Source organism: Pongo pygmaeus, chromosome 9, assembly GCF_028885625.2.
Source record: "Pongo pygmaeus isolate AG05252 chromosome 9, NHGRI_mPonPyg2-v2.0_pri, whole genome shotgun sequence".
In the NCBI taxonomy this organism is placed as follows: domain Eukaryota; kingdom Metazoa; phylum Chordata; class Mammalia; order Primates; family Hominidae; genus Pongo; species Pongo pygmaeus.
This window is the reverse complement of record NC_072382.2, coordinates 106,932,763-107,004,851: the sequence shown is the minus strand read 5'-3', so window position 1 is coordinate 107,004,851 and position 72,089 is coordinate 106,932,763. Positions and strand designations below refer to the sequence as shown.

General features: G+C 35.4%; 1 long non-coding RNA gene across 1 annotated transcript; it reads left to right on the top strand.

Moving 5' to 3' along the window:
• The first annotated feature begins 18,815 nt into the window (after nt 1-18,815).
• Nucleotides 18,816-32,666, top strand: LOC134740338 (uncharacterized). The gene is made up of 3 exons (XR_010127736.1): nt 18,816-19,072; nt 22,944-23,107; nt 32,577-32,666. It is a non-coding gene; the product is annotated as an uncharacterized LOC134740338 (long non-coding RNA).
• Nucleotides 32,667-72,089: the final 39,423 nt, after the last annotated feature.

Genomic DNA, 72,089 nt, shown 5'->3' with positions numbered 1-72,089 from the left:
GGCAGATAGTGAGGGCCACTCTCGAGGTTTCACTTTTAACAAAAAGCAGCCCCAAATCGCTTATTTTCTAACAAGAGTAGCCTGAAAAATAGAGCTGCAAACATAGATAAGCAAGATGGAAGCTAGCAAAGGTAAATGTCTGCAGCTGTGCTAATAGGAAAGGATAGGCTACCTGGGAGCCAGGGCTATCCATCATGGAAGATCCATCTTCCCTTTTCTTTTTCACCACATGTGCAGTAAGGGAATAGGCAACTTGTCACCAACAGGCCAGGTAGAGAATCCATCTGCATAATAAAAGATTAGGGTGGGGCGGCCAGCTTCTTTGCACACTATGTAAATGCACACCTCGTCCAACCAATCTTTTGGGGCCTATGTAAATCAGACACCACCACCTCAAGCTAGTCTGTAAAACCCCGAGCATATCACCACAGAACCAGAAGAGCTGCTCCAGGGCCCCTCTCTCCCTGCAAGAGAGAGAACTTTTCTTTTTCTTTCACCTATTAAACCTCCACTCTTAACCTCAATCCTGTGTGTTCCCGTCCTTGATTTCCTTGGCATGTGGCAATTAACCTCAGGTATCACCCTAGAAGCATGACTCCGCTTCAAAAGGTTTCCATTTGTATTGGATTAATGTCTAGGAGTGAGATTTCTTGGTCACATGGAAAGTATATATTTAACTTTGTAAGAAACTGCCAAACTGTCTACCAAGAGGAGGTAACATTTTATATTCTAATTAGCAATATATGAAAGTTTCTCTCACTTTTGATATTGGCCAAATTTTAAATTTTAGCCATTTTAGATGTGTAGTGGTTTCTTATTGTGGCATTAATTTTATTTTCTTAATTATCAATAATGCTGAACATATTTTTGCATTCTTACTTGCCATTCATAGAATATTTAATTAGCACATGTTTAGATCTAATTTACGTGCCATAAAAGCTACCTCTTGAAAGTATGCAATTCCCTGGGTTTGATGATATTTACAAAGTTGTACAATTGTTACCATAATCTAATTTTAGAACATTTTTATTATCCCCAAAAGGCCAGGCCACCACTAATCCACTTTTTGTCTCTATAGATTCACCTATTCTGAACTTTTCATATAAATAGAATCATATAATATGTGATCTTTTCTGACTAGAGTCTTCTACTTAGCATAATGTTTTTACATTCATCTTATTGTAATTATCATTACTTTACTCCTGAAGCATCTGTGCAAATCTTTTCCTCACTTGTTAAAACAGTTTTTTTAGTATTGAGTTATAAGTGCTTTTAAAATGTACTCTCAATCCAAGTCCTTTATCAGTTACACATTTTACAAATATTTTCTTCCAGTGTATGCTATGCTTCTTCATTATTTAGTGGTGTCTTTTGAAGAAGAAATGTTTTTAATTTTGGTGCGATACAACTTATCCATTTTTTATTTGTGGTTTGTGATTTTTATGTTGAATATAAGAAAGCTAGCTTAACCCAAGGACTCAATATTTTCTCTTTTGTTTTCTACAAGAGGTTTAAAAGTTTTATTAATATATTAAATCTATTGTCTCCTATAAATTGATTTTTATACGATATAAGACATGGGTCAAGGTTTATTTTCTTTTGTATATGGATATCTAATTGTAATAGAATCATTTATTTAAAAAAAAATCCTTTTCCCATTCAATTAGTTTGGTTCCTTAGTTGAAAATCAATTGACCAAATATGCTTGTTTCTATATCTGAACTCTGTATTATCTCCATTAATATGTACATCTACCCTTACACTGATACCATATTCTCTTGATTACCAAACATTTATAGTATCTCTTGCCGTCAGATATGTATGCCGTTCAAATTTGTTCTGCTTTTTCAAAGTTATTTTTACTATTCTAATTCCTCTCATTTGCATATACATTTAAACAAGAGATTTTCAAGTTCTTCAAAAATTAAACCTGTCAAGACTTTGATAGGGATTACGTTGAACCTATAGTTCTGTTTGGGAAGAGTTTCTGTCTTAACAATACTGTGTCTTCTGATTAATGAACATGTTATATATCTCTGTTTTAAAATTTTGTCTTTATTAGTTTTCAATGTTTTATTGTTTTCATTTATAGATCTTACATATATTGTTGAATTCATTCCTAAATATTTCATATTTTTACTTACTATTGTAAGTAATATTTGTTTTCAATTTCAATTTTCATTTAATCATAATTCAGATACAGAAACACAATCACATTTTGTATATTGACTTCATATGTTGTGACGCTGCTAAATTTGTTTATTCATTCTAGTTACTTTTCTGTACTTTAGGATTTTCCTCATAAACAATCATGTCATCTGTGATTAAAACAGTTTACTTCCTCCTCTTTGATTTGTATGCTTTACTTGTCTTATTGCATTGACTAGGTCCTTTATTTCAACATAGAATAAAAGTGGTATGAATAGACATCTTATAATGTTTTTATTGTAAAGGGATAGTATTCTATTTTTCACTATTAATTATGAAGTCAGCTGTAGGTTTTTATACATGCCTTTGATTAGGTTGAGATTTCCCTTCAATTTCTAATTTGATGATAGTCCCTTTGCCGTTTAATTATGAAAAGGTGTGAGTCTTGCCAAATTTATTTTTGCATCTTTTGGGATGATTACATATATATATATACACACACATATATATGATTACACTCGGTAAGATCCTTATTCTTTGTATGTATTTTCGGATTCTATTTTCAAAAATTTGTTAAAGACATTGCATCTAAATTAATGAGGCATTTTGATCTCTAATTTTTTTTTTCCTTGTAAAGCCTGGATTTTGTATCAGGGTATGTGTGACCTTATTACAATAAGATTGAAAGACCATTTGCTGAAGAATTTGTGTGAAAGTACTGTGATTTCTTCCATAAGTGTTTGGTTGCATTCATCTCAGCCTGGAGTTTTCGCTGGAGGGGAGATTTTAAACACTTAGATTCAATTTATCTAACACATAAAAAACTGTTTAGGTTGTTTTTTTCTTATGTAAGCTTTAACAGTTTTTATCTTGCAGATGATGTGCATATTTCATCTTCATTGTCAATTTATTGGCATAAATTGTTTATAATATTATTTATTAGTCTTTAGATGCTTGTAGGATTTGTGGTGATGCTTGTAGGATCTGTGATTCATGTCTCTTGCTTGTTCTGGTTACTATGACTACACTTTATATATTTCAATTATCTTTGCAAAGAACCAGCTTATGGTTACATTGTTTTTCTCTATTATTTCTGTTTTTATTTTATTCTTTTGGATTTTATTATTAGAATTTCTTTTTGTCTGCTTACTTTGTGTTCAATTTCTTTTTCTGGTTTCTTAAGATAGAAGATAAAACCATTAATATGAGAACTTTCTTATTTTCTAATATGACTGTTTACAGTTATAATTTTTCCTCTAAGCATTGCTCAGCTTCTTTCAACAAATAGTGATATATTTCATTTTGATTTTCATTTAATTCAGAATTTCTTAGTTTTGCTTGTAATTTCTTCTTTAATTTATGGATTGTACTTATGGATTTTGGAATGTGTTGATTTGTTTTCAAATATCAGGGGACTTTCCAGATTTCACCTTATTTATGTCTGGTATACTTTCATTTGGTCAGAGAACATTATTTTGCATAAGTTCACTCCATTCCAGTTAATATTTGCTTTGCAGGTCAGAATGTGGCCTTAGTAAATGTTCCATGTTAACCTAAAAAGAAGGCATGTTTAATGTGGTTTTTGAGTGCACTGTTCTCTAAATGTAAGTATGTGCAAGTTGGTTAACAGTATTGTTCAAGCCTTCGATATTCTTGGTGGTTTTCTGGCTGCTTGTTTAATTACTGAAAGAGAAGTGCTAAAATCTCCAGTGATAATCATAGATATGTCTATTTCTCCTCTCATAAAATTTTACTCCATATATTTTGAAGTTCTGTTACTGGGTCCCTACACATTTAGGATTGTTATGCCCTCTTGATGAAACTTTCTATGAAATCTTTATGAAATTTCCTTCTTTGTCACTGGTAACATGTACTTTGTTCTATGATGTACTTTGTCTAATGTTAATAAAGCAACTCCAGCTTTCTTTCAATTTTTGTTTTTCATCGAATTTCTTTTTAAATCTTCTTACTTTTAACTTCTTTGTGTCTTCATATTTAAAATGAATTTCTTACAGTCACCATATAATTAGTCCTTGCTTTTTAATCCAATCCAACAATTCATGCCTTTTTTAGTGTCAGTGCCTAGATATAATTTTTGATAATGCGGGTTTTTAATCTACCTTAAGATTTGTTTCTGTTTGTCCCACCTGTTCTTTGTTTCTTTTTCCTCTTATTTTCTTCATCTCCTACTTTGACTTAAGAGCTATACCTCGGTTTTATTGGGCTGGTAGTTGTTTCCACTCTTTCAATAAGTATCTTTAACTTTTCACAGCCTGCTTTCAAATAATATTATAATACTTCATATATAATACAAGTACCTTACCAGAGTGTACTTAAATTTTCCTCACCATTCTGTAGATAGTGTGGTCATAACACTGGTTCTGCAAAAGTCAGAAACTCCAAAATATATGGCTATTATATTTGTTAAACAATTGATTACCAATTAAAGATGTTTTAAATAACAATGTCTTTTATATCTGCCTATATATTTACCATTCTTAGCACTCCTCATTTCTTGTGCAAAGGCAATTCTTCTGGCATCATTTTCCTTCTGCCTGAAGAATTTTTTTTTTTTAGTTCAGGATTGTTGATTTTTTTTTTAACTTTTGTTTACAAGAAACTCTATTTTGTTTCCTTTTTGAAGGACAGTGACATTACCTTAAATTGTAAACAAATTTAGGGAAAGAGACATCTTTAAAGCACAGTCATATGCCACATTCAGAACGTATTGGTCAATGACAGACCGCATATACTATAGTGACCCTGTAAGATTGTTGTGGAGCTGAAAAATTCCTATCGCTTAGTGACTGTTGCAGCTATCATAATAATGCAACATGTTGCACATATGTTTGTGGTGATGCTGGTGTTAACAGTCCTACTTTGCTGCCAGTCTTATAAAAGTATACCGTGTACAATTATGTAAAGTACATAATACTTGACAATGGTAACAAACTACTATGTTACTGGTTTGTATATTTGTTATCCTATACTTTTTATCATTATTTTAGAGTGTGGTCCTCCTTATAAAAAACAGCCTCATGCAGGTTCTTCCGGAGGCATTCTAGAAGAAGGCATTATTGTCATACAAGATGACAGTTCCATGTTTGTTATTGCCCCTGAAGACCTTCTAGGGGAACAAAATACGGAGGTAGAAGACAGTAATATTGATGATCTTCACCCAGTGTAGGTCTAGGCTAATTTTATTTGTTTGTGTCTAAGTTTTTAACCAAAAGTTTAAAAAGTTAAAAAAAAAAAGTAGAAAAAAAATTTTTACAATAAGAATATAAAAAATGAAATTCTTTAATATTTTTAATTGAAGAAAGAAATTAAAAATAAATTTAATGTAGCCAAAGTATACAGTGTTTATAAAGCCTACAATAGTGTATAGTAATGTCCTAGGCCTTCACATTCTCTCACCACTCATTCACTGACAACCAGAACAACTTCCAGTTCTGCAAGCTCCATTTATGTTAAGTGCCCTATGCAGATATACCACTTTTTAACCTTTTATACCATATTTTTACCTACCTTTTGTGTGTTTAGATATATAAATACCATTGCATTACAATTGTCTATAGTATTTAATATAGTAGCAGGCTGTAGAGATTACAGCCTAGGAGCAATAGGCTATACCATGTAGCCTATGTGTGTAGTAGGTTACACCATCTAGACTCATGTAAGTACACTTTATAATGTATGCACATAGACAAAATTTCTTAGAACGTATTCCTGTCATTAAGCGACACATAATGGTACTCCATTTTCTGATCTAGAAACTCTGTATATGTATTTATCTAACATTATATTTTTTGTAAACTTTAAAGACTATGTACCCCTAATTTTTGCTGTTAAGCTTATTCCTTTCTCTTTTTTATGCTTATGTCATTGCTGCATATGCAATTCTTATTTAAATTATCTTTTAAAGGGTTATTATTGGCTTTAAGAAAGCTAAATTTTTAATATTTACTTTTAATTTGGCTTTTTATCAGAAATGTGAATGAGAGTTTTACAAGTCTGATGTGGGTTGATAAGAGCAGTGGAATTGACTCTCTCCATTAAACAAACCTATCTATTGGTGGGACAGAAACTCCCATTTCCGATTGGTACAAACCTTAGAACTCTGAGCCATGGCAAGCAATACCATGAACTGGAAAGTCTCCCTACTTATTGGTGGGACTGCACTCCTTTTTAAGTTAAAATATGCATGTATTTCCCCCAATATTTCTGTATTCAATTCTGTGGACTTTTTTTTAAAATCAAATATATCAGAATTTGCTAATTTCTTACCTGGAAGACTTGCCTTACCAAGTTGTAATCTTTGCTTCTTTTTCTCAGTCTTTATGAATATTTCACTGAAAATTCAATAAGGATAATTCGTGGATTCTTAATTAAATACCCTTTTGAAGAGAAAGTCTGAATGTACCATTGTTAGAGCATCATTGAACCAAAGAACAAATTTTCAAAGAAAAAGAATCAGAACACTATTTTGAGGAAATCCATTCAAGAACAATAGTGTGTTGTAGTTCAAGTCAAGCATTTTTTAAGGTGTTATGCCTTTCCTTGTGCAAAACACACATACATTATGATCTTGAGAAGCTCTTAGCTTTACATTAGAATAATGTATTATTTGAGCCCTTCATACAGCATTTCTCTGAACACTCGGTCTAAGGAACTTTCCACTTTTTATTGTACTTCCTTTGTTTGCATTATTGCATTTATTCTTGTCTACATGTATCTTCCACAATAATTTGCTTGTATTTATTATGTCTCCCTTCACGAGAATGTAAGCTCAAGAGAGCAGGACCTTGCATGTCTTACTGACATGTCTAAAATAGTATGTGGCATGTAGTAGGTATGTAATAAATAATATGGGATAAATACATAATAAAAGTGCTTAATATAAGTGTCATATGTTCCATTAAGAAACAGAGGGAAGGCCGGGCACGGTGGCTCCTGCCTGTAATCCCAGCGCTTTGGGAGGCCGAGGCGGGCGGATCACGAGGTCAGGAGATCGAGACCATCCTAGTTAACACGGTGAAACCCCGTCTCTACTGAAAATACAAAAAATTAGCCAGGCGTGGTGGCAGGCGCCTGTAGTCCCAGTTACTCGGGAGGTTGAGGCAGGAGAATGGCGTGAACCTGGGAGGTGGAGGTTGCAGTGAGCCGAGATTGCGCCACTGCACTCCAGCCTGGGCAACAGAGAGACTCCATCTCAAAAAAAAAAAAAAAAAAAAAAAAAAACCAGAGGGAAAACATTAGTTTTGCTAGGGATATTAGGGTGGAGGAAATATACAGAAAAAACTTTAAAGAAAATACAAGTGAGCTGGACTTTGCAGAGTAATAGCAAATTATACAGTGGAAAAGGATGGGAATGGTAATTGTCTTAGTATACAGTGGAAAAGGATGGGAATGGTAACTGTCTTAGATCAGGTTCTCTGGAAGCACAGCTTAAGGCAAAGATTCAAGTACATATGATTTATTAATGAAGAGCTCCCCAGGAAACCCTGTAAGACAGGCGAGCAGAATACAGAAGGGAAAGGAGCTCCTGAAACATGGGGTCTCCAGTAAAGTCTAGCCTTGGCACATACACTGAGGACTTTTGAGAATAAACTCTCCTGGCATCTTGGAATAGCCAAGACAATTCTTTGGAGAAAACCTCAGGTGTAAGGCATTAGTTTCAGGCCTAGCAGCAGCTGGGGATGACTGCACCCCAGCCAGGTAAAGGGGATTTGGGTTAGTTCCAGATGTGTCTGCTATTGTAATCCTTGTTGGAGGAACATGCGCAGAGGCATAGAGATACACAACTTTATGATGTGTTAGGAAGGAATAATCAAATATTGATAACATTTGATTTTAAGTGACAATCTGGGGTAAACAAAAATTGAAAATGTGCACTTTGCCTTAATCACAGTTTATTCTTTGTTCTCTAAAATATTACTATAATACACAGCCACTCAAATTCAGCAGCACATGCACTAAGTAGTTAACAAACTAATTAATAAATAATAAATAAAAAGTATTAAGAAATAATACATAGTGTTTTAATAAAGCTGGTTTTTTATTCATACTATAGTCTTTTCTGGAGAAATCAATCATTTATTCAGAATACTAGGTGTTCTGTATAACCCAAGCGTTTCACTTCCCCAGCTCCCATTTTAATTGGATAATTTTCAATAGCTACTGCTCCAGAAGGCAGACCAGACATGTTTTGCGAATCATCAGACACGTCTCAAATCATAAATGCTAGTATCTTCTGAGTTCAAATGGACCTCTTTAAAATTATAATTAAAATAATTCTATAAGTTGATTTTTTTAAATCTAAAATACCTCTCTTATCCACAGATCGAAGAAGACTTGATTTGGGGATTCAACAATTACTTTGCACCAATAAAATCTAAAATACACACAAGGCTTGGGAAATTGCTTTAGGTTACTTGTTAGGATAAGTTGAGGTAAAAAGTTAAGTCTTGTTACAAATTGAGAAGATATAAACAAACTTTTATTCTTTTACCTCTTTTTTTTTTTAATCAAGAGGAAATGAACATTTCTGAGCCAGGGCTTCTGCAAAAAAAAAAAAATAATAAAATGCCTAACTTTATTCCTGCAGATTTCGGAGAAAAGATAAACTGTTATTGTGTCATCACTAAAAAAGATGCTATCTAGCTAGACTGAATGAAAGATGATGGTTTCAGTCAAGAAACAGCAATTTCCTAAGACTTTCTTTCATTTAAATTCTCTTTGCAAGATTGTTCTTATCTTTTGTAGGCCTAATGTCGAAACTGTTTTCATTTCAAAGGAATTTAATATTGAAGCACTGGGGTTGAAAAGATGTCAAGTCTTGACTAAACTTTCAAATCTAAACCTGTCTGGGCTTTTGGTTCTACATGAGTAGAACAGTGTATAATACCTAGTCAGGTGGGCCAGCCACAAGCAGAAATTACCATATAAAAGGGATTTAAGTACCTGGATTTCTCTGTTTATCTCGGTCCCTCTCTTGTTTACTCATCTATTCTTCTTATTAAAAATTGTATTATTAACCTCTTCCAATTAGGTAAAACTTCTTACATATAGCTGACCTTAATGCATGAATATCAGTCAAGTGCAGCATAATAATTAAGCGCTGAGACAGTAAAGACAGACTGCTCAAATTACAGCTCCATCACTTACTAGTTGTGTGACACTGGGCGAGATATTTATGGATTCTACACTCTCATTTATTGTTCTACAAAGTGGAATAAATAATAGAACCAGTCTCTTTCTTGTGTTCATATACACGCATGTGTGTAGGTGCATGTGTGTAAAAATTAAATGAATTAGTATTTGTAACATGCAGCAAGAAAATCTCTGGCACTAGCATTGTGATTGATCTATCCCTAACTCTTTGAATCTCATAATTTCCATTTCATTCATAATTTCATGTATATCAGAAAGTAGGATATCTTTAGGTCAGGCATGGTGGCTTACACCTGTAATCCCAGCACTATGGGAGGCCAAAGAAGGCAGATTGAGTGGAAGAGTTCGAGACCAGCCTAGGCAACATGGCAAAGCTCCATCTCTGAAAAAAAAACTAAAAAAAATAGCCAGGCTTTGTGGTTCATGCCTGTAGTCCTAGCCATTTGGGAGGGCGAGGTAGGAGGGTCATTCAAACCTGGGAAGCAAGGTTGCAGTGAGCTGAGATTCTGCTACTGCACTCCAGCTTGGGTGATAGAGCAAGACCCTGTCTCAAAAAAAAAAAAAAGGTGAAGAAATAAAAAAGAAATCTTCAAATGTGTCAGACCCCAAGTAGGTGCTCAATACATATTTAAATTAGTAATGTACAAACAATAAAAATCCTAAGCTTACCTAATCTTTATCTGAGGAAGCTATGAGAATTGAGAAAAGTCACTTCTTCTGACTATAGAATTATCCATTCACAAATGGTTTCACATAAGATTCACTGATTTCACAATTGTGATTATCACAATGTGAGAGTTATTGATTGGAAAGGCAATAAGTAGTAGCAGGCCTGCAATTCATTCTTTCCCTTTCTATGGGAGAGGGTATGGTAATACTACAAGAGAAGGAAGGGAGGAAGGAAAGTAGGGAGGGAGGGAGGAAAGGAGAGATATGGTGGAAGGCAGAAAAAACTTTCACACTGACCGTCACATCCAAGTGACATAGCCCTACACCTTGTTATTTTTACCCTTTTATAGATCTTCAATTGGCCAGAGAAGCCCAGTTCACTGAATTTTGCTTTACCAATAGATCTGGCCCAGGGTCTCAGAAAACACTTGATATTTCCGTCCACTCTGCTTACACAGATAACACTAAAAAGCAAATTCCACATTTGTCTATTGAAATACGTCTTACTCTTTTGTGCTGCTGTAACAAAATACCTGAGACTGTGTAATATCTATAGAAAAAAATTTTATTTCTCACAGTTCCGAAGGCTGGGAAGTCCAAGATTAAGGCACTGGCAGGTTTAGTGTCGGGTGAGAGCTACACTCTCAACCGTGTTGCTGCATGCTTCAGAGGAGATAAATGCTGTGTTCTCACATGGTGGAGGTGGAAGAGCAAAAGGGAAAGAACTCATTTCCTTAAGCCTTTTATAAAGGCCCCAATCCCTTCCATGAGGGCTTTGCTCTACATCAATAAGTTAATCACCTCCTAAAGGCCCAACTTCTTAATACTGTCACACTGGTGATTAAGTTTCAACATATGGATTTTGGGAGACATTCAGACCATATCAGGTTATAAATTTTCATAGAACCAAAACCATTTTACAGAGGAGGACTTAAAGCTCTGTTTAAAGCTAGATGCAAAGCAAAATCTCTCCTGCTGCAACAATTATAGTTAAGTACAGGTAAGAGTGTTCCAAAAGATTAAGGAGACAGACATGTATCTCTCTGTTTTGATTTTCCTTTTTTGTCTCATATAGTATCTAAGCCCAGGCCTATCATTCTAGCCTGAGAAGACTGAGTAAGTTGAGTAGATCTCCAACAGATATTAAGAAAAGATTTTCTTTCTTTCTTAAGCATGCATGTGAATAACACTGCCTGCATTCTTGGACATGTGCCCATATATGTTGACTGTTTTGTTGTGCTTTGAATTGACTCCTTTAACTATTGGAATGGCACAATCCAAAATTTTAGTCTGGACATTAAAGGAAGTATTTGCTGTCTTTTGTTTGAACATTTATAGAGAAAATAAAAACACCACTGTATAGAAGTTCTATATTGGGCCTTGTGACCAAATCACCAATTAATGTAAAGGTTTACTTGACTCTGTTTTCAATTATTTTCTATGCATATATATGTATGTGTGTGTATATATATATATATATAAATAAAATATATGTATGTGTACACATATAAACTATATATGTATGAATATATGTATGTGTACACATATAAACTATATATGTATGTATATATGTATGTGTGTATGAGCTTGAATGTAGGAATATGTGTGTGTAAATATGTATGTGTGTGTATATATGTTAATATAGGTATATATTCTATGTGTATATATAGAATATATATAAAGAAATGTGTGTATGTATGTGTATATACATATATATACACACACAATCACAAACAAACACAGATTTCTTTTTTGCCCGGCAGGTAGGATAGGAGGACTGGTTGGGTCAGAATTTAAATATTCTTGGATCTTTGCATAAAATCCCACTGTCATATAATGCTTTCTTCATGACATTTCAGCCTAACCCTTACATCCAGCAAAAGTAACTTCATAAAATTCCTTAAATACGGGCTTAAGTATGTTTTCTTGCGTCTTCTTGCACTGAAGTTAGTCCCGTAGTTGAATTCATAATATGTGTTCCCTTAAGCTCTCAATCTTGTGCAAATAAATCTTTACAGATAGCTATAGCAACAAATTCAAGGACAACAGGAAAACACTGACAAATAAAACAAACAGACTAGAGAGAACAGTAGAGAAAGGTTCACAAGATATGACATAACTACCAGTGACTTGTTTTTCCCATGCTAAGAAAAAGAATGCAGCAAGAGAGCTGGGGGTTTACCTCATCTCAAACCTTGCAAGTGTTTAACATTTTAATTCCCCTAACACCAAGAAGCTTGAGAAACAGGGATGTCAAGTCTGACTTTCTACTGAATTATGATCAAACAGGGACATATGTTTGTTACATTTGTAGAAAAGAAATCCAGGTATGGATTTGGAATGATTAAAACCAGATCAAGAAGACAGCCCCCAAAGCATTTCACTCATATTAATGTAACAGTTTTCCTCATAAATCTCTTATGCCTCTATTTGGTTTCTGTAGACAGGCTAAGTCTCCTGGGTTTCATCTCAGTGAAGGTTTAATTTGTCTCATTTCCACCTCTGTGGGAGAATTTTTGATGGTTGTCTAGATTCTCTCTAAAACATCTATTTTAGAATAATAGGTCATATTTTCATTTGACACTTAAAATGCCTATTTCTAAAGCAAAAAGTGGGAAATTTTTAGTTCACTGTAAAGTAAATTTGAGCTTAGAGAGCCCTGAGGGCTTATGTTAATTAGCGAAGAAGAAAACATCAATAAATAACTAAGATTTCAACGCAAAGGAAATCCTCAAAATTTGATGAGCAGTTATATACCAGAGATGAAGAATTTGAACATAAAATCAGAAAACAAAATGTTAATATAGTCAATCTAAGAATGTTTCCACTGTGCAGAAGAAGCAAAAGGATAATTTTCATTGCCCTGCAGCTTGTATGTTTTTGTACTTAATAGGAAATGTGAGTAACAAAAGAATACCACTTTATAAAGTGGAACAGAATTGATTTTCATTTATCAGTGCTCTCCTAGAAAGCACTGGGATTTGAAGGTGAATTCCACTGGGTTAATGTGAAAACAATTTGCATTGGCATTAAAATACTCTTCAAGGAGCAAATACAACAAAATAAACATACTTCAGGCAAACATATGAAAAATAACTGTATAACAGTGCCTATATTTCAATGATCTAAACAGAATTTAGATACTTTTAGGTTGAATTCAAACAAATTAAAAACATTTTCTAAAATAATTTAAAAGTTCCATGTTTGCCTTCATTAGCCTATTTATTTCACTTTCATTACTGTAATTTATTGCTGTCTTTAAGCATCAAATGTTTACAAGGGTACCCTTAATGCATAGTGTTTTAGGTGCCCAAGTCCACATCTTCGTAAATAAAAGTAGCTAGGCTATCTACTCTCTGTTTCACAGCTGTGAGTCACAACAGTAACATAAAAACAAAAGAAAACAAAAAAAAAATACAAAAATCAACAGTAATCTAATTTTTGCCAAAATATCTGGATAGTTGGCTTAGTTTGTCAGCTTGAAGTTCACTTTTATCCTGGTATCAGAGTAAAGGACCAACTGTCTACATGCATGGTAGCCAGAATCTTTCTGAGATGGTCTAAATGTGGGCGTACTTTAATTAATGATATGGTTTGGCTGTGTCCCCACCCAAATCCCATCTTGCATTGTAGCTCCCATAATTCCCACATGTTGTGGGAGGGACCCAGTGAGAGACAATTGAATCATGGGGGTGGTTTCTCCCATACTGTTCTCACAGTAGTGAATAAGTCTCATGAGATCTGATGGTTTTAGAAGGGGTTTCCTCTTTCACTTGGTTCTCATGCTTTCCTGACTGCTGCCATGTAAAATGTGACCTTGCTCCTTATTCACCTTCTGCCATAATTGCAAGGCCTCCCTAGTTGTGTGGAACTGTGGGTCAATTAAACCTCTTTCCTTTATAAATTACCCAGTCTCAGGTATGTCTTTATCAGCAGTGTAAAAACAGACTAATACAGTGTATTAGCAGTGTAAAACAGACTAAGCAGTGGGAGTGGGGCACTGCTCTAAAGATATCCAAAAATATGGAAGTGACTTTGGAACTGTGTAACAGGCAGAGGTTGGAACAGTTTGGAGGGCTCAGAGAAACACAGGAAAATGTGGGAAACTTTGGAACTCCTAGAAACTTGTTAAATGTCTTTGACCAAACTGCTGATAGTGATATGGACAATGAAGTCCAGGCTGAGATGGTCTCAGATGGAGATGAGTAACTTGTTGGGATCTGGAGCAAAGGTGACTCTTGCTATGTTTTATCAAAGAGACTAGTGTCACTTTGCCTCTGCCCTAGAGATTTGTGGAACTTTTAACTTGAGAGAAATGATTTAGGGCATCTGGCAGAAGAAATTTCTGAGCAGCAAAGCATTCAAGAAGTGACCTAAGTACTGTTAAAAGCATTCAGTTTTATGTATTCACAAAGATATGGTTTGAAATAGGAACTTATGTTTAAAAGGGAAGCAGAGCATAAAAGATCAGAAAATTTGCAGCCTGATGAGGCAATAGAAAAGAAAAACCCATTTTCTGGGAAGAAATTCAAGCTGGCTGCAGAAATTTGCAAAAGTAATGAGGAGCCAAATGTTAGTCGCCAAGACAACAGGAAAAATATCTCCAGGACATGTCAGAGGTCTTCATGGCAGCCCCTCCAATCACAAGCCAGGAGGCCTAGGAGGAAAAAATGGTTTTATGGGCTGGGCCCAGGGCCTTGCTGCTTTGTGCAGTCTTGGGACTTGGTGCCCTGCATCCCACCTGTGCCTAAAAGAGGCCAACATGGAGCTCAGGCCATTGCTTCAGAGGACGCAAGACCCAAGCCTTGGTGGCTTACACGTGGAGTTGGGCCTTCACTTGCACAGAAGTCAAGAATTGAGGTTTGGGAACCTCCACCTAGATTTAGAGGATTTATGGAAATGCCTGGAAGTCCAAGCAGAGATGTGCTGGAGGGACAGGACCTTCATGGAGAACCTCTGCTAGTGCGGTGTGAAAGGGAAATGTGGGGTGCAAGACTCCACACAGAGTCCCCAGTGAGGCACTACCTAGTGGAGTTGTAAGAAAAGGGCCACCATCCTCCACACACCAGAATGGTAAATCTACCAACACCTTGCACTGTGTGCCTGCAAGAGCCACAGACACAACACCAACCCATGAAAGCAGCCAGGAGGAGGGCTGCACCCTGCAAAGCCATAGGGGCGGAGCTTCCCAAGACTATGGGAACCCACCTCTTGCATCAGAGTGACCTGGATGTGAGACATGGAATCAAAGGAGATCATTTCAAAGCTTTAAGGTTTGACTGCCCTGTTGTATTTAGGACTTGCATGGGGCCTTTAGCTCCTTTATTTTGGCCAATTTCTCCCATTTAAAATGGGTGTGTTTATCCAATGCCTATACTTCCATTGTATCTAGGAAGTAACTAATGTGCTTTTGACTTTACAGACTCATAGGCAGAAGGGACTTGACTTATCTCAGATGAGCCTTTGGACTGTGGATTTTTGAATTAATGCTGAAATGAGTTAAGACTTCGGGGGAGTGTTGGAAAGACATGATTGGTTTTGAAATGTGAGGACATGAGATTTGGGTGGGGCCGGGGGGTGATGATATGGTTTGGCTGTGTCCTTGTCTAAATCTCTTCTTGAACTGTAGCTCTCATAATTACCCTATGTTGTGGGAGGCACCTGGTGGAAGATAATTGAATCATGGGGGCAGTTTCCCCCATACTGTTCTCATGGTAATGAATAAGTCTCACGGGATCTGATGGTTTTATAAGGGGTTTCCCCTTTCACTTGGCTCTCATGCTGTCTTGCATGCCGCCATGTGAGACATGACTTTGCTCCTCATTCACCTTCCACCATAATTGTGAGGCCTCTACAGCCACGTGGAACTGTGAGGCAATTAAACCTCTTTCCTTGTAAATTACCCAGTTTTGGCTGTGTCTTTATCAGCAGTGTGAAAACAAACTAATACAATTAATGATTGATTTTATAACACATGAAAATGCGCTGTTCTATAAAGTCTTAATGTCTCTTGTTATTCTAATTGACTGAAGAGAAGAAAAACACCTGGGGCTTAGTCAAAGTCACATTGTCTGAATGATTTCTAAGACATCATTGCCTCCTTCCTCATTTTTCTGTTGATTAATTTCAAATATACAGGGAAAGTGATCTGGACTGGAAATTCAGGAAGCTAGACCACCATTCTAGGAGTTGCTCTAGCTTCCTGAATTTTCAGACCAGATCACTTTCCTATATATTCCTTTGGCTTTTTTTTTCAAGTCTAAAATCTAGATGGAGAATTGAAAATAGATGACATTGGCTGGGTGCAGTGGCTCATGCTTGTAATCCCAGCACTTTGGGAGGCCAAGGCATGTGGATCACCTGAGGTCAGGAGTTCGAGAACAGCCAGACCAACATGGAGAAATCCTGTCTTTACTAAAAATACAAAATTAGCTTGGCATGGTGGTGCATGCCTGTAATCCCAGCTACTCAGGAGGTTGAGGCAGGAGAATCGCTTGAAACTGGGATGCAGAGGTGATGGTGAGCTGAGATTGTGCCCTTGCACTCCAGCCTGGACAACATCTCAAAAAAAAAAAGAAACTCCATCTCAAAAAAAAAAAAAAAGAAAGAAAATAGATGACATTAAGTATTGGCATTTAATTTCAGGTATTTCTCTGCATGAAAATTCTTAAACTATTAACTTAGTTAATGCTATTTTGAGCACACCGAAGGCAATCATAATGGTACACACTGGTACAGTCAGACTAGGAAAAAATTAGGAAAGAGATGATGATAGGTTAGAAATTTAACACTTATTTTAACATTTAATATATTTGCCTGTATGTAACTATGTAATTGACCTTATCATAGTGGTAGATAGATTTGATTTTAAAATTATTTTATGCTTGGTATTTAGTGGACAGTAACTTGATTTTTTGCTTTGTTAATTTAACGATAAAATTATTTTTTCTCCTTGTCTTGCACATTTGAAAATTTTAGATAATCTGGCCGGGTATGGGGGCTCACACCTGTAATCAAAGCACTTTGGGAGGCCGAGGCGGGCATATCACCTGAGGTCGGGATTTTTGAGACCAGCCTGGCCAACATGGTGAAACCCCGTCTCTACTAAAAATACAAAAATTAGCCAGGTGTGGTGGCACACACCTGTAATCCCAGCTACTCGGGAGGCTGAGGCAGGAGAATCGCTTGAACCCAGGAGGCAGAGGTTGCAGTGAGCCAAGATTGCGCCAGTGCACTCCAGCCTGGGCAACAAGAGCAAAACTCCATCTCAAAAAAAAAATTAGATAATCTATCCAGACTTTTGTGATATAGTTTGTAACACTGGCCCTGATGTGAAATTACTGGAGGCTCACTTCAACAACCTGTCTTTCTCAGTCCTCTCCTCATCCACCTCTCAATTCCAAATAACTAACACTATGAAGTGATGCATATGTTTTTAATTTTTTTGTTAGGAAAATCTTATATTTTACATATTAATATACAACCATTTTCAAATACTCCTTTTCAAGAAGACAATGGTTGAAAAAAATAAGGTTACATAAAACAAGATTATTATGTTAAGATGTAAAAGGGGATTATTTTTTCCCAAAAAATTTGATAAACTCAATCTTTAGGAAAATCACCAACAAGATCATATGGATGATAACAATGACAGTAAACCTAGTTTCTTATTAGTGGGCATTAGCTTGCAGAAAACAAAATTAGCTTTGTAAATGGATATTATTTGTATTACTATCTACAAACCATTATTTTTAGGAAAAGATGAAGTAGTTACACTATTTCACCCAAGATAAACGAATTCAGAAAAAAAAATACATTTTTATAGTTACTATTTACAGAGAATTTTATAAATGTTAAGATTCTAAAGAAGCCTTAAGCTTATTGAGCTAGTGTTCTCATTTTAACATGTGTGTGATTACAGTAAGCTGTATTAAAAGTCATCCTCTGAGTAAGGTTACTGAGGGAAAAGTGAGAGCCAAAACATTATAAATAACTCTAAACTGACTTTCGTAGGCAGTTTTGTTTTCAAAAAGCATACACAAGGCATACTGCTGATTTATTCTTCAATTTTGTTGAGCCTTAAATCTGCATGGAGAGCATGATCAGTGTTCTGAATGTCTGTTGACAGATACTCATAAAGAAAGGAAAGTCACTCAGCATGTTGTCTGAACTCTCAGACTGTATTAACAGTGTTGTGTCATATTTCCTTCCTGGCATATCATAGTGATATTTAAATCTCTCCTTTTATGCTTCCATATATTCACACGACTTATTTCAAAGTTTCCCTGCGTGTCAGAATTTGTAATTGCACACAAAAATATGAGGGAGCTGTAACTACATTTGAAATACAGTGTTAAGAATTATGTCTGATCCTGGTAAATTATCTGATATATGTATGTAAGGCTATTTAGAAATAAAAAATAATTGTTTCATGTAATGTATTAAGCAAATTATGGAAATTTTTTAAAATAAAGTGTTCCAAAATGAAATCAAATGTGCTGGATAATGGCCATGCTTGGGCTTGCCCGTTTTCCTGAAAGAAGCACATTCTAAAATAATATCATCTGATATAAAACCACTTTTCATTTTTGGAAGTTTTGAATGCACTTGACCTCTTTGAAACTATCAGATATATAGCATATTGGAAATATGGAAAATATAGATAAAAACGCTCAATAATTTTTAAATAACAGGTTATTTCCTCCTCTTCTGAAATTTTTAATTTAAAAAATTAAATGACATGGTATTTAAATGATGTTTTATCATTTAAGCTTGAGGAGATTTTGATGTAATTATTTATATTATAATTCTTCAGGTTGTTCTGCAGTAAGCAAGTCTATGCAAACCTCTTCCCAAAGTCCAAGGAAACTGAGAGACCAAAGAAAGAGGCTGACAAATCCAATTTTTCAGAAAGTAACATCTAATGGAAACTTATGAACAGAAACCATGTCTGTGTTTCGGGCAGCTGTGAGACAAGATGATGGATCCCAGTGCCATTATCCCCCAGACCCAGGTTTTATAAACCACAGGGAAGGAATGTGTAGGATAACCGAAGTTGACACCTGAAGGAAAAGCAAAAATGGTACGTGAATCTGCCCAAGGGCAGGATTTATTGTCAAGGTTGTTTTGACCTAAGGGTAGGATTTATGTTAAGTACACAAGAAACAGTGATAAAATAGAAATCTTAGAGGCATTTCTGGAACTGGAGTTAGTCAGAAGCCAACATGGCAGATTTGCATCAAAGATGATTTGCCTTTAGCCTCCATGTAAGTACATACTACTGAACTCTAAATGCTTAAAGGAAAAGACTGTTTCCATTTTAGTATAGATTTAATATACTTACTAAATCTATATGGCATCAAAACTTCATGAATATTGTTAGCAAATGATTTTGGTAGCTCAGATAAGCATTATTACATTGTTGTTTATCTGTACATTTTTCACAGAAGTGCTTTTCAAATTCTTTTGAAAATTTAGTTTTACAGGGGGTTTGTAGTTTCAATAATTATACACACACACACACACAAAGGAGTCAGACAATAAAGAATTTTTCATCTTGCTATGAAGATTTTAACTGCCATAGATTCCTGTTCTTGATTTGTATTAATTCTATGTTTTTACTATTTTTAATAAATGTCTAGAATCATGTAATCATCACCCCAATGAAGAAATGGGACATTTTTATCTCAGGAGAAAGTTCCCTTTGCAGTCAATCCTACTTCCTCCCTCCACATCACAAAAGTGATTTGATTTCTATCATTATAGATTAGTTTTATTTGTTCTGAAGTTTAAATAAATTGATCATACAGTGTATAGTCATTTGCATCTAGCTTCTTTTGCTCAACATAATGTCTCTGAAATTCAATCATATTGTTTTCTGTATCTGTAATTAGTTCATTTTCATTGCTGACGACTATTCCATTGTTTAAATTTACCATGAATTGTTATCCACCCACCTGTCAATGGACAGTTTGTTTCCAACTCTTTACCAGGAATAAAGTTGCTATGAGCATTCTTGTATAAGTCTTTTTTTGGAAAGATGTTTTTATTTCTCTTGGGTGAATGCCCAGGAGTGAAATTGATGAGGTATATGGAAAGTGGATATTTAACTCTAAAGTGGCTGTACACTATTGCATTTCCACTCATAATGTATTAGAGTTTCAGTTACTCTGTATCCTCTCCAGCCATTGTAATGCTGATGCTTCTTAAATTTAGAGATTCTACTGGGGATGCAGCAGTATTTAATCTGGATTAGATTAGTTATTAATCTAAATCAATTTATTTGAATTTCTCTGATAACTAATGATATTGAGTATCTTTTCCTGTGCTTATTGGCAATTTACTAATTCTCTTTTGTAAAGTTTCCTCAAGTTTTTTTATAGTAGGTTTTTTCATACTATTGGGTTATGAGTTACTTTGATATTCACCTGTCAAGTCCTTTCCAGGGATATGTATTGAAATTTTTTCTACCATTATGTGGCATGCCTTTACATGTCCTTTAATGATATTTTTGAAAAGCAAACATTTAAATTTGCTGACATTATGTTTGATCTTTTACATTTTTTATTTCCTTTTTCATAAATGGATTTACCTTACAACAATTTAATTCCATTTACCTAACCTCCTCCTTTGCTCTTTTATTATGAAAACACAGTTAATAGTTAATAGTTAATATATATTAAACACCTGACACTATTATATTTTTTAGACAATAATTTTTTATAAAGAAGTCACAAGAAGAAACTACTATGTTTGATTAATTCTGAAGCTCTTTATCCTTTCTTTCGGATTCAAGGTTTTATTTGGTATCATTTTACTTCAGCCTGAAGAATATCTTTCAACACTTCTTGTAGTGCAGGTTTACTAGTGACAATTACCTTCAATTTTCATTTATCTAACTATGTCTTTATTTCAACATCTTTTTGGGAGTACATTATAATTAGAAATTATATTTTGGTATTTGTAAAGTTTTATTTATATTTTTTAGAAGTTTCACAATTATATGTCTAAATAAGGGTTTTGTTTGCTTGTTTGTTTGTATTCACCCTACTTGGGCTTCACTGAGGGTCTTGAGTCTATAATTTGATAATTTAAACCAAATTTAGGACTATTTTATTCTTTATTTTTAAACATCTTTTTTTCTTTCCTTCTTTCTCTCTCTCTTTCTTTCTTTCTCTTTCTTGGTTTTTGTTAGACTTAAGTTAATCCATTTAATGTTTTCTCACAGATTCCTGAGGCTCTGTTATTCTTTAATGCTATTCTCTCTATTTTTCAGAAGGGGTAATTTCTATTTATATGTCTTTGATTTCACTGATATTGATTTTCTGACATCTTCAAGCTACTGTTATTGAAGCCCAAATTCAGATTTGTGAACCCATGTGCAGCTGATGCTGAATGCTGACAAACAGGTGTTTGGAGGCAGAGAAAGGTTTATTTGATTTGGCCAAAGTGAGAAGGCAAGGTGGCAAGATCTCTCAAATCTACCTTAACAAAAAGAAGACGCAGAGAGTTTTCATGTGGCCAGGTAGTAAGGGAGGGGAGGTTTCAGGGAATCAAAAGAAAAGGCTATATTTCATCAGTCTCAGATAACACCTTGAGCAACCAGGTTTCTGGGGGTCAGCAGCTGGTTCACAAAGTCCTTCGAGGCATTCATTCCTTCTGGAAAACCTTTGTGTGAACCCAGAGTTATCACTTTCTGCTCGACAAACAAACTATACATCAGCAGTTTATAATTACGTTGTAGAAAAAAAGAATACTGGGCAAAAAGCTAGTGCAAGCAAGCAAGGACCTGACCCAAATTTTTATTATTTAAGTCACTAAAAGTGCTGGGGTGCTGAAATCTCGAGTGCCCTGGTAACACAACAGTTGAATTAATTTTGGAAAAATTCCATATTCATTTGGAGACTTTTTATAGTTTCTTTTTTTTGTTTGCTGATATTTCATTTATTGATTATGATACACTTTTGCTATAATACTTTAAATATATATTTCTTTATTTCTTCGAACCTATTTATAGTAGTTGCTTTAAAGGTTTTGTTCATTAATCTTAACATTTATGTGATCCTCAAGTTAATTTTTATTGAGTGATTATTTTGTTGGTGTGGTTAGGTGCATGTTTAACTATTTAAGAAACTACTACACTATTTTCCAAAATTGTTGTACCATTTACATTTTCATCGGTAGTGTATGAAAGTTCCAGTTCTTCTACATCCTTTTTAGCACTCTGTTTTTTGGTATTTTTAGTTTTAAACTTTCTAATAGTTGTATAGTAGTATCTCATTGTAGTCTTAATTTAAATTTCCCTAAAGACAAATGATATTGAGCATTTCTTCATGTCTTTATTTGCCAGCCACATATCTTTTTTGGTGAAATGTCTGTTTAAATATTTTCTAATTTTTAAAATTGGATTGCCTGTTTTCCATTGAGTTTGAAAGGCTTTTATATACTCTAAACTCAATTCTTTTATCAGATGTACTATTTGCAAACATTTTCTCTCAGTATGTGGCTTATCTTTTCATCTTCAACTTTGTCTTTTGAAGAGCAGAGGTTATTAATTTGATGAAATCCCACTTAACAGTTTGTTCTATCATCTAGCATGCTTTTAGTGTCACATCTAAGTAATCTTTACAATCTTAAGACTACAACGGTTTTTCCCTATATTCTCATAGATGTTTCAAACTTTTAGGTTTTGAATTTTGACCTGTGATCCACTTTGAATTATTTTTGATATGTGGTGAAAAGTATAAATGGAAGCTGTTGGTTTATTTTGCCTGTGGGTATCCAATTGATGTAAGACAATTTGTTAAAAAGACCTCCAATTTTTGCCTCCTCATTGAACATGACCATCACACTCTGCTTGGTCTCTATCTCTCTGTGCTGTGTTTTGGAAACTGTTCTCAGCCAAAGTGCAGAGATGTTCACGGGCTTCACCTATCGAGTTTTTCTTCTTTCAGGTATTGCTGTTTTGCAGTGATCATATTCCAGTGCTGAAAAAAGAGGGACCTTGCATATTTATTTAGTTTTATGTCAAGGGAGAGAAAGAGACACAAGGAGAAAGAGAGATTAAAAACTGATACTTCTATTTCCAGGATCACTATATAACTGTCCAATCACTCAGGTGAGACCATCTTCTTAAAATGCCTAAACTTCCTAATTCTATGCCTAAGAAATTTGGCAATATTTGAGTGTTGGAGTAATTTTGATGATTCATCAAGCAAATGCCTTTATTATTAACTTTAACTTTTATTTTTTTTCATTTATACAGCCATTGTTTGGTGCTTAACCTTCCACACACTGTAATTTAAGCCCTTTGGGAAGAGTAATATGTCTTCAGTGACACAATTTTGACCTATAGTTATGTAATTCCAAATCAGTATGATAGAAAAAATCTTCCAATCACCCTTTTGTAGAATCTTCTCTTGTTTCTTGAATGTTAAACGCCAAATATTGTTTTTATATATGCTAAGCAACTGTAAATTGTTGGGAGATGATTACTGAGCAAAACAATAATAAAGAAATATACTCTCTAATTACATTAAGACAACATGACACTTCAGTTTCAATAAAAGAACAGATGAAATGGAAGTGATATTCATAGTGAGGAGAAAAACACAGTGTGAGTTGAGGGTGAAAGTGGGGCTGGGAATCATCTACTTTGGAGTAGCCAGGGTAACTGAATTGGAAGTAGAAGCTGTAAGAAGGAGGAAAAAAGTTATAATTTAAGTAACTTAGAAAGAAGATTTTGACTTGCAATAGGAGATTACTAATGAAAACAATATATTTTTAAGATCTATCCTACTTTAGACCAAGTAAAAAAAACTCTGAAAAAAGAAATTTTTACTAAACTTAACACCTATAGGTAATAAAGATAGACCATGAGTAATTTTTAAAAATTACTCTTTAAGCCTGTCTGTGTTTAATTTCCTTATTTTATATATATTTTTATATATATATATATGCAGAAAGAATTTTGTTAAGAACATAACTTTGAGATAAGACAGATGTGGATTCAAATCCTAATTCCAGCACTTATAAGAGGTGTCACCTTAGTGAAATTACCTTTTAACTTCAGTGTCCTCTGTTAAAGTGGGTTGTAGTACTATATGTAGTTTTGGTAAGATAAAATTAGATAATTTACATGTTTTTGGTATAGTGTCTGGCATATAAAAACACCAGTTGTTCATTGATTATTATTTATTATTATTAATGTTGCTATTATTTTCATCATCAATCAAGAAATCCATCCTGAGAGCTGGTTATTTCTGTGATCATTTCACCGCACAAAAAGATATAGTGATTCAGAGGTAAAATCGTTCCCAGGCAGGAGACTCAAGAAAAAGCCTAAACCCTTGGAAGGAGGAAAGATGGGGAAGTAGACTGAGGAGGTGAGAAAACTATTGTACTGACAGTAAGCATGGAATCTAGACCATCGTACAGGATCAGAGCTATATATGATTATTGCTGCCTTATTCACCTTTACAAAAGCCATCTATGTTTTACTTAGTTTTCAGATAGGTAAATTCCCATACTTTCTCTTGGATATGCCTATTTGGACAGAAAGATTACAGAATGTGTTATATTTGAAAAGACAGTGAAATAAGAATACCTCATATTGCAAGTGTTAATAGCATTTACAAAAACCATAACAGAAAGGTAGTTAATGAATTTCTGAAATTAAAATCAAATTGACGGCTGAATAAAAAATGCAGCACTTTTGGAAGCAATTTGGTACTCTACACAATGAGCCTTAAACTCTCCATGTTGTGTGACTTAGAAAGAATACTTCTACGAAGCCATTCTACAAATGTAATCCAATATACAGGGGAATCTACTTGCATTAGTTTTAAAAATCTTGGTATTATTTGTAATTTGAATCTTCCAATTTGCTGCAAATATACAGCAAGAAGGAAGTGATTGATACATTATTAAATATTGCTTAAAAACCATCAACACCACAAAACCATGTAGTAATATAGCAATAAAACTATTTGATATATTAAGTCCAAAATGCACTATATTTACAAAATGATTATAATAATGTAAAATAAATACAGAATAATAAAATGGGAGAACACATTAACACATCAGCATGCTGACATTATGCAAGTAGAGAGATTGGAATGTTGTTTTTCCTTTATTTTGTTTATCTAAAATGTTTTAATAATAGAATAATTTTCTCATACTTTCTTTTATGAAAATGGAAACCATTTGATTAAAAAATAAGGATTGATGGTGCTTTTTCAGGAATTTACCACAAATTTCAATATAAAGTTTACCCTAAAGAAACATACGTAAGCTTTAATGATTTCACAGAATCTGGCTTCAGTGAACTTAAAATTCATACAATTTAGATTTTAATCTAATGCTTATTTCTCCTAGAGTCCTCTCTATATCTCTTTCTAACTGGACTTACAGCTTTAGCACATCTCATTATAAAAGTTATCTTCTCTGTTTTTTGGTCATTCCACTTTTCAAAGCAGTGAAAATGTTCTTTATTCTGTTGATTTAAATCAGTTTCTTTATAGATTACATTCCCATGTTTTGAGGTCTAATCCCTGTTTTACATGCTGTCTTCCAAAAGTATAGACTCTAATCATGCAAAAACAATGCAAAACAAATAGAAACCAAACAACAAAATACACAGATTTCCATTTACCTGGCATTGAGTCTCCTCAGTATTTTAGTCACACTATTCTTAATGCATTTGAAATTTATCTTTAATCTTCCTTAAAGTTTATCACTGAGATTTGAGTACATTTCTGTAGTTTTGATCTCACTAGCCCAGAGCAGGAAGAGATCATCACCTTTTTTCCATTCCATTAATGAATCTTAAAATATAATTAGCTACTTTTGGCTTCATAGGGAAAATGTTTTTAAAGGGGCATAGTTTATAAGCAGAGATTACTTTTGAGCTTTAAGCTTGATCATAACTGGCTTTGTAATAAAAAAATCAATTTCTATGTTTCCATCCTCTCAGCTTTCTAGAAATCAATAAGACTACCAAAAACACCCCACAAAACATGCATTCAACTCAATAAGGTGTTAGTGAATCAATGCAAGCAAAGAAAAATCATTTTATGGGAACAAAAACTTACACTCTATGAAATTTAACTGCTTAATCATATACCACGCAGTACATTTCAAATATGTCTTGAGAGAATAGGAACTATATCAAAAGATTTTCTTTACTTTGCTTTTATATATTTCTTATAGCAAAGAGTATTCATCTATTTAAGACACATTTAAAAAAATTTCCTGACCCAAAGATATATTATTGATTGATTGAGACATATGAGTTTTATTCAACCTATTCCTTCTTTACTTAAGATGCTTCCTTGAATTATAGTTGACATAAATTGATTTGAGGACTTCAAGAACTGGCTTCTTTCAATTCTTTTTAAGATTTCATTGATTATTTTTTCTTGGATTGAATCTTTGGAATACCACGTGCAGTGTATTCCTGTTTTTCATGCACATTAATAAATTAATAGTATTCTATGCTTACTAAAGCCTAGTTTTCTGAGAATTTTTAAAATGAAGACACTTTTATTTTAGATCCAAGTCATTAGGTTGGTCACTTTATCTTTATACATAAAATAGCTTGAAAAGTCCTGGCAAGGATGTTGTATTCTTTCCCTAAATTTGAATACATAGTACTCTTACCTGTGCAAAAAGACCATTGGGTGCAGGAACTTGTGTTTCCTTACAGTTTATCAACAGATAGGTTGCAGAACAGTGATGACTGCTTCGAAGCACAACTTTAAAGTGTGGTTTCAAATTGGGCAATCATTAATAATAGAATTCTCAACTTGGAGCTTTAAACACAGTGTACAAAAGCAAATAAATGGGCTTGAAAATCCATTATGGAGGGGAAGCATATTATATTGAAATGAACAAAATATATTAGCACCACTTGAAGCACTATGTAGTAGGCAGATATTTTTCATATAAACAGGTGAGGCAGTAGCCTGTCTTCACTCTGCAGTATAGAATACATGGCATTAACAAACTCTCAAACACTTTTTTCTTGAGGTTGTTAACTAAAATATACATACATATTTCTTATGGCGTTTTGCCCCAACGTTCTATTCTATTGCTCAAATTTTTATGATTACATGAAAATGTGGTTCATTTAGACCTTTTGGCTAAGAGCAACACTTACTAATGTCTCAATTCTTTTGGTCTACAGAAAAGGCCTTATCTCAACATTTGGCATCATGAAGAGATTCCGTTGTGATAAAAAACTAATCATAGGATGGAATACTTACCACTTAAAGAAAATTGGTATACTCTTTGACAGTATCATCCACCATATGCACACTCTCACACATGCACACAACCCACGTTATATTTCTTAATATCAAAAACAAAAATTATATTATTATTTTTAGGTTATTTATTTCTGCCTCTCCAAATAGAATACACACACAAAAAAGTTTTTATTGGTTCAACTGCTGGAGCCACAGTGTCCAGTAGAGTGCCTTCATCGCAGTAGGTACTCTTATTTTTTATTAAATAATCTAGTTAGGCCGGAAGCAGTGGCTCACTCCTGTAATCCCAGCACTTTGGGAGGCTGAAGTGGGTGGATCACGAGGTCAGGAGATCGAGACCAGCTTGGCCAACATGGTGAAACCCCATCTCTACTAAAAATACAAAAAAAAAAAATTAGCTGGGCGTAGTGGCACATGCCTGTAGTCCCAGCTACTCTGGAGACTGAAGCAGGAGAATAGCTTAAACCCACCATCACACTACTGTACTCCAGCCTGGGCGACAGACTGAGACTCCATCTCAAAAAAAAAAAAAAAAACAAAAAAAAACTAATTAAAGACATTATATAGAAATACTTAATAGGTAAGTAAATAAATATCGAATGTATAAGTAATTCAATAAATGAAAAATAATTGTAATAGTAGGACCTTTGTCTTCATTTAAAAACATAGAAACAACAGGGCTTACTTAAAATTTAAAATAAGATGCTACAAAGAAAACATTGGTCCAATAGTTATATATTTTATGGTATTTTTGGATGAGTGATTAAAAAAATGGAAACTTTCATAATGGCAATTAGTTTACCGGCATTAACTTCTTAGCAGTGAATATGAAGTAGCAATGGGAAAATCTAAAGAAAACTATCTTTGAGAATTCGGAAATGCAGTCCTAATGAAAATAAAATGTAAAAGTTCAAAATTGTGACCATTTGTATAGATGAACTTTTAGAAGTTATCGGAGTGCTTATATTCACAGAGTCAATTCAAGGGTTGATTTTTTGGAGGTTTAATATGGATATATTTAATAGCATATAGCCAGGTAATAGTGGAAATTTCCATCAGTTTTTCTGGCTGCTGTCCCTAATTATAGACTCTTGAACATAATCTCAAATGTCATTGGTCTTCTCCTATTGAACTCAACTTCTTCATTTAGTTTTCCCTTTAGACTTTATCTTTTGGGTTTCAGCCTAAAGCTACTGTTATAGACACATAAGGATGTATACTTAATATATATATATATATATAGAGAGAGAGAGAGACATATATATAACATATGTATATTTACATATTTATATTTTATATTTCTCGGGAACTATCTCTGCACATGTGCTTTATTCACATTGAGACCCATGTTGCCCTGCATTAAAAAAAATGCCAGAGCCCAACTAAAATTTCCATATGCTACTTTAATTTCATCATTTCCTTTTCAGGGATGATTCAACAATGTTTAACTCAACAAATATGTGTTGAGCACTTTCTATGGGACAGGTACTCTAAATCCTACAAGTATAATACTTAACAAAACAGACAAAGGTGTCCTCATAGGACTAAAGTCCTTGTAAGGAGTAACATGTAACAAACAACAGACCTACTGAATAAGCTAACAATGTGGTTTAGTAGAAGCTAGAAGCTGATAAAAGCTGATGGGAAAGACAAAGGTGAGCAGGTGATAGGAGAATCAGAAGTATGGAAAATAAGTGTCAGCAACAATTTTACATTATTAGAGCTGTGGTTATTAAGGGTATAGAATGTGAGTACAAGTATAAAGACTTACTTTGATAAACTGCAATATATGTAAAATAATGTGGAGGTAGAAGTGACTGAGGCAGAGAGATCGATAAGGGGGAAATCATGATTGCTCATTTTAATGGGCATCAGGTAGTGCATTATTCAGAGACATTTTGTATTGGAGATATTTAATGGAATAAACCTTAAGATATTCAACCAACAGTTTGGAATTCAAGTGCAGCACTTTGCAGAGAATTTGAGATTGTAGGTGACTTTTTTTTTCTGCGTCTGACCACCTTTTCTATGTTTGGGGTATCCCTTTACATTATGGGGTAGTTTCTTACTCTAGAAACAAAAAGATGCCAGGGAAAATTTTCCTAGCCCTCCTTGCAGCTGTAGTCCAGATTCACAATCAAGGCTCTAATAATACAATTTATCTATGTGGATTTTAAAACAGAAAGCTAGTACGTGAAAAAGCAAGGGTAATACATACTCCCATTTTTAAGGGGGTAGAAAAGTGCCACTTACATCAGTTTTCAGAGTTATTAATAGATGCACTTAGACAATGGTGGAGCGACAAGGTCTGTTCCTGGTTCTGTTTTCATGTTACCATTTCTATGACATTTTGTGAGAGTTGTTTCCGACTGTCTATCCTCCAAACCAAGCTCCAAAGCCCTTCCCCCAAATTCTGTGTTTAGCAAAACATCCTTCAATAAATTTGTTTTCTGACTGATTCAGGCAGAGTTACAATTGTTTAGGAATACAAAACAAAACAAAACTACTGACAGTGGGACCAAAGGCATATATGAAGGCGTCATATATGAATACATGTAATAATTGAAATTAAAGCATAAAGAGTACAAATAAAGTAATTGAGAACTAAAGAAAATAAAAAGAATTCAGTGGGAATATTTGATGGAATATACTTGGAAGGAGAAAGAAGAATCTAAATAGGAGTAGTCTTAATATGGGAGAAAAACCACTAAATGCTTTGTAAATAATAAGATTAGAGAGTATTTCAGGGAAGCCTCAAATAGAGATCATTGAAAATTTTATTCAGAATTTTTAAGAGCTTTTTTTAGTAACGAGATTATTTAGTGACATTCTTACAAACTCACAGCTACCTAAATTAAGAAAGCACCATGAGGTAATCACATTAGTAATCTAACTAGTAATGTCCTTTGCATCAATTCAACCACATTCACCACCATCAGCACCGCATAATTTAGTGCTTAATTCCTTCAATTGTACATACATATATATATGTGTATATATATATATATATATATATATACACATATATATGTGTAAATTTGTCATGCTTGCCAGGTAACAACTTCCAAGGGAGTATGCAATATTATTTATATTTTCCTTATGTCCTAGTCTAAGATATTGCACTGGAATGTTCTCCAAACTATCTAGAGGCTGTCTGTGTTTCTTGGTATCTGTGATATCCCTACTTACTTCTGCTGCCTTAGCCTGTTTCTTGACACATGCAATTTTCCATTCTGCATTTCACGGCCGAGTAGACTCTCAGTTATGTCACCATAATTTTATTTTCAATTCAGATCTTTGGTTCATGAGTTGAACATCTTCTCTGCACTTTGTTGTGTACATCTGCGCGTTTTCTCAACGCCCAAGGGAAGAATACACAGAAGTGTGTGATTCTAGCACTTGCCCACCACTGAGGTCTGGAAGTGGAGCATAGCTCCTTTAGCAATCTCAGCAAAACCTTTTGGGGTTCCACTGATTCAGTTGCTAAGAAACTTGTTATTCAGAAATTTTGAGAATAGCTTTGGGTTCTTCCACTGACCTCCCTCTTGTAGATGAGGTTCTTGAACCACTTTGAGTGCTGAATATCAGCTTCCTATACTGGTATTGAATACAATTGAAACCTCTGCTTACTGCTGTCTCCTCCATGGACACATACTTGATTTCCAGAAATTTGTTCTGGTTATTTTAATTAAGGATAACAAAAAGCTGTTGCCTGTCACCTGTCATCATCTCAAGCGAACCTGACTCTTAACAGAAGCTCCAGAAGTAAACTCTCCTAGAAGTTTGTCTTCATCATCTGTGACACAGGCTTTTCTGCTCATTAATTATTTTGAGAGTGTTCATTAATAAAGTAAAATCATTGAGCAGCAAAATTACAAGATGTAGTCCCAAAATTTCAATTTTAGATATTTCAGAAAAAAACATGACTTGCAACCTTCTTTACTGGCAATTTCTTATCCGCAGAGTGACTAGATTAAAGAGTACCTTTGGAAGTTAGATATAACATATCACATTTTTTCTGTTAACAGCATTGTCCTTAGACCTGAGCAGGGGGGCAGCTGCTTTACACTCCACATATGTAGTCTGTGGCAACATGCCACAGACACACTAAAAGGCTATGAAATAAATTAAGTGCAACTATAAAATTATTCTAATCAAATCCAGAACTTGAACAGTTCAGATGAAATACCTGGACTGCCTTAGTCTTTACTAAACAAACATTTAATTATGATCAATATAATAAGAATATAAAAAGGCAATTATTTCTATCAAATTCAGATCTCAGAAGCAACAAATGCAACTCTGATCTATTAGAAAGGTAATATATATTCAGAAAATTAGCAAATTCTATGAAAACTCATGAAAATATTCATCACATCTTTCTGGCATTATAAAAATATTTCTATCAAAACAGCTTCTGATTCAGTTTAATTATATAAAATTACTTTGGGTTACATGGCAGAAATTTCAGTATTTTATTTTGAATCATTTTTAAAATGGAAAAAAGAAAATGTAGTAATTAGCTTTTAAATACTAACTTAAAATGCAATGTATTTTGCTTCTACTATTACATGTACTACAAGTTAGTTTCACATTTAGTTTTTCCAATTAAATTATCTGTGGCTAGAAACATTTGATACTCTATTAAAAGACCACAAATCCACTTGGAAACAAAACATTTCATATCTAATTGTAGAACTGAAGAACAAAGCTAACTAAATTAAAAATATCAACAGTATTGAATCAAGACAAATACATTAGAAAACAGAACATTAGTATAATATTATTAAAAGGATGGTATCTTGTATCTACATGTAATCCCACATAATCGTGTACATGTTTTGGTCTTTACTAGCATAGTGTGTACTAGAAAAAAAAATAAACATTTCTGAATTTATTAAGTATGATATTAAAATTTGATCTATAATGAACAAATTCATATGAAGGATAAAAATAATTTAATGACAGAAATAATCACTATGTAGGATGGAAAATTTAAGCTAATATTATTAATCAGATGCATAATACATTTAGAGATCCTGTAATATTTAAAATAAATAATTAGGAAAAATATGACTTCTGGAATGGTAGCATGGTAAGTTCTACAAACCTTCTTTCCAGAAAATGATCGTATTGAAGAAACTATTTTAAAGAAGTCTTTGGAAATTGTTTCATAGCAAATAAAGAAATATTTTTTTCAAGAAAATCTTCTAAATTGTGATATCAAGAGCCAGCCTGTGTCACTTAGCCATGACTTGCTTTCTCCTTCTCCCTCCCATCTCAACATTTATTTTATTTCCTTTTTTTTTTTTTCAGACTCTCCAATCTGAGTGAGTAGGGCCAAGAAAATGAGGCTCTCTCTCTCTCCTCATCTCAGTTAAAGGATATGTTATCTCACCAGGAGGGGCAGGTTGCCAGCTTTTCTCATACCTCTCAGCAATAGCTAAATTCCTAACATTTGAAGCTAAGAAGTTGGGGTTTTTCTTCATTCGCTCAACCCCGTCTAGTAGAGTGGAGGCTCACTCCTAGTCATGGCAAGCCAAAAACAATTGAGGAAGTGAGCATCCCTCTCCAGCTCCCTCACAGGGTGGAAGATACATGTGGGGGAGGCAACCTGCGAAGATGAGCAGTTACCTTCCCTACCAACATGATAAGCCCTTGGAGATGCCTGTAGGCACAGGCTCTGAACGTCATCCCTAATTTGCCCTGCGCCCCCTGCTGGTCCTCAAAGGCACCCTACCCAGGGGCACTGGGCGGGACTTAACTGAGGAGGAGCTGGTGTGTTTCTGTCACTCTGGAAAAATTACACCACTCTTCTTGGTCTCACTCTAGAGCAGAGGTTCCAATATTTTGCCATGGTAAAGAGGCAGTCCATAAATACAGAGCACTCCAAAGCTCTCTATAAAGCAACTAACTTAATTGGAAACTGACTGTTGGGAAATTCAAGCTAAGAGTTGCTCAGAAACAAAGGCTGTTTTGATGATAAGCAATTATGAGCAACATGCTAAAATATAGACCGGAAACTTTACCAGAGACAATCAGATGAAGAGACAACTAACAATACCCCTCCTGTGTTCAGAACAAACCACAAAACTTGCCTCGAAAACTAGCTCTGCAATTGGCCTTGGTTGAATTGGATCAGACTGTGGGAGCAATTTATACTTTAGGGTATCACGGAAAACAACAGACCAGTCAGCCTTCCATTAGTGGAGGCTAAAATCTGGGTGTGCTATATGCAGAGGCAGACAGCTTAACGGAGAGAGCAGGGAGAGAGATAGTCCAATAGAATCTTGCTAAAACCACTGTTATTCTAAGGTGATTATCCTCTGCCTGAGGCTATGTCCTCTGAGAACATCTATGGCTTCACACTGAAGGAGAAACAGACTTTACTAAAATGGTACAGCCAAGTCAATAAACAAGAAGAAAACAAAGTTGAAATTTATAAATATCTCATTGCTTCTTGTAAGAAGTGGATACACTAAGTGTAGAACTAAAAAAGATAACTATTTTCAAATTTACACAGTGATTTTAAAGCTTGTCAAAGTCATGTTGGAAATATTCATGGTTACATGACTGATAAAGAAAAAAAAATACAAGCCAGAATTTTGGCTGAATATCTAGAAGCATTCCTTTTTCATATATGATAAATTGGTTGAATTTGTCTCTAGAAAAAGTCCTCAAAGATGTTGAAGTAATAATATTTCTTGGAGCAACTCTAAGACTATATATGATATTTTCTGAATCTGCCAAAATATTTGAGAACCACACTCAGGCACAATATGGGAATGCAGACTAAATGTTGTTAAAGTGATTGTTTTAATGTAGAGAAAAATGTAAGATCACTAGAGGTAGTAAGCAAAATAACAGAAAATCCTTCAAGGATCATGCAAGAAAAAACACTAAATTTGTACTATTCACAATTATTTGGAATAAATTATTGCTTACTAAAATTGCTATGTTAGCAATAGCTTACAAAAAATCAAACAGATCTACAGTATGCTATTTTATTTTTACTATGATTAAATTTATTTGATTTGTTAATCAAAATAAACCACATTGAAATATTCAATATGTAGAATTTCAACAAAATAAGGAAATTGGAATAAAAACTAAAAACATTTACATGATTATGAAATAAAATAGTCACATACAAATAATACTGCAATTAATATCTGCAGAATTTATATTCTGGCCATTATAAATCAAGGTATGTCCCTGATGGAAAAATAAATAAATAAAATAAACAACAGAAACAGAATAAAAACTATTCTGACTCAGAATCCTATGTTATTTTTTCCTTTTTGTGGTGTGTGTGTAATTAACAGTGAGTTTTCTGAAGAGGTCTTATTGCTAGCCACTTGGAATACTGTTGTTACCTGGTTAGAAAATATAGCATTAAACATCTGATTTATATGGAAGCATAAGTCCACATGCTAGGTCACATTTACTCATCTTCAAACATAAGGAATTATCAAAAACGGTTTGAAAGTCTTTGGACCATTCAAAAACTAGTTGAACATCTTTACGTTTCATAGATAGAACAGAAAACTCAGATTAAGAAGGGGTTAAAGTCAATGAAATGAAGTTCTCTAGGGAAGAAAGCAGAAGAGATATCCAGGAATTGAAACTTTAAAGGAAAATGGAATGAAATCACATTACAAATTGTAGAGTGACCAGAACCTAATCTATGAAAACGGATAGGGCTGTGATCTGTATTGAGTTATTGCTCAGGAGGACAAGATTAATCAGAAATAGCCAAGCAACCAGGACCTAGGCTGAGACAGCAATGTGCATGAACTGCCAATAGACGACCTGATTCTGAACGCTATAGTCATATGGGTCAGGGAGAAATAATCAGAATCTATCAATCAGACCAAAAAGAATGAAGAAAAGGAGATTACAAAGGCAGAATAAAAAAAGAATTTTTTCATAAATTCCTTCTTACACTAAAAAGAACGTCAAACTACAAAAAACCATTAAATAATTAAGAAAGCCAATTCGCTCAACAGAAGATTTTGCCACTTTCAATCTTCATATAATCAAGAAATCTATTGTAAAAAAAAACTATAAGAAGTACATATAACAGTATTATAAAGGGAAGAAAAATATGCATAAAAATTAATGAATTACTACAAAGAAAAATGGCCACAATAATAAAGGATAGTTGAAGATTAAAATAACCAATTATAAATAATAGAAATTTTAAAATGTTATTAAAAGAGAGAAACAAGAGACAAGATAAATTCCAGACTTTCTAAAAGGGAGTAATTATTTCAAAATAATCTTGGAATTCACCCATAAATCAGCACACCACCATATGGAGGTTGATATAATGAAAAATATGCTAAAAACATTAAATTTAAGATAAAAATGTCAAATCATATTTTTACAGAAACAAAACAAATATATTAGAAAGCATGAGGGAGACACAATCTTTAAAAACATGATTGAGAATTTTCCTGAAATAAAGAACAAAGAATCTTAAAACTTTTTTTTTTTTTTTTGAGACGGAGTCTCACTCTGTCGCCCAGGCTGGAGTGCAGTGGCGTGATCTCAGCTCACTGCAAGCTCCGCCTCCTGGGTTCACACCATTCACCTGTCTCAGCGTCCCGAGTAGCTGGGACTATAGGCACCAGCCATTACACCCAGTTAATGTTTTGTATTTTTAGTAGAGACGGGGTTTCACCGTGTTAGCCAGGATGGTCTCAATCTCCTGACCTTGTGATCCACCCGCCTCAGCCTCCCAAAGTGCTAGGATTACAGGCATGAGCCTCTGCACCCGGCCTCTTCACATAAAGTTTTATCTAAAGTGCCAAATAGGAAAAGTAAAACTATGCACATAAGTTTATGTACATATATAGTAAAACCCTGTGACATCAAATACTTAAGAGAAAAAAATTAAAACAACTGATGAAAGAATGGCAAATTATCCACAATGGAATGTTAATTGTCTTGACAGCAGCAATATCTCATTAGCAATAGTAATTGATTAAAAGGTTGTGACATAGTAAGACACATATTTGGTCTCTGCCTTCACTTTCTGACACTGAGCTTCTGAAACACTTGTAATTTCCTAAATGATAAGATGATGGGAGCGTCTTCTGTTATATTAGGTCTCAATCCTTGGTTCCTGACATAAGAACTTCTAAGAACCTTGAAATTTTCAGGATAATGAGTATCTCTGGTATGCTAATGAGATGACTGGTGGCTGGAGTCTCTAGACAGCTTTATAATTGGAAAGAGCAAAACATGATTAAGAATTGGCACTGCCAATTTAATCAATAATGCGTATGTAATGGAGCATCTACAAAAACACTAACAAGGGGGTTAGGGGAGCTTCCAGGTTAGTGAACACATACACGTGACAGGAGGGTGGCTCCACCAAACTCCACCAGGACAGAAGTGTCCTGAATTCAGGACCCTTCTGGATCTCACCTATGTACCTCCTGATCTTGCTGTTCATCCGTATCTTTTATAATAAACTGGTATTAGTAAGTAAAGTATTTCTCCGATTTCTGTCAGCTGTTGAAGGAAGTTATCCAAACTGAGAATGGGTTCATGGGAACCCCCAATTCATACACAAATTAGACAGAAGTGTAGGTAGCCTAAGAACTCACTACTTGAAATTGGCCTCAGTCGTTCAGAACTGAGCCCCTTTGTGAGGTCCATCCTGTAATAATTCCAGGTAGCTAGTGTCAGAATTGAATTAAATTGTAAGACACTCAGAATTGCTTGGTGCAGAATATCCACACGTATGTCAAATGGTCAAATAGAGATAAAATACGATGAAAATAACAAGAAAAAAAGGTATAAATACAATGAATAGAACAGACAAACATTAGTGATGAACATGAGCAGAAATGGTTATCTAAGCTAAAATAAGTATTCTGAAAAGATTAATAGCCAAACGACACTGGTGATGATGAAACAATAGGCACAAATGAACTTAAAAGGAGAAGGCGAATGGGATAGTTTTCTGTAAAGTAATAAATTGTCAAATTGGCTCAAATAGAAGTAGAAAATCTAATAAGTTCACAAACCATAATAGTCATCATTTTAAAGTGTACAGCTCAGTGGGTTTTAATATATTCACAAATTGTGTAACCACAATTACAAATTCCAGAATATTTTCATCAACCCAGAAGAAACCCATTACCCATTCACAGTTATTTCTGATTCCCATGTCCCACAGCCTCTGGCATCCATTGATCTATTGTTTCTTTTGACAGATTTGTCTATTCTGAACATTTTATATAAATAGATCATAAACTAAGTGGCCTCTTGTGTCTGGTTTATTTCATTTAGCATAATGTTTTCAAGGTGCATTTATGTTGTGGCATGTTTCAGTGCTTAATTTCTTACCATTGCTGAGTAATAACCGATTGTATGCATGTTGTAATTTAAAAATCCAGTTCGACATAGGTGGCACGTGCCCATAGTCCCAGCTACATGGCAAGCTGAGGCAGGAGGATTGCTTAAGCCCAGAAGTTCTGGGCTGTACTGCACTATGCCAACTGGGTGTCTGCACTAAGTTTGGCATCAATATGTTGACCTCTCAGGAACAGGGGACCACCAGATTGGCCTAAGGAAGATTGAACTGGCCCAGGACAGCAATGGAGTAGGCCAAAACTCCCGTGTTGATCAGTCTGGCATCATGTTTGTGAACAGCCACTGCATTCTAGCCTGAGTAACATAGCCGTATGCTGTCTCTAAAAAAATATAAAAATAAAAATAAGTCCATTCATGTGTTAATGGACACTTTGTTTCTATCTATTGGCTATTGTGGACAATTCGATAATAGTCATCAGTGTTCAGTGATCTGAGTTCCTGTTTTCGATTTTTAAAGTAAATACCTATAAGTAGAGCATATGTTAATTTTATAGTTATCATTTTGAGGAACCACCAAATTGTTCCACAGCAGCTGTGCCACCAGCAATGCATGAGGTTTCCAATTTCTCCATTACCTTGACAACACTTCTTAATTTCTATTTTTTGATATCCTAGTAGGTATGAAGTGGTGTGTCATTGTGGTTTTAATTTGCATTCTCCTGATGGCTAATAATGTCAAGTATTATTATGGGATTTTTTTGACATTAGTGTATCGTGTTTGGAGAAATGTCTATTAAAGTTTTTTGCTGATTTTTTTATTGAGTTGCCTTTTTTGTGGAGTTTTGTGAGCTCTTAATATGTTCTGAATATTGAACCTTTAGCAGGCAAATAATTTGCAAATATATTCTACCATTCTGTAGTATTTTGACTTTCTTGATGGTCTTTAATACTCAGAAGTTTTTTAATTTGAATGAAGTCTTATTTATTTATTTATTTATTTATTTATTTATTTTCATGCTTTGGTGTCCTGTTTGAGAATTCATTGTTAAATTCGAGGTTAAATTACTAAATCTGGTGTTAAATTATGAACACGTATCACCTATTTTAAGAATTTGATGGCTTTATCTCTTATATTAATTTCGTTAATCAGCTTTTAGTTAATTTGTGTATATGAAGGGAGGTAGGAATCCACTTTATTTCTTTGCACAATGGAAATCTAGTTGTAATAACACCATGTGTTGAAGACACCACTGTTTTTTACCCCACTGAATGGACTTGGTGCCCTTGTTGTAAATGAATTCTACATAAATGTGTGAATTTAACTCTGGGCTCTCCTTTTGATTACATTGGTCTATAGGTCTATCATTATACTGGTATTACAATATTTTGATGACCTTAGCTTTGATAACTAGTGAGCTTTAAAACAGGAAATTATGAATTCACTATGTTGTTATTTTGGCTATTCAGGGATACTGGAGCAAAGGCGACTCTTGTTATACTTTAGCAAGGAGACTGGCAGCATTTTTCCCCTGCCCTAGAGATATGTGGAACTTTGAACTTGAGGGAGATGATTTAGGGTATCTGGTGAATAAATTTCTAAGCGGCAAAGCATTCAAGAGGTGACTTGGTTGCTGTTAAAAGCATTCAGTTTTAAAAGGGAAACAAAGCATAAAAGTTGCAAAAGGAAAAGTTGCAGCCTGATGATGAGATAGAAGAGAAAAACCCATTTTCTGAGAAGAAATTAAGCTGGGTGCAGAAATCTGCATAAGTAACAAGGGGCCAAATGTTAATCACCAAGACCATGCAGAAAATGTCTCCAGGACATGTCAGAGACCTTTGCCACAGCCGCTCCCATTTTAGGCCTCGAGGCCTAGGAGGAAAAACTGGTTTCCTGGCCTCCCTGCTTTGTGCAGCCCTAGAGACTTGGTGCCTTGCGTCCCAGCTACTCTAGCCATGGCTAAAAGTTGCCAAGGTGCAGCTTGAGCTGTGGTTTCAGAGGCTGCAAGCTCCAAAACCTTGGCAGCTTCCATGTGGTATTGAGCCTGTGGGTACACAGAAGTCAAGAACTGAGGTTTGGGAACCTCCACCTAGATTTCAGAGGATGTATGGAAATGTCAGATGTCCAAGTAGAAATTTGCTGCAAAGGTGGGGCCCTCATGGAGATTCTCTGCTACAGCAGTGCAGAAGGGAAATGTGAAGTTGAAGCCCCAACACAGAGTCCTCACTGGCACACTGCCTACTCAGTGGAGCTGTGAGAAGAGGGCCACCATACTCCAGACCCCAAAATGGTAGATCCACTGACAGCTTGCACCTTGTGCCTGGAAAAGCCACCGACATTCAACCCCAGCCCATGCAAACTGCTGGGAGGGAGGCTGTACCCTGCAAAGCCACAGGGGTGGAGCTGCCCAAGACCATGGGAACCCACTTCTTGCATCAGTGTGACCTGGATGTGAGACATGGAGTCAAAGGAGATCATTTTGGAGCTTTAAGATTTGACTGACCTGCTGTATTTCGGACTTGCATGGGGCCTACAGTCCCTGTGTTTTGGCCAATTTCTCCCATTTGGAATGGCTGTATTTACCCAATGCCTGTACCCGTGTTGTATCTAGGAAGTAACTAACTTGTTTTTGATTTTACAGGCTCATAGGTGAAAGGGATTGCCTTATCTCAGATGAGACTTTGGACTGTGAACTTTTGAGTTAATGCTGAAATGAGTTAAGACTTTGGGGGACTGTTAGCAAAGCGTGATTTGTTTTTAAATTTGAGGATATGAGATTTGGGAGGGTCTAGAAGTGAAATGATATGGTTTGGCTGTGTCCCACCCAAATCTCATCTTGAATTGTAGCTCCAATAATTCCCAAGTGTTGTGGAAGAGATCTTGAGGGAGGTGCTTAAATCATGGGGGCTGTTCCCCCCATACTGTTATTTAGGTAGTGAATAAGTCTCACAAGATCTGATGATTTTTAAAGGGGAAACCCCTTTCACTTGGCTCTCATTCTGTCTTGCCTAGTGCCATGTAAGACATGACTTTGCTCCTCTTCACCTTCTGCCATGATTGTAAGGCCTCCCTAGCCATGTGGAACTGAGAGTCCATTAAACTTTTTCTGTATAAATTACCCAGTGTCAGGTATGTGTTTATTAGCAGTGTGAGAATAGACTAATACACTTTTAAGTGAAATTGCTTTCCTAAATGTCCTTTTTGAATTTTTCATTGCAGGTGTATGACATCAAAACTAAAGTTTTTGTATTAATTTTATACCTTGTAACTTTGCTGAATTTATTTGTAGCTCTAGGAGTTTTCTTTGGATTTTCTAGAATTTTCTATATATGAGATCATCTCATCTTCCAATGGAGGAATTTTATTTCTTATTTTCTAATTTAGACATCCTTTATTTCTTTTTCTTGTCTAATTGCTCTGGGCAGATCTTTCAGTACAATAACAAATAATAGTAGTGAAAGTGAACATTCTTGTCTTTTTCTTCATATTAGGAAGAAAGCTTTCAGTCTTTACCATTGATTAAAATATTAATAATAGCTGTGGATTTTTCATAAATGTCTTTTATCATCTCTTTTGTTCCTAGCTTTCCAAGTATCTTATCATGAAAGGGTGTTGTATTTTGCCAAACGTCTTTTCTTCAAAAATTAAGATGATTTTTTCTTTAAAATGGGTTCTATTATTAAGGTGTATTACCTAGCCTAATTTTTTTTATGTTAAGCTGCTCTTGCATCCCTGGAATAAATCTTACTTGGTTGTGGTGTATAATCACTTACTATGCTATTGGATTCAGTTTGCTAATATTTTATTGAGGACTTTTCTTGTCAATATCCATAAGGCATATTGGTTTGTAATTTTTTATGATGTCTTTACTGGCTTTGGTATCAGGGTAATGCTGGCCTCTAGAATGAATTCGGAAGCGCTTTGTCCTCTTGGTTTTTTGGAACTATTTAAGAAAGATTGAGATTAGTTTTTTATTTTTTATTTATTTTATTTTATTTTATTTTATTTAAATATTTGGTAGAATTCACCAGTGAAGTCATTTTTTCCTAGAATTTATTTTTAAAAGGATATTCATTACTCATACATCACTTTACTCATTATAGGTCTATTGAGTCTTATTTTTATTTTTATTTGTTTTTATGTAGTGTATTGGGGTCCTCCAGAGGAACAGAATCAATAGTTATGGATATAGATACAGATATAGATCATTGTGGTATCTCCTGGTGGAAGCATTCCTACTTTTGGAATTAAAACCTCTGGATCAACACAGCATAACATCACAGTTATATAAAGCAAAAGATTTGCTAGTGTATCACTAAGGGTAATAATGACCGATGGTGCTCCCATTTCCACCCCTTAATCCTGGATTGTGAATCCTGACTGTGGAAGAAATGGCATTATATATTGGATGCTAATTTAGAATATTATACAGATTTCTGGAGAAACTTGCCATAGCCATGCAAGGTATTTACATCTAGCTGGTACTGTGACTGTTCTTCAGTAAATAGGCCATTCCACTATTCTATCAAGCCAGCTGTTTTAGGATGATGGACGACATGATAACACCAGTGAACTCCATGAGCACAAGCCCATTGTTGCACTTCATTTGCTGTGAAGTAAGTTACTTCGTCAAAACAATGTTGTGTAGAGTACCATGACAGGGGATAAGATGTTCTAAACATCCACCAATGTTAGTTTTCATATGCACTGTTTGCAGAGAAGGCAAATCCATACCCAGAGTCTTTTCCAGTAAGTACAAAACACTTTTCCTTCCATGATGAAAATGATTCAATGCAATCAGCCACCAGGTGCTGGCTGATCACCCTGGAGAATGTTGTGATTTTGGAGACTCATTGTTGATCTCAGCTTCTAGCATATTAAGCTCTTCGGAGTGGCTGTAACCAGGAAGGTCTAAGTGAGTATAAGTCCATGTTGCTGATCTCACGTATACTCCCCATCCCTGCCACCATGGCCATTTTGTTCTCGAGTAATTGGGCATTGACAAGAGTGGTTGGAAAAGGAGACTGACTTGCATCCACTGAAAGGATCATCCTTTTCACTTTATTTTTAAAATCCTTCTCTGCTGAGGTCACACTTTGGTGAGCATGCACATGAAAAGGGAGGACTTACTTCTGCCATTTTGCTAATTGTTATCTATATGTCTAATAACTTTTGTTCATCTTTTCTCTATTATTGTCTTCTTTTGTGTTTAATTGAATTATTTGTAGTGACACATGTTGATTTCCTTTTCATTTCCTTTTGTGTATTTATTAATATACTTTTGTGGCTACCACTTGGATTACAGTTAACATACTAAATTTATAACATCTAGTTCAAATTGATACAAACTTAACTTAAATAATATATACAAACTCTGGTCCTTTACAGCTCCATCTCATGGTCTCTCTTTATATTGTTGGTTATAGATATTTTATGTGTTGTATGCCCAATAAACTTATAATTTTTATTCATTTATCTTTTAAATCCTATGGAAAATAAAAAGTAAAATTATAAACCAAAAATAATATTATATTGGCTTTTATATTTGGCTGCGTATTTATCATTACTGGAGAGATTTGTTCAAACAATTTTGAATTACTGCCTATTTTTTTCTATTTTGTCCTTAATGAATTCCTTTAGCATTTCTTGTAGGGCAGATCTAGTGGTAATAAACACACTCAACCTTTGATTTTTGGAAATGTCTTAAATTCTTTCTCATTTCTGAAGGACAGTTTGTCAGATGTAAAATTCTTATTTGATAGTTTTCTTTTAGCACTTTGTCATTCCACTGACTTTTAGCATCCATGATTTCTGAAGAAAAATTGCCTATTGATCATACTCTGGATTTCTTAAATGCATGATTCGTTACATGCCTTTTGCTGCTTTTGAGACATTATCTTTGACTTTTAACAGTTTGATTAAAATCTGTTTTGGTGTGTATCTCCTTTAGGGTTTTAAACTTGAAATTAATTGAGCTTTTTGGATTTGTAGATTCATATCTTAATCAAGGTTAAAATATTTTCAGCCATTATTCTTTAAAATATTATTTCTGCCTTTTTTTTCCTCTTCTTTTACAATATGCATATGTTGATCTGCTTGATGGTGTCCTACATGTCACTTAAGGTTTGTTCATTTTTCTTCATTTTGTTTTCTTCATGCTCTTCAAATTTAATAATCTCAATTGTAATATTTTCAGGTGTGCTTATTCATCCTCCTTCCTGCTCAAATCTGCTGCTGAGATCCATTAGTACATTTTTTGTACCACTTGTGGTTTTAGCATTAGATTTTTCATTTGGCCCTTGTAAAAAATTAATTTATATATCTATTGATATTATAATTTTTCATTCATTTATATTTCTGGTGTTATTTAGTTATTTGTCTATGTTTTCCTTTAGCTTCTTGTCCTCATTTAAAACTATTTTTTTAAGTCTCAGTCTATTAATTTTGATATCTGTATTTTATCAGGGATGATGTCTGTCAATTCATTTATTTTACTTTAAATGGACCACACTTTGCTGTTTCTCCACATGCCTTGTAATTATTTGTTAAAAACTGAAGATTTAAACATAATACTGCGATAACTCTAGGTTAGATTCTACCCCTTTCTCAGAATTTTTTAATTTTTGTTTTGTTTTGTTTTTATATTTGAAGTCTGTACTTTTTTATTTATTTAGTGAATTTCCTAAACTTCATTTTTCTTTTTGCGAAGATTATATTATTTGTTGGGTGTGGTTACTGAGGTCTCTATTTTTTAGATTGTGTTTTTCTAGCGTTTGGACAGAGATTACCTTGAGTTCCAAAGACTAAAAAACAATACACAAAGAAAGAAATATCTCTGCTTGGTTTTGAAGATTGGCTCAGTGCCAGGATGCTCATTCAATGCTTAGCCAGAATTGCTAGGAGACTATGGATCAACCAGAGGTTAAAGCTGAGGGTCTCCTCAGGTTTTCTTCTTAGCATGCTTCTTGCTTTGGACATGCACATGTTTTTCTAAATTTTTTCGTATACATTGATGTTTTTGAATATTCTAATTTCCTGAAGATCTCCCCAGCATTTGCTTTCAGGTTCTTAAAGAGTCTAATGTATATGTCAACCATAAACTTTTGCTCCAGGTATCTTGAGTAGTCAGTTTGACATGCAGAGTTTCAAAACAAGGCCAACCCCATTTCTGTCCTGAGTTCTGAGTTAGGCAAAAAGTGACAAGCAACATAAACACTACACACATATTTATTGTAGGAATGACTTCCCATTGCCTTTTGTCATCTGCACACCTACCAACATATAAAACAATATGGTATCATCAATATCTTTGTGCACCAAAATTACTTATTTTTCTCAGGTTTTTAAGCAAAAATCTGTAGATGGGGAGAGTAAACATGGAGAGAGAAAAGGAGAAAATTCACACACTTTTTTTTCTATTTAATATTTTAGGATAAAATGAGGACAAATAGGATTCTTTTCTCATTATGAAAGAAAAAAAATGCTTTCTCCATTAATATGCATAAACATGACAAAATGAATACAAAGAATAATCAAACGGATTGCTATTGTTCTCAAGAAAAGATACCAGGAATTACGTCAAGAGAAATAAGATTGCTAATACTGTGTCACCAAATGCTTTTTAAAAAAATTTTACTTTAAGTTCTGGGATACATTTGCAGAACATGCAGGTTTGTTACAAATGTATACATGTGCCACGGTGGTTGGCTGCACCTATCACCTTGTCATTTAGGTTTTAAGCCCCACATGCATTATATATTTCTCCTAAGGCTCTCCCTCCTCTTGACCCACAGCCCCCTGACAGGCCTCCGTGTGTGATGTTCCCCTCCTTGTGTCGATGTGTTTTCATTGTTCAACTCCCAGTTACGAGTAAGAACGTGAGGTACTTGGTTTTCTATTCCTTTGTTAGTTTGCTGAGAATGATGGCTTCCAGCTTCATCCATGTCCCTGAAAAGGACATGAACTCATCCTTTTTCATGGCTGCACAGTATTCCATGATGTATAGGTGCCATATTTTCTTTATCCAGTCTATCATTGATGGGCATTTGGGTTGGCTCCAAGTCTTTGCTAATGCAAATAGTGTTGCAGCAAACATATGTGTGCATGTGTCTTTATAGTAGAATGAGTTATAACCCTTTGGGTATATACCCAGTAATGGGATTGCTGGGTCAAATGGCATTTCTGGTTATAGATCCTTGAGGAATTGCCACACTGTCTTACCCAGTGGTGGAGCTAATTTACACCCCTAGAAGTGTGAAAGCTTTCCCATTTCTCCACCTCACCAGCATCTGTTGTTTTCTGGCTTTTTAGTGATCACCATTCTAACTGGTGTGAAATGTTATCTCATTGTGGTTTTGATTTGCATTTCTTTAATGACCAGTGATGATGAGCTCTTTTTCATAGGTTTGTTGGCCACATACATGTATTTTTTTGGGAACTGTCTGTATATATCCTTTGCCCACTTTTTGATTGGGTTGTTTGTTTTTATTCTTGTAAATTTGTTTAAGTTCCTTGTAGATTCTGGATATTAGATCTTTGTCAGATGGGTAGATTGCAAAAATTTTTTCCCATTCTGTAGGTTGCCTGTTCACTCTGAAGACAGTTTCTTTTGCTCTGCACAAGCTCTTTAGTTTAATTAGATCCCATTTGTCAATTTTGGCTTTTGTTGCAATTGCTTTTGGTGTTTTAGTCATAAAGTTTTTGCCCATGCCTATGTCCTGAATGATATTGCTTATCTTTTCTTCTAGGATTTTTATGGTTTTAGGTTTTACATTTAAGTCTTTAATCCATCTTGTGTTAATTTTTGTATGTGGTGTAAACAAGGGGTTCAGTTTCAGTTTTCTGCATATAAATAACCAGTTTTTCCAGCACTGTTTATTAAATAGGAAATCCTTTCCCCATTTCTTGTTTTTGCCAGGTTTGTCAAAGATCAGATGGTTGTAGATGTGTGGTGTTATTTCTGAGGCCCCTGTTCTGTTTCATTGGTCTATATATCTGTTTTGGTACCAATACCAAGCTGTTTTGGTTACTGTATCCTTGTAGCATAGTTTGAAGTCAGGTAGTGTGAAGCCTCCAGCTTTGTTCTTTTTGCTTAGGATTGTCTTGGCTACACGGGCTCTACTTCTATGCAAATAAACTAAAAAATCTAGAAGAAATATATAAATTCTTGGACATATACACTCTTCCAAGACTAAACCAGGAAGAAGCCAAATCTCTGAATAGACCAGTAACAAGTTCTAAAATTAAGGCAGTAATTAATAGCCTACCAACCAAAAACAAGTCCAAGACCAGAAGGATTCACAGCCAAATTCTACCAGATGTATAAATAGGAGCTTGTACCATTCCTTCTGAAACCATTTCAAACAGTAGAAAAAGAGGGACTCCTCCCTAACTCATTTTATGAGGCAAGCAACATCTTGATACCAAAATCTGGCAGAGACACAACATGAAAAAGAAAATGCCAATATCCCTGATGAACATAGATGTGACAATCTTCAATAAAATAGTGGTAAGCCAAATCCAGCGACACATCAAAAAGCTTATCAACCACGATGAAGTTGGCTTCATCCCTGGGATACAAGGCTGGTTCAACATATGCAAATCAATAAATGTAATTCATCACATAAACAGAACCAATGACAAAAACCACATGATTATCTCAATAGATGCAGAAAAGGCCTTCAGTAAAATTCAACATACCTTCATGCTAAAAACTCTCAATAAACTAGGTATTGATGGAATATATCTCAAAATAATAAGAGCTATTTATGACAAACCCATAGCCAGTATCATACTGAATGGGTAAAAGCTGGAAGCATTCCCTTAGAAAACAGGCATAAGACAAGGATGCCCTTTCTTACCCCTCCTATTCAACATCATATTGGAAGTTCTGGCTGGGACAATCAGGCAAGATAAAGAAATAGAGCCTATTGAAATAAGAAGAGAGAAAGTCAAATTATCTCTCTTTGCAGATGACATGATTGTATATTTAGAAAACCCCACTGTCTCAGCCCAAAAACTCCTTAGGCTGATAAGTAACTTCAGAAATGTCTCAAGATAAAAAATCAATGTGAAAAAATCACAAACATTTATTTACAGCAATAATAGGCAAACAGAGAGCCAAATCATCAGTGAACTCACATTCACAATTGCTATAAAAAGAATAAAATACCTAGTCCTCAAGGAGAAATACAAACCATTCTTCCAGGAAATAAGAGAAGACACAAACAAATGGAAAAAAGTTTCTTGCTCATGTATAAGAAGAATCAAAATCATGAACATGGCCAAACTGCCCGATGTAATTTATAGATTCAATGCTATTCCCATCAAGCTACCATTGGATTTCTTCACAGAATTAGAGAAAAACTGCTTTTTATACCTATACTAGATGTAGGAATTTAGGGAGAAGGAAGAGTGCCTGACTAAGGTTTCCTTCTTAGGCAATTTGTTGAACTCTGTTATTCAATTATTAAGGTAAGAAACTCAGGATGAGAGTAAGCTTGAGCCGAATAGTCTGAGATGCTCATGGGGGATAATAAAAAAGCATCAAATGTGATTTAACAACTTTATAGTGGTACTTAAAATCGTGAGCTCAAGTCACCTGAGTAAAAATCTTATTGCACAGTGTTAGCAAATGGTAATCTCAGATCTTTTGAATTCTGAACACTAGTCCAGTGGGTCTATTAGTAAGAAGGGAAACATAGGAAGACCCATTGAGAACATCAGAGGAACATAAGTCTTCAAGATTTGATTCTTAATGGCTCCACTAATGGGGAAAGCTTACATAATATTTATGAAGAATATCTTGACTGTCTTGGACCAATAGGAAGCAGGGTTGGAGGATGCATATTCTGCTGTAAAATTGGCAAATAGAGAAATTATAGGGAAAAAAGATGTAGGAACCATATAGCATGAATTAAACCATGCTTATGCAAAAACAGCTTTTTCACATTTTCTAATTCAAAAATTTATAGAGGACTTATATTTAAGTGTAAAATAAATAATAGTTTGACTTCACAGACCTTTTAATTGAACAAGAAGTGTATGCATTATTTTAGTCATAATGAGAAAAGATTACTGGTCATTAATGATTTTTTGCACACTGCCTATTTATTTATTTATTTACTAATCTTTTAGATTTGGCATAATAGAACCCAAATTCCTTCATGATAATTAAAATTTTAATAATTTATTTTAGCCAAGTGAAACTTAGTGAAAATAAATATATTTGATACTTCTCTGGAGGAGGAAAAGAAGATCTTCAGAAAGCCAGGAGTACTTTTCAAGAAAGAGAGTTTACTACTTTAAAGAATAAAGGTCAAAAATACAGTTTTGTGCATGGTTTAGAGAAGGATCCACATAGTTTGGCTTATCTATTTATCTGCTAGTGTTATTGCTGTTTTATATTTTCTAGGCATGAAAGTCCAAACAAGAAAGTCTTTGTTCATAACCTTGCTTTCTGTGTATAGCCTATTTTATGACTCCATTGTCAAATTAAACTAGCTGATGATTACATTGGTAATGGTAGATAACTGTGATTTTGGTCCTGATTATAGTATCTTGTTTTACTGATATAAAAAATTTGTTTTCTTGGTGACTTATTTGTGCTATATTCCTGTGAGGTATGCTGCTTTGTGATAGAATAATCTGAAGGTGTGACCAATGGTTCTGGTAGCATGGTCCTGTAATATAATTTAATTTATTCCCAGGCTTTTAATGCAGTCAGGTGCTTTCAGATGAACATTTTGAGTTCTTCTATTGCTCCATTGACGTAACTCAAGTTCTGCAATACTATTCCCACTTTTTTTGGTGGGTTTCTCTCACCTCAGTTTCTTATTTAAAATGTGGCATTGGAACCCTTTTGCTAATATCCACTTACCAAAAAAAATTCATGAATGACATTCTCTGGGACTTACACTCTATTATCTTTCTCTTTATTCAGTATGGTGGGGGGGGGTGTGTGTGTGTGTGTGTGTGTGAATCTCAATTATTAACCAAAAATGTGTGTGTGAATCTCAATTATTACTAAAAAATGTGAGATAGTGTCATAATTTTACTAAATTTCAAATAAATTCTTAGTAAGAATACATGTGGCAACTTCTAATTTGTGAAACTGCAAACTAGAATTATTCAACTTTCACTATATAATTACTACCTCTGAGAATAGAGAAGAAGAAAAACTAACATATTCATGTCTCTAATGAATATTAAATATTATGCTCTGATGGTGTAACAAGAATCCTCTCATAACAGACTTTGTTTACATCACTGGCAGATGTTTGTGTTTACTTAGATGCAATTTATAATGGCATGTTGTGGTGAAGTCCAAAGTTCATTTCTCTGTTATTTTATAATAAATTATAATGTGGTCTTGCATATATATATTTTAAAAATCAACCTTCTTAAATCTGGTGGCCTATAATGTTTCTTTTTTTCTGTCACATTTAGATAAAAAGTAATATTGTTTGACAATAGAAGGTGTTGTATTCAAATGTTCATTTAATGCAAGAATCTCCTGTCTACATACGCTTTCTTAGAAATAAAATTCAGTGTTATAAAGGGTGGTCCATCCAAATCATAAACCAGCTCAAATGGTGAGGATGTTTTATTTAGTTTTTATTTTCTTTCACACTAAAATATTTTGATTACTCCAATTAGTCCTCATACATTACCCTTTCTACATCTTTACACCTTGGTAATTCTTTATTTTATCTTAATTTTTTTTTAATTTTAAGTTCTGAGGTAAATGTGCAGAAGTGCAGGATGTGCAGGTTTGTTACATAGGTAAACATGTGCCATGGTGGTTTACTTCATCTATCAATCCACCACCTAAGAAAGCCCAGCATGCATTAGTTATTTTTCCTAATGCTTTCCCTCCCACTCCCCGCCCCCCAGCAACAGGCCCCAGTGTGTGTTGTTCCCCTCACTGTGTCTATGTGTTCTCATTGTTTAGCTCCCACTGATAAGTGAGACTATGTGGTGTTTGGTTTTCTGTTCTTACGTTAGTTTGCCGAAGATAATGGCTTTCAGCTACATCCATGTCCCCCCAAAGGACATGATCTCATTTCTTTTTATGGCTGCATAGTATTCCATGGTGTATATGTACCACATTTTCTTTATCCAGTCTATCATTGATGGGCATTTGTGTTCATTCCATATCTTTGCTATTGTGAATAGTGCTGCATTGAACATCTTTGCTATTGTGAATAGTGCTGCATTGAACATGCACATGCACATGCATGTATCTTTATAATAGAATTATTTATATTCCTTTGGGTATATACCCAGTAATGGGATTGCTAGGCCAAAAGGTATTTCTGGTTGTATGTCTTTGAGGAATTGTCACACTGCCTTCAACAATGGTTGAACTAATTTTCATTCCCAACAGTATAAAAGTATTCCCTTTTCTCTGCAGCCTCACCAAATCTGTTGTTTCTTGACCTTTTGATAATTGCCATTCTGATTGGCATGAGATGGTATCTCATTGTGATTTTGATTTGCATTCCTCTAATAATCAGTGATGTTGAACATTTTTTTAATGTTTTTTAGCTGAATAAATGTCTTCTTTTGAGAAGTGTATGTTCATGTCCTTTGCCCACTTTCTAATGGGGTTGCTTGTTTCTTTCTTGCAAATTTGTTTAAGTTCCTTGTAGTCTCTGGATATTAGACCTTTGTCAGATGAATAGGTTGTAAAAATGTTCTCCCATTCTGTAGGTTGTCAGTTCCCTCTAATGATACTTTATTCTGCTGTGCAGAAGCACTTTAGTTTAATTAGATCCCATTTGTCAATTTTTGCTTTTGTTGCAATTGCTTTCGCCATTTTTGTCACAAAATCTTTACCCATCCCTAAGTCCTGAATGGTATTGCCTAGATTTTTCTTCTAGGGTTCTTATAGTTTTTGGTTTTATATTTAAGTTTTTAACCCATCTTGAGTTGATTTTTTATAAGGTAATAAGTAAGGGGTCTAGGTTCAATTTTCTGCACATGTCTAGCATGTCCTCCCAACACCATTTATTAAATAGGGAATTCTTTCCTCATTGCTTGTTTTTGTTAAGTTTGTCAAAGATCAGATGGTTGTACACGTGCAGTCTTATTTCTAAGTTTTCTACTCTGTTCCATTGGTCTATGTGCTTGTTTTTGTACCAGTACTATGCTGTTTTGGTTACTGTAGCCTTGTAGTATAGTTTGAAGTCATGCACCATGATGCCTCCAGCTTTGTTATTTTGGCTTAGAATTGTTCTGGCTATATGAGCTCTTTTTTATTTCCATATAAATTTTAAAATAGTTTTTTTCTAATTCTGTGAAGAATGTCAACGGTAGTTTGATGGAAATAGCATTGAATCCATAAATTTCTTTGTGCAGCATGGCCATTTTCATGATATTGATTCTTCCTATCCATGAGCATGGAAAGGTTTTCCATTTGTTTGTATTCTCTCTGATTTCCTTGAGCAGTGCTTTGTATTTCTCCTTGAAGAGTTCCTTCACTTCCCCTGTTAGCTGTATTTCTAGGTATTTTATTCCCTTTGTAGCAGTTGAGAAGGGTATTCATTTGTGATTTAGCTGTCTGCCTGTCTGTTGTTGCTGTATAGGAATGCTTATGATTTTTGCACACTGATTTTGTATTCTGAGGCTTTGATGAAGTTGCTTGTCAGTTTAAGAAGCTTTTGGTATGAGACAATAGGGTTTTCTAGATATAGGATCATAGGTTTTTCTAGATATAGGATCATGTCGCCTGCAAACAAGACAGTTTGACATCCTCTCTTTCTATTTGAATATGCTTTATTTATTTCTCTTGCCTAATTGCCTTGGCCAGTACTTCCAATACTATATTGAATAGGAATGGTGAGAAAGGGCATCCATCTCTTGTGCTGATTTTCAAGGGGAATACTTCCATCTTTTGCCCATTTAGTAAGATATTGGCTGTCATTATTATTCTGAGACAGGTTCCTTTAATTCCTAGGTTATTGAGAATTTTTAACATGAAGGGATGTTGATTTTTACTGAAGGCCTTTTCTGCATCTATTGAGATAATCATGTGGTTTTTGTCTTTAGTTCTGTTTATGTGATTAATTACATGTTTCATTTGCGTATATTGAACCAGTCTAGCATCCTGAGGATGGAGCTGAATTGATTGTGGTGGACAAGCTTTTTGATGTGCTGCTGGGATTTGGTTTACCAGTACTTTATTGAGCATTTTTGCATCAGTGTTCATTGGGGATATTGGCCTGAAGTTTTCTTATTTTGTTGTAGCTCTGCCAGGTTTTTGTATCAAAATGATGCTGGCCTCATCAAATGAATCAGGGAGTAGTCCCTCCCTTTCAATAGTTTAAGACGAAATGGAACTAGCTCCTCTTTGCACCTCTGGTAGAATTCAGCTGTAAATCCATCTGGCCCTGATAGGCTATTTATTATTGCCTCAATTTCAGAACTCATTATTTGTCTATTCAGGGATTCATCTTCTTCCTGGTTCAGTCTTGGGAGGGTTTATGTGTCCAGGAATTTACCCGTTTCTTCTAGGTTTTGTAGTTTATTTTCATAGAGATGTTTATAGTATTCTCTGATGGTTGCTTTTATTTCTGTGGGGTCAGTGGTAACAGCCCCTTTATCAGTTTTTAATCATGCCTATTTGATTCTTCTCTCTTTTTTTCTTTATTAATCTCGCTAGTGGTCTATCTATTTTATTAATTTTTTCAAAAAACCAGCTCTATCATGTCTCTGTCTCCTTCAGTTCTGCTCTGATCTTGGTTATTTCTTGTCTTCTGCTGGCTTGGGGGTTTGTTGGTTCTTCGTTCTCTAGTTATTTTAGTTGTGCTGTTAAGGTATCGATTTGAGATCTCTCTGTCTTTTCATTGTGGGTATTTAGTGCTAGAAATTTCCCTCTTAACACTGCTTTAGCTGTGTCCCAGAGATTCTGGTATGTTGTCTCTTTGTTCTCATTAGTTTCAAAGAACTTCTTGACTTCTGCCTAAATTGCATCACTCACCTTGGAGTCTTTTAGAAGCAGGCTGTTCAATTTCCATGTAGTTGTGTGGGTTTGAGTTTCTTTATCTTGAGTTCTAATTTAATTGCTCTGTGGTCTGAGAGACTGTTCATTATGATTTCAGTTCTTTTGCATTTGCTGAAGAATGTTTCATTCCAGTTATGTGATCAATTTTAGATTAATTGCCATGTGGTGCCAAGAAGAATGTATATTCGGTTGGTTTTTGGTGAAGAGTTCTGTAGATGTCTCTCATGCCTACTTGATCCAGAACTGAATTCAAGTCCTGAATATCTTTGTTAATTTTCTGTCTCAATTATCTGTCTAATATTGACAGTGGGCTCTTGAAGTCTCCCACTATTATTGTGTGGGAGTCTAAGTCTCTTTGTAGGCTTCTAAGAACTTGTTTTATGAATCTGGGTACTCCTGTATTGCATGTATATATATTTAGGATAGTTAGCTCTTCTTACTGAGTTGAACCCTTTATCATTATGCAATGCCCTTGTCTTTTTTTGATCTTTGTTGGTTTAAAGTCTGTTTTGTCAGAAACTAGGATTGTTACTCCTGTTTTCCATTTGCTTGGTAAATTTTCTTTCATCTCTTTATTTTGAGCCTATGTGTGTATTTGCATGTGAGATGGGTCTCTTTAATACAGTCTACTGATGGGCCTTGGCTCTATTCAGCTTGCCAGTCTGTCTTTTGATTGTGGCATTTAGCTCTTTTTCATTTAAGGTTAATATTGTTATATGTGAATTCGGTCTTGTCATCATGATGATCGTTCATTTTTTGCACACTTGTTAATTAGTTGCTTCATAGTATCATTGGTCTGTGTATTTCAGTGTGTTTTTGTAGTGGCTGGTAATGGTTTTTCCTTTCCATATTCAGTGCTTCCAGCAGGAGCTGTTGGGTAGTGATGAATTCAGCATTTGCTTGCCCAAAAAGGACTTTATTTCTCCTTTGCTTATGAAGCTTACTTTGTTTGGATATGAAATTCTAGTTTGGAAATTCTTTTCTTTAAGAATGTTGAATATCGGCTCTCCGATCTCTTCTGGCTTGTAGGGTTTCCACTGAGAGTTCCGTTGTTAGTTTGATGGGCTTCCCTTTGTGGGTGCTCTGGTCTTTCTCTCTGGCTGCCCTTTACATTTTTTCCTTCATTTTGACCTGGAAAATCTGACAATTATGTGCCTTGGGGTTGTTCTTCTCACTGAGTGTCTTACTGGGGTTCTCTGGATTTCCTGAATCAGAATGCTAGCCTATCTTACTAGGTTGGGGAAGTTCTCGACGATATCCTGAAGTATGGTTTCCAATTTGATTCCATTGTCCCTGTCTCTTTCAGGTACCCCAGTCAGTCATAGGTTTGGTCTTCTTACACAATCCCATCATTCTTGAATGTTTTGTTCATTCCTTTTCATTCTTATTTTTCTAATCTTGTCTACCTGTCTTATTTCAGCAAGATAATCTTCAAGCTCTGAGATTCTCTTCTCTGCTTGGTCTATTTGGCTATTGATACTTGTGGTTGCATTGTGAAGTTCTTGTGTTGTGTTTTTCACCTCCATCAGGTCATTTGTGTTCCTCTCTAAACTGGTTATTCTGGTTAGCAAATTCTCTAATGTTTTATCATGGTTCTTAGCTTCTCTGTATTGGGTTAGAACAGACTCCTTTAGTTCAACAAAGTTTGTTATTACCCACTTTTTGAAGCCTACTTCTGTCAATTCATCCATCTCAGCCTCAGCCCAGTTCTGTTCCCTTGCTGGAGAAATGTTGTGATCACTTCAAAGAGAAGAGGCACTCTGGTGTTTGACTTTTCAGCATTTTCGTATTGATTTTATTCTCATCTTTGTGGGTTTATTTACCTCTGATTTTTGAGGCTGCTTACCTTTGAGGTTTTTGTAGGGTCTTTTTGTTGATGTTGTTGTTGTTGCTTTCTGTTTGCTTGATTTTCTTTTAACAGTCAGACCCATCTTCTGCAGGGCTGCTGTGGTTTGCTGGGGTTCCTCTCCAGACCCTATTCACCTGGGTCTCTCCCGCACCTGGTGGTATCATCAGTGGAGGCTGCAGAACAGCAAAGATGGTTACCTGCTGCTGCTTCTGGGAGCTCTGTCCCAGAGGGGTACTTACCTGATGCTGGCCAGAACTCCCCTCTGTGAAGTGTCTGGCAACTCCTGTTGGGAGGTCTCACCCAGTCAGGAGGCACGGGATCAGGGACCCACTTAAAGAAGCATTCTGGCTGCTCCTTGGCAGAGCAGGTGTGCTGCACTGGAGGGAATCCCACTCATCTGGACTGTCCAGATTCCTCAGAACCAGCAGGTGGGAAAGACTAAGTCCACTGAACCAAAGACCATGGCCACCCCTCTCCCCAGGGGCTCCATCCTGGGGGATCAGAGTTCTGCCCATAAACTCCTGACTGGAGTTGCTGAAATTCCCACAGGGAGGCTGTGCCCAGTGAAGAGGGATTGATCTGAGTCTCACCTAAGGAAACAGTCTGGCCAGGATCTATCATAGCCACTGTGCTGCACTGTGGGGAGTTCCTCCTGGTCCAAACTGCCCAGTCTCCCCGACACTGACAGGGGAAAATAGCTGACTGGAGCAGCAGTGATGGCAGCTGCCCCTCTGCACAGGAACTCGGTCATCTCAGGCCACCTTCAGCGTTCTGCCACTGGCTGCAACATGAGTGGCTGCCAAGAGTCTGCACAGTTCTGTGCTGGGGACCAAAGGCCCTGGTGACATGACCTCATGAGGAAATCTGATCCACGGGTTGCACAGATCCTTGGGAAAAGTGTGATTTCCCTGGAGGGGGTAGCACAGTCACTCACTGCCTCCCTTGGCTTGGGATGGGAGTTCCCCTTACCCCGTGTGGCTCCTGGGTGGGCTGCCCCTCTACCCTGCTTTTCCTCGCTCTCTTTGGGTCGCACCAACTGCCTAGCCAGTTCCAATGAGACAATCTGGATACCTCAGCTGAAGGCGCGGGGTTCACTTGCCATATTTGTTCTTTTCGGCGAGAGCTGCAGACCGGAGCCTTTTCTCGTCAGCCATCTTGGCCCCTCCCTCCCGATAGTTCTTATAATAAGCCTGGTTTGTAAACACTCGTCTTAAACTTTACTACGCTTTTGACAATACAAGTGAAACAAGCAAACAAAAATGCTACTTAATTCTGTAAAGTAAAAGTAATAATGAAAAAAAGTTAATCCTTGCGATGTTCTTTTTTTATTTAATAAAATGAACTTTTAATTTCGGAATCGTTTCAAATTTAGAGAGAAATCTTGAAGTGCACAGATAATTCCTATGACTAACACCTAAATCCTGCTTTTATTAATATTTTCCATTGGTATGGTACATTTGTCACAATTAATGGGCCAAGACTGATAAATTATTAACTAAACTCCATATCTCATTCAGATTTTTTTGGTGTTATAGGTAGAATAATTGTCCTTATATTAGTCTTCTTAGATTTCTAAAATTACCACAGGTTAGGTGGACTGAGTGGCTTAATCAACAGGTGTTCATTTTCTCACAGTTCTGGAATTTCGAAGTCCATGATGGCAGTGTCCACAGATTCAGTATTTGGTGAGTTCTCTTCTGGGTTTAAAGATAGCCATCTCCTCGCTGGGTCCTCACGTGGCCTTTCCTCGGTGCACGCATGTTGGGAAAGAGAGAGCAAAAGTGAGATCTTCGATATCTCTCCTTATATGGCACTAATCTTATCAGATCAGGCTCCACCCCTATTACCTCTTGTAGCTTTACTTACTTCCTCAGAGGCTCCATCTTCCAACCATGCAGGGTAAGGCTTTGACATGTGAAAATTGGAGGGCACAGTTATTCAGTTCTGAATTCTCTCGTGAGCCCAGCATAATCACAAAGTCTCTTAAATGTGGAAAAGGAAGGCAGATGAAAGGGTTAGAATGATGCAATGTGAGAATTCAACTTACGGCTTCTGGCTTGGAAGATAGAAGGAGGATCACAAACCATGAGGAGTTGGCAATCTTTAAAACCTAGAAAGGACAATAAAAAAGATTATTCCCTAGAGTCTCTAGAAAAGAATGCAGCTTTGCCAAAATCATAATTTTAGTTCAGTTCGATTAATTTTGGAATTATGGATTACAGAATTATAAGAAAATAAATTAATGCATTCTTAAGACACTAAATTAATGGTTATTTCTTACAGCAGCCACGGGAATAATATACTTAGTTTTTAACCTACAGGCCTTTTTCTCTTCCAGGATACGTTATATTTAGTTGTCATGTCTCCCAACTTTTCTACCATTTTTCTTTTTGTTCACAAAGGTCAGAACTTCTTTCCATTTTCTCTCAAAGCCTTTCTCACTAATACTTATCTATCATGTCTAATCCCATCTTGGTGCCTGATTTACGGAAGACATGAGCTAATCCAGCTATCCACCCTACTTTAAAACATACTTCCTCTCTCCCCACAGATAGTCGATAGCTAAGGACTAACTTATGGCAGTCTCTCTTGTTTTAAGTGGTTATATTTATGTTTCAGATTCCAACTGAGAACACATGCTTACTTACAAACTTATCCTTGTAAGGAAGGAACATCTTTCTTTACAAATAAAGGATGCTCTATCATACAGCCTTTATTTTCATTCTTCTGAGAGTACTCCCTCAATAAATCATAGGTACCTGAAACCCTGTCTTCAAGATCCCATAGCTAGTAAATCTTATCTAACTCAAGGCCCAGCCAGGTTTTGGTGAGTAAAATAACATATCTCTGCACTCAAGGATCTCAGAGTATACTGCAGAAGAAAATATAAAGAGATCATTTTAAGATATAAATTTAAAATCCTGATAAACGTGAACATACTTGTTTGGTTTCTAGTATACTTCTTGGTGAGTGCTGCTGAAGGACAGTGGAGCTGTTTCAGGGAGACACATTTCAAAAGAGAAAAGAGTACACTGCAAAGAGTGTCAAATAAAAGAAAAAGAGAACATTTAGGCAGAGATAGAAGTTTTTGTAATTGTTAAGTAGAGTTTAAAAGCCCATGCAAACATCCAGAAAAAATAAGATGGCAACAAATATTCTTGACCTGAAACATTGACTAGGCCAATTCTAGTGAGAGAACGTTTGCTATCTGGTGTATGAGAAGAAAATGACATTGAGAGATACATTTATATTTGCTCAACGCACTATACTTTTCATACTTTTTAGATATTTTAGCAATTTACTTAATAAATTTACCCATTGATAAATGGCTTGTGTGTGAGAAGAAAATGACATTGAGAGATACATTTATATTTGCTCAATGCACTATACTTTTCACATTTATTAGATATTTTAACAATTTACTTAATAAATTTAGCCATTGATACTTGTTAGATGCAAGTTTGATTTTATTTGGCCAGAAGTTTTCATTATAACACTTTCCACATATTGGATATGTTCAAGTTACCCAAAAATGGCTCAAGTGCTGACCACTGAGTCACAGTGACTGTCAAGAGCCCTCCTCCCATTGCCTTTAGTTAAAAAAAATTACTTTTATAGTATATCTTTAGCTTACTAATGATATTTTAGAAATATTTTTCAATGGTGGATAACTCTATCTTTTGAAGATTTATTCTAAATACATATCCAATGCTATTAGTCAATGAAAATGATCACTGGAGCTTAATATCTATAATTCAATTTTTGTCATGTGAACATCAAACTGAATTTAAAATAAAGGCAAAAGTAAACATTTGGTCATAAATCAATTCTTATGATGACATAAAAACTTTATATTTTTTAATGATTGCCATTCTAACTGGTGTGAGATGGTATCTCATTGTGGTTTTGATTTGCATTTCTCTGATGGCCAGTGATGGTGAGCATTTTTTCATGTGGTTTTTGGCTGCATAAATGTCTTCTTTTGAGAAGTGTCTGTTCATGTCCTTCACCCACTTTTTGATGGGGTTGTTTGTTTGTTTCTTGTAAATTTGTTGGAGTTCATTGTAGATTCTGGATATTAGCCCTTTGTCAGATGAGTAGGTTGCGAAAATTTTCTCCCATTTTGTAGGTTGCCTGTTCACTCTGATGGTAGTTTCCTTTGCTGTGCAGAAGCTCTTTAGTTTAATTAGATCCCATTTGTCAATTTTGGCTTTTGTTGCCATTGCTTTTGGTGTTTTAGACATGAAGTCCTTGCCCATGCCTATGTCCTGAATGGTAATGCCTAGGTTAGAATGGCAATCATTAAAAAGTCAGGAAACAACAGGTGCTGGAGAGGATGTGGAGAAATAGGAACAATTTTACACTGTTGGTGGGACTGTAAACTAATTCAACCCTTGTGGAAGTTAGTGTGGCGATTCCTCAGGGATCTAGAACTAGAAATTCCATTTGACCCAGCCATCCCATTACTGAGTATATACCCAAAGGACTATAAATCATGCTGCTATAAAGACACATGCACACGTATGTTTATTGCAGCATTATTCACAATAGCAAAGACTTGGAACCAACCCACATGTCCAACAATGATAGACTGGATTAAGAAAATGTGGCACATATACACCATGGGATACTATGCAGCCATCAAAAATGATGAGTTCATGTCCTTTGTAGGGACATGGATGAAATTGGAAATCATCATTCTCAGTAAACTATCGCAAGAACAAAAAACCAAACACCGCATATTCTCACTCATAGGTGGGAATTGAACAATGAGAACACATGGACACAGGAAGGGGAACATCACACTTCGGGGACGGTTGTGGGGTGGGGGGAGGGGGGAGGGATAGCATTGGGAGATATACCTAATGCTAGATGACGAGTTGGTGGGTGCAGCGCACCAGCATGGCACATGTATACATATGTAACTTACCTGCACGTTGCGCACATGTACCATAGAGCCTAAAGTATAATAATAATAATAATAAAACAAACAAACAAACAAACAAAAAAAGCTTTATATTTATCTTAATGTTAGCATTCTAGAATCTGATCACAAGCTAATAATGAATAATGGCAAAGTATTGGTGAAGAATAGCTACTTTTTTTCATGGAATACAAAATTTGCTTATTAATTCATTTGAGTTAGTCGTGTATATAGATGCTGGAATTTTAAGTGTTAACAGTTTCAATACAGCTAATGTTACTTGAGCACATACTCTAGATAGAATTATGGGTGAAATAATGACAAATAAGACAGAGTTTCTATAATTCAAGGCATAAATAATATTGAAAAGAAAGGCATAAAATTTTTTAGGGAATATTGTGAAGTGTTACAATAGAGCAAAAGAAAAATTGTGTTATTGATAACAGGAAAGATATAAATTAATTCCAGTGTAAAAGGGTAAAGCATCCTAGCCTATTCCCTAGAATAATAAACAAAATCCCTTTTTTTTTGTCTTTGGGTAATATTATTCTTCTTTTCTAAATTTATTTATACTCCCCCTTTAATATCCTGTAACTTAAATCCTGATACACACACACATCTGCACATGCATGCATGCACACACAACACACGCATGCATGCACACACACACACATGCACCTTCCATTTTGAGAGCTCAATGTTGATCTTTGCTGTTGGCACATATAAAGTTAACTCTTACGAACACATTTTATGTCAGATGATAAGGAGAAGAGTGAGAATAAACAAAATATTTGATAGAAACATATCAATATGAAAGTTTTAAGAAGTCATAATCCTCATTTCTGCAGCTGGTCACATGTTTGTAGCTATTTTTATAACTACTTTTTTCCCACTACCCATTCCATATTTCCATTGGTTTCAGCAAGCATCTGAGCTTGTTGTAATTCTTTACCTGGTCAGGTAATTTAGACTTTTATTTCCGAATGTTCTGGGTCAATAGTAGACCTGCCTGACTTGTTTAGATGTGTTTAGTGTTATTTAGTTTTCTATTCCTTTTATTACAGGACATAGGATAGATAAGAGACATGTTACAAGATGTTCTACACTCCAACTTACTCTTCCTTAGTTCCATTGATTGTGTAGTATAAACTTAATTTCAATCTGATAGGATCAATGATCCCAGATCTCTGGCTAGCCTGTTTTTTGTTTGTGTATTTGTTTTTGTTTTTGTTTTTTTTGAGGCAGAGTTTCACTTTTGTTGCCCAGGCTGGAGTGCAATGGTGCAATCTCAGCTCACCACAACTTCTGCCTCCTGGGTTCAAGCGATTCTCCCGCCTCAGCCTCCCGAGTAGCTGCGATTACAGTTGTGCCCCACCAGGCCCGGCTACCGTTAGCCTGTTAATTCAGTGGCATAAGAAGCTTAAAGTGCTTGGGTGGCAGTCTCAGCTTTCACCAGAAAGCAAAATTACCGATCACTGGGGGAAATAAGAACAGGTACCATTCCATTTTTATCCCTTAATTCCCTCAGTTGCGAATACTTTTATGGAAAAACACTAAAAGCTGACTTACAGCATATACCACATCCTAGAGGGCAGGATTGCAACTTTGAAAGATGGTATCTGTCCCCTATCTCTTGCCATACCATGAAGCCAGTCCCTCCTGATGATGAGAGACATGGTAAAGGCCGTGAATTCTGTGAGTATAGGCCTATTGCTACATTTCTTTTGCTGTGAAATTAGTTTATTGTTCTTGATTAGCACTAATGCTGTGTGGAATACCATGCTAGTGGAGAAAAAAATTTATAATTTCTAAGATGCTGATTTTAGCAGAAATACTACAATCCAGGAGGCAGATTTTGTCAGAGTAAAGGTATTTTCCTGTAAGAATAAAACACTGTCCCTTCCGAGATGAAAACAGTCCAATGTACTCCACTTGCCACCAGGTAACTGGCTGATCCACCTTGGGAGTGGTGCCATTTTGGAAGCTCAGTGCTAATCTTGCTGTTGGCATATTGGGCACTCAGCAGAGACTATACACAGACCTGCTTGTATAGTGGAAGTTCATGATTGTTGGGCCCATGCTTAATTTTTATTTCTGTTGCCATGGCCATGGCCAATTTGTTCATCAGCCCATTGAACAATAGCAGGACTGGCTTGAAAAGAAGTTGACTGACACCCATAGATTGTGTCATTTCATCTACTTTATAGTGAAAATCCTCCTCTGCTGAGGCTACTCTTTGGTAAAGATTCCCATGGGACACAAATATCTTCCCCTTCTGTTTCCCTTCAAAGAGATTTACCCACTGACCTCTTTTCTAGTACTCCTTCTTATCAATTTTGCAATTATATTTCTTCCAAGCCTTGATCAGCCAGCTAAACTAGTTTGTCACAGCTCATGAACTGATGAGACCTGCACCTCTGGTCATCTGTCCTTCCAGGAAAAAGGATCAGCTAAGTGCACTGCTAGAAGTTTTTCCATTGTGAAGATTTCCTTTATCACTATCTTTCAGAGCTGTCCCAGAGTGGGGTTGCAGGGCTGTCACCATCCACTTTTGAGGGGTGCCTGTGTGTCAGTATGTCATGCAGGATCACCTGTAAACCAAGACTGTGTTTTCCATTCTCCTTTCAATTGGTTATTGGAAACTTCCCATTAGCCTATAAATGCAAGTAGAGGGAGAAGGCAAAATGCCATGGGTAATGACCATGGATGTCTGAGCTACTTTCTTGTTCAGCTTGCTTGTGCCTTTAGGACCTGCTCAAGCCTGATCCCCTTTATACCATTTCCATTTGATGAAAATGTTACTATTTAATTTCCAACTTTGGTTTCTTGGGCAACATAACACTTAGTTCATGATGAATATCTCAGGTTGCGTGGTAACTGAGAAAGGTTATAGTTGAAGGCACGAAGTCCTTGTAAAAGAAAAAAAAAAAAAGAAAAGCATTTGATCCAGAATTTAAGTGAATAGCTTAGCCCTCAGTCAGGGCAAGGTACATTTTTCCTTAGTAACCAGAAAGAAAGCTGAGAGTGTAGCTTCATATTATGCAATTTTGATTGTGGAAAGATGAGGAAATTTTAGTTTGTCAGCTTCCAATTTTGCCAAGAAGTTCAAGGCTGTGTCAAAACTTTTTTTTTTCTTTCAAAAGTTATAAACTCAGATAACACCTTTACCAAAAAACTGTAATTGACCCCTTGGTCTGGCTAAGCTAAAGATTTCATTGATTGTAAAGTAGCCTATTTTCACTTCTATTATGGCTTGGACCATATTATAATGTAATATTTTGTCTATCTGTCCATATGTATATGATATCCATTGAGGGTCTGTCAATGTTTTTATGTTTCCAGCACTTTCCATAATGTAGCATAGTTGCCCATGTTTATTGGATAAGTAAATAAATAGGAAATGTAAAGCAAGCATTATAGTGGGGATTAACAATTGTGCCACGCTAAGTTCACGTTTATAGGCACCAGAAACATATCTCAGGATAATCGAAACTGGCCCATATAATCAGAAAATTACTTTATGTGTTTTGAGAAATCATAAAGACTTGTGAAAAGATCAGACATTAGCAAAAATTGTTATTCTATTTAACATATTTTGCAATAATAGTGTCCAAGTCATAGTAAATAAAATACATGTATATGTGTGTGTGTATATATATATTTTATATATATATATATATCTGTGTGTATATATATGTGTGTGTATAGATAGATAGATATGTTTAAATAAGTGGAAAATATAATGATCTGGATGTCCAAATCTAATCAGGTTTCTTTTTAATTGGCCAATTTAAAGTGTACAATTCAGTAACATTTAGGACAGTCACAATGTTGCACAACCATCACCTCTATCTAGTTTCAAATATTTTCATTACCCACAAGGAAACTATTAGCAGCCACTCCTCCTTCTTTCTCTTCCTAGCCTCTGGCAACTACGGCATTCCCCATTCTGGATATTTCCTATAAATAAAATCATACAACATGTAGACTTCTGTGTCTGACTTTTTCATTTAGCATAATGTTTTCAACATTCATCCATTTTGTAGCATGAATCAGTATTTCATTCCTCTTGATGGTTAAAAAATATTCTATTTTGTGTATATATCATATTCAGCAGATTTGGTCACCTGTTGATAGTCTTTTTGGCTATTGTGAATAATTCTTCTAAACACCTACTGTCTTTTATGCAAACATTACCTTCTGATTCAGTTTAAGTCCAACATCTAGGATTTCTGGTACACCTTGAGCCCTAGCCATAGGGTGGCTTCACTCTTAATCCCCTGATTGATTGGTCTGCTGAAGCCAGAAGGGGAAAGCCTGGGAGAGTCAGAGAGCAAAGGGAACAGATCTTGAGCCTGATATGCTCCAGCCACTGTGCTTATCTCTGCATATTTTACGTGGTTTAATCTCCATCCAGAGGGAAGTATGGATTGAAAGTGATGCTTTTATTGCCAGCTTGAAGCACCTCTTTTCCATTATTTTTATCCCTTCCTCCTCTCCTTGGGGCAAGTTTATGATAGCTGCTGTATGTCCTTGGGCTGTGTGCTCTAAACCCCACTGTTCTCATCTGTAAAATAGGCATTATAATTCCTGTTGTACAGGTTTGTTGTGAGAAACCTATGAATGCTTGCTTTTTTTCCTTGTAAGAATTTGGAACAGCTAAGTTGGAGACTAGCTTGAAGGGGCATCCACATGAAATATTATTTCTGTCGAGTCCTTCTTGATGAAGGAGTTCATCAAGCAGTGCCTTTAGGGGCCTGCTTAGGAAGGAATGAAGCTGAGGTTTTTCTTATTACCATGTCTAACTGTCACTGTTAGAAAGTTGTCCCCGACAACTTCCCTATTCTGCAGGTAACTTTGGTGCTCAGTGTATAAATCTATGGAAACTGGTCTCTTCCCATCTCACCCCAGGCACAACTAGGCTTTGAGGTAATCTTAAAATAGTTAACTTCCTGTTAACTGTATTCTTTAAAATAGTATTTATGAAGTAACCACTGTGCCAAGTATCTTGCAGGTATTGTTTACAAGTTTTTTTTGTTTGTTTGTTTTACTTTTATTTTTTATCTGTGGTTAGTGAAAGAGTTTAGGAGCTTGGCAGACCTGGACTTTTATATCCTGGCTGTCTACCCCAGTGACTGGTTCTGTGACTCTGGATGACAAATCATTGGTCCTTAGGTTTCTTCATCTGTAAAAATGAGGGTTAATGTAAAAATTAGTTAGCTTTCTTTGTTGTGTCAACTAGTATGTTTTTTGGGTTGTAAATAATAGGCAATTTGAAATAATCACAGTAACATACTAAAGGGTGTTTTATCTTCCCAGGCAAGAGGTCTGGAGGTAGAAGGCTCTAGAGTTGGTTAATTCAGTAGCTTAAAGATCCAGATGATTTTCTGTCTTTCCTCTCAGCCATCTTTAGCAGGTACATGTTTTCTCTCCTCCGTGTCACAGAGTGGCTGCAGCAGATCTAGGCATCACAGACAGACTCCATGAAGTCCAGCAAAGTAGAGTCATATTTTTCCCGTGCATCTTTTTATTATTATTAGTAGTAGTAGTAAGGTAGCTCTTCCTCAGGAACTCCTTGGCTGACTCATAGGTCCTCCTGCCCTATGTCTTCGTCAGGGTCCTTTAAGTTCATTGAGTTCTGAGGCAAGTGCATACACACTATTCACAGAAAGGTGAGGATAAGGGGGAAAAGGTGGACAAGTCCAGGAAAGATGTGAAGCCGTGTGCTGGAGTGTGTTTTTGCAATGGCCACTGATTTATGATAAGCCTCGAAAAGACATAGGTTAGATTGTTTGCATGGCACATAGGGCCTTTGACAAGGTTGCAAGGAGAAACCCTATTTGCATTTGTCAAGGAGTATTTTTCTCTGCTTGCTGAATTATTTGGAAGATAGATAGAAGGAAGGAGCACACTTGGTCGTATCTTTTGAAACGAATTTCTAAATCTTCCCTAAATCCTAGTACATTTCATTTCACTTGCTTTATACTGAGAATGTAATATAGCTAGTGTTTAAATATGAACTACGGAATCCAAATACCTGGGTTCAAGTCTACACACTGCAGCTCAACAGCTTATTAGTGTCTTCTGCAAACCTTCTAAGATTGTTTAGCACATTAAATGAGTTAATATTTGAAAGCTCTTAGAACAGTGCCTGGCAGAGTCAGTGCTCTGTGTGCATCTGATTAAATGCATTAAGAATACAGACTCAAAGCTACGATTTTTAATCTTCCAGAAACTTGCTTTTTTTCCTCCAAGATGTGATTTTTACCCTTTTTTTCTAGAACTCAGAGCTCTTTGACATGTTGTCCCATGTAATGATCATCAACCTATGAACCTTTTTTTTTTTTTTTTTGAGACGGAGTCTCGCTCTGCAAGCTCCGCCTCCCGGGTTCACGCCATTCTTCTGCCTCAGCCTCCCGAGTAGCTGGGACTACAGGCTCCTGCCACCTCTCCTGGCTACTTTTTTGTATTTTTAGTAGAGTTGAGGTTTCACCGTGTTAGCCAGGATGGTCTCGATCTCCTGACCTCGTGATCCGCCTGCCTCGGCCTCCCAAAGTGCTGGGATTACAGGCGTGAGCCACCGCGGCCAGCCAACCTATGAATCTTTATCAAGTCTGTGACTCTAAGGGACACAGACTGAAATGCACACTCTTTACCTTCACGTACACACATTTCTGCTTCCCTTAACAAATGGTATCTACCCCAGTGGGTACCATTAATCTGTCCTCTTGTGGTTTGGTTTACCTGTCATCCTTTTTCTCAATAACACGGAGCCTGCCTGCTTTAACTCAAGCACTTTAATGGAGTGTTTCCCTGATGCAGATGCTTGAGAATTGCCTGTTAAATGAGTTGTCAGTGCTTCCTATCTCAAATTACTCATTTGCAGACATGTCTTATTTCCCTCACTTCTCTGTAAAGAGCATGAGGGCAGGACCTAAATCTTTATTAGCAATGTTGAAATAAAAATCTTACTGAAGTTTTTGAGTAATTTGTTATAACAGGAGTAGTGATGGGATCCTGATTTATATATTGGCCTATTTTAATTTTTGCTGTGAGACATAGCTCATGTGAAGCTTTTATATACACAATTCATGCAAAGTATTTTTTACTAAATTTTACATAAATATACTTTTGTTCAATACAGCAAAATAAAAATTTCTTACACATAGAATCAAGTACTCTTCACTGTAGTCCCCAATTATTTAATATATAGCCCGAGAAACATTATTTTTGCATGTATATGCATATTTATATTTATTAGCACAGTAGTTTTTCTACCTTTATATTAAAATGCACACCTATGAGAGAATTAAACTGTTTAATTTTTTAAATTACTTATGCCTATTTAATTATATACACTCAAAATTTAATGTTTCAATTTAGTGAAACATTATTAATTTTACTAATTGATCTGGGTTTTAAACATTTATTTTCTGAGAATTGTTAAAGGTAGTAACATGCTGTGAATTCCTTTGTGTCATATTGAATATATTACTGTGTTTCAGGAACAAAATGGTATCTTTATTGTCTTACAAAGGTTATCTTCAATTGTACATTGCTAGAGCTGATATAATAGTCTATTTTGAAACACACATTTAAAGGCACAGTAGAGAAAAAGATCATTATTTTAGTTCCTTTAACAAATAATCTCAAATATGAGTTCTAGGAACATAAAGAATGGTAAGAAAAAAACAGATGTATGGATAGAAACTCATTTCATGATGAGTTAGGCATATCTCTTTTCTAAAGAGGGATGTTTCTTGGAAAAGACTCAAAATATATATTAAACATCTCTCTTAGATTAGGCTTCATGATCTGTAAAATAGGGACAGTAATAGTAAGCTTAATATGATTCACTTAAAATTGAATACGTAATGTATGCAGTAGCACAATGCCTGGTGAAAGCAAGCAGTCATTTTAAGTTAGCTACTTTATTATGATCTATACAAATAGAGGAAAGGGCAATGTCAGGCATCAATTTCTCCCCATTATCTTACTTAAGATAGAAGGAATCTTTAACAGTCACTTTTTTCTTGCCATAGTATTAAAATAGTATGAGACTTTGACATTTTCCAGCCCTGGGTAAAAAAAAATGACTTGGAAAACAGTTCATTAATCAAATTGCCATGGTTGATTGTTTGTCTGAATATACATAATAGATAATAAAGTGTTTGAACGTTGAGCTGCACATAAAATTGAACCATGTATGAATCAGAATGAATATTCTGAGATCTTAATTTATTAAGGGTTGTGGCAGGCAGAATTCTAAGATAGCTCCAGAGATTATTGGACTATTAAGATTGTCTGGTATAATCGCCTCCATAAATTCAGGTGGGCCTTACCAAATCAGGTGATCCTTTTTTTAAAAAAAGAATCTATATATGAGAGACAAGAAATTAGAGAGATTCAAAGTACAAGAGACAAGCCTATGTGGCCTGACATTATGAGCAGTTTCTGAGAGCTGAGGAGAGATCCCAGCCAACAGAGCAAGAACATAAGGACCTCTGTCATCTCCCTGCAAGGAAATACATTTTTCACTAATTTAAGGGAGCTTGGAAGTTGATCTTTCCCTAACTGAATTTCCAGGATAAGGATGTACTGAGTCAACATTGTGATTTCAGCCTCACAAGAACCTGAGCTGAGGACCCAGCTAAATTATGCAGAATTTCTGACCCACAGAAACAGTAAGATAATAAATGTTTGTTATTTTAGGGTAACTTTGTGCAATTTTAAGCTAACTTTGTGCATAGCAACATAAAATAGACACAAGTGGTTCTTTTAGTTTAACATATAACTCGAGGGTATCTTGTATGTATCAGGCACTGTGATAGATAATGATGTCACAAAGGTGAAGAAGACATGTCGGTTTGTGAAAATGTTAACTAAATAAATCTTGTGCACTAATGGTATGGTAGAAAATACGTGAAAAGGAGCGGGTAAGTGAGGCTTTGGAAGCTGGATGTTCTCACAAACTATTTTCCCAGGAACAGGTGCCAGAGGAAGGGGGCATTCCAAGAGAAGACCTCATAGAAAGATCTGCACTTGATCTCATATATTCGTCTGTTGGAAACCAATTTTAAACTGGGTACAACTAACAGCTTTCCCACTGTGTCGAGATCTGCAATGTGCTATCTATATATCTGTCAGTGTCTATCTATATAATCATCTAATATATCTATATTAAAAGTGAATATATATATTATTTAATATATATTGAATTATTGGATTAAAGAGTGCATATATCTATATTAAAAAGTGAATATTATACATAATTAATCCAATAATTCAATATCTTTCAGAGTGTGGTCCATGCTCTCCACACCCAGCTCTTTTGCTTTTCTTGACGAGGAAGTAGAGAAATTAACTAAATAGAAATGTTGTAGAGGGTCAAATATCTTTTAAGAAATTACAAAGACCAGGAAAGTTATTTATATTAACAGCAGCAGTTGTCAATACTAACAATAGCAGAATGAGTTTTGCAAGATACTGCTATGGTGTTGGTTCTCTAATTAATGTGGAAAAGAATCTATCAAGAACTTGATAATAATAAAACTTTTCTGAGCCCCAAACTAGACCTACTGAATCAAAATTTTAGGAAGTGGAACCTAGTAAATTCATTGTTTTAAAGCTTGCCAGTGATAATTTGCCACACAAAATTAGAGAACCAGTGCTATCTTTTAAATGTCATTCCATTTTTGCTAATGTAGATAACTTTCTAGGTCTCTATTATTCCTTGAGAATTTTACACATGTCCACTCAGCTAATTTCCCTGTTTCCTTTCCAGCGAGAGATAGATTCCTGAACTCCTATTTTCAATAAGACCTGACTTAGATCTGCTAAATGTTTCTGTCAGATGTCATTGAGTCAGACCAAAATTGCTTTGGTCTCCTGAGGAATGACCATTGCACACGTATCAATGTACATGCTTAGTTTGACAGGACAACATTTATTAACTCATGTCATAGGGCAATAAAGGACGATGACAATAGAGTCCCAAGGGAGAAAGATGAATATATTAACAATAGGGCTTAGCTCTACGAGAGAGAAAGGGAGAAACTCCCCAGACCCAAAGGTGACAAAGCATAAAAAGAAAAACAGAGGAGCTGTTGGAAATACGCAGAACATTGATTATGTTCCACTGTTTCTGTTTACTTCATAGAGAGCAGTATTGCATGTAACTCTCAGCCTTGCATCAAGAACAATTTCCTCTTAGGTTTCTGTCAACCAAGTGTCTTTGTTCAGTGTTTCCTCATGATTGGACCTAAGTCCAATCATGAGGAAATATCCTCCAGAATATCACAGAAGTGATACTGTGTTCTTTCACTGCATCCTACCAGGTGCCAGATAATGTTGATGCATCCCATTACTAGTAGTCTTACTTTCATCATTCAATCATTAAGATGAAACCTGATAGACTATAAAGTTACATTTCCCCATGTGTAATAAACATGTTTTCACTTTGTAATATTTTCTATTACAACATATTAATTAGTAATAAATGTAAAGAAACATTTTCAGGCTATATACAATCCTGTTCTTATCCCACTGTCTCCCAGCATTTTAGCATCTATTGATTTTTTTTTCCTTGCTTAAACTTTTTATATCGTTTCCCAATAGTGACCATTTGATTCTGCCATTTAGTTATAATTGTTAGCTGGCTTTTATTGTCAGAAAGAGTATTTGCCCCTCTTCTGGTTATTTATTTACTTATTTGTGGATTCCTCATTTATTTGAGATTATAATCCCCTCTTATCATTACATGTTTTCTCCTGAAATTACTTTACAATTGGCTGTTTGAGCTTCTTTCATGTAACTCCTGTGTCTTTTTGTCATGTCTCCATCATTTTTTAGTGTTTCTCACTGATGGAGTTCTGTGTTCATCTTTTACTTTTCCTGTCCAATCCCTGGATCAACCATTTTTCAAAAAGTTCTGGATTCTTTCAGGGGAGAATATAATTAACAACCAAGATCTATATTCCAGGTGTGCTCATTACTACTGATGTGTTGCTCTTCAGGTGCCTTCACAAAGTACAGGACTGGAATAAATATATATTTGTATGTGCACATATTTACATCTATAAACATCCATCTCTCTATCCATATCCATATTTCTATCTTTATAAAGTTAAACCCATGTGATTATACCAGTAACTCTATTTGTAGTGCAACAATGCAGAGTTCATTCTAGATGTGCCTCTTCACCTATTTATACTTCTCTTTTCCAAGGGTAAGAAGCCTGGATCCCATTGTGCTCAATATAGCTTTTTTTTTTTTTTTTGGCTTAGCCACCCTATTTGTAGCAACAAGGCCATCAACAGGTTTTGTGGGGTCCCAGAAAAATATTTTCGTGGCTTTTGTCTTTATAAATATTTTGATTAAAATGATTTAGAAACTTACAGATTCATGTTAAGTATGGAGGCATATCAATAAATGTCTGGAAAAATGAGTAGAAGCATATATGTATTTGTTTATTGTCACATCAGTACATGTGAATATTCATGATGTCTAGACACTATCGCTTTCTGTACAGATCCAGAAACCAGCTTTTTCTATTTTGTATTGTCAAATGTACCATTCCTGGTTAATATCTCCCCGAAAATAACAGCAGTGCTGTTATTACTTGTAATGCCTTCTGAACCTATCTGTATTGAAATGATATTTAATAATCTTCCTCCTGCTGTCTCTTAATAACAATTATTTATTGCTGATTACATTATTTCTCA